This window comes from Coenobita brevimanus, chromosome 63 (assembly GCF_032717465.1).
Source record: "Coenobita brevimanus isolate Jiangsu-jjx chromosome 63, ASM3271746v2, whole genome shotgun sequence".
In the NCBI taxonomy this organism is placed as follows: Eukaryota; Metazoa; Arthropoda; class Malacostraca; order Decapoda; family Coenobitidae; genus Coenobita; species Coenobita brevimanus.
In genome coordinates, this window is record NC_137016.1 from 4,856,138 (window position 1) to 4,928,226 (window position 72,089).

The 72,089-nt window shown below is 42.5% G+C and overlaps 1 protein-coding gene across 6 annotated transcripts; it reads right to left on the reverse strand.

Annotated features, from left to right (window-relative positions):
* Positions 1-5,585: 5,585 nt before the first annotated feature.
* Positions 5,586-53,561, reverse strand: wupA (troponin wings up A). Of its 6 annotated transcripts, none has more exons than XM_080275982.1 (11): positions 53,425-53,561; positions 41,481-41,508; positions 36,208-36,252; positions 33,111-33,236; positions 32,491-32,614; positions 27,202-27,302; positions 20,291-20,334; positions 17,407-17,548; positions 15,090-15,137; positions 7,780-7,798; positions 5,586-6,219 (listed from the first exon to the last, which is right to left on the reverse strand). In XM_080275982.1, the coding sequence occupies exons 2-11, from the start codon at positions 41,490-41,492 to the stop codon at positions 6,209-6,211; spliced, it is 672 nt and encodes a 223-aa protein (XP_080132108.1). In that variant the 5' UTR covers positions 41,493-41,508; positions 53,425-53,561; the 3' UTR covers positions 5,586-6,208. The 6 variants fall into 6 exon arrangements, with proteins under 6 accessions (XP_080132108.1, XP_080132107.1, XP_080132106.1 ...); XM_080275981.1 differs by lacking the exon at positions 27,202-27,302 and adding an exon at positions 27,726-27,826 and having other exon boundaries at positions 53,425-53,547; XM_080275980.1 differs by lacking the exon at positions 27,202-27,302 and adding an exon at positions 28,534-28,634 and having other exon boundaries at positions 53,425-53,544.
* Between the last annotated feature and the right edge of the window lie 18,528 nt (positions 53,562-72,089).

The window sequence follows — 72,089 nt, forward strand, 5'->3', positions numbered from 1 at the left end:
ATCATCCCCTCCTTTGCCCTCCTTTCCCTTACCCTCCTGTCCTCTCCTCCAAGTTCTTATTTTCTCCTCTCCTTCTGTCTCCATTCATCATTTCTTTCCCTTTCCCTCTTACCCATCTCCTTCCTCTCATTCGCCTCGCATCCCCTGTCTCTGTTTCCCTCCTCATTACTCATTTCTTTCCCTCTCCTTTTCTGCTCCTTCCTCTCCTTTCCTCTCTTCTCCCCTCCCATCGTCCCCTACCCAGTCCCATCTCCTCCCCTCTCCCTCGCCCCAGAGCCCGATACTACTTCCCCTCACGCGTGACCTCGCCTGCCAGTTTATCCACGAAATATTTTGACCTCAGCCGAACCTCTGACTTGATCACACGCAACCCACCCTTACCAGGTCACCGCACGCACCCATCCCAGGACAGGTGAAGGAAAGGGCATGAGAGGAGAGAAGAGGGGAGAAGAGGAGATGAGAGGTTGAGTTAGATTGGGTTAGTTTAATTTAGGGTTAGTTAGAATATGGTAGGTTAATTTTGACCTGGTTAGGTTTCGTAGACAGAGTGGGACAGGACTGGTGGTGGTAGGACAGGACTGGTGGTGGTAGGACAGGACTGGTGGTGGTAGGACAGGACTGGTGATGGTAGGACAGGACTGGTTGTGGTAGGACAGGCCAGGACAGGCGAGGGTGATTTCCTCCTCGTGTCACGATATGCTGAACACACATACGCACGTGTGCATGCATGCGTACCAACACATGCATACATACATACATACTTACATACGTACTACACAAATGCATGAATACACATATAATTATAAATGCACATATATACATACTTGTATACGTAGGCTACCATGCATACATACATACATACATGTCAGTACGGTACATTATAATGCATGAAAGCTCAATTCATCAGGAATGCAGATACATACATACACTGTAGGCTATGCTTCCATAAATACATTCATAAATATCTAGGCCTGCATCAGTGCATCAGTATACACAAATGCATGACTACTCAGTTCAGTATGAATACATATATACATACATACATACATACATACAAACGGTACATGCATGTATGCAAAATATACTGTATACACGTTACACATGATTAAAGACACAGACATGCACACGCACAACCAAACACACACACACACACACACACACACACACACACACACACACACACACACACACACACACACACACACACACACACACACACACACACACACACACACACACACACACACACACATTCCAATGCAACTCAAAATGATCCTGTTATTGTTGTCGTTTGGTGGTGGTGTTTCCGCTTCTATGTGTAGTCATGGGTAGTCTCAGTAAAAACTCGTCTCTCTCTCTCTCTCTCTCTCTCTCTCTCCATAACCCATCTTTAAAGATTAAAATGAATAGTGTTACTTTAAACCATGATTCTAATTTTGCATAGTTCGTGTGTGTGTGTGTGTGTGTGTGTGTGTGTGTGTGTGTGTGTGTGTGTGTGTGTTAGCCTAATCGTTCTTGCTTAATTTATATATTTACTGGACTGAACCGCTCGTAATGTCACGTCTTCTGTTACTGTTTGTATGTGTGTGTGTGTGTGTGTGTGTGTGTGTGTGTGTGTGTGTGTGTGAGAGAGAGAGAGAGAGAGAGAGAGAGAGAGAGAGAACAGGTCAAGGTCAGGAGAGAGAAGGGGGTTTGGGTCAGGAGAGTGAGGGTGGGAAAGGGGAGGGGAGGAGAGGGGAAAGAAAGAGGAGGGGAAGGGAGGAGAAAATGGAAGGGGGTGACAGGGAAGGGAGGGGGAGGTGACTATAAGTTCTGACGTCAGGGAGGAGAGAGAGAGAGAGAGAGAGAGAGAGAGAGAGCAGAGGAGGAGGATGGGAAAGAAAGGAGAAGAGAGTGAGAGGAGCGGGAGGGAACGAGAGTAAAGAGAAAGCAGAGTCGGGTAAAAGAGAAAGGGGGACAAAGGAAGAGAAGATAGGAGAGGAGGAGAGAAAGGAGGAAGAAGGTAGGAGAAACAAAGAGAGGAGGAGGAGGAGGATAGAAGAGGAGAAGATGGAGAAGAGAGTAGGAGGGTAAGAGAGAATGGAAGTGAGAAGATAAGAATGAAGATGATGAGGGTAGAGAAGAGGAGGAGAGGAAAGGAGAGGAGAACGACAGTAGGAATGAAAGGTGAGGGGAGGGGAGGGAGGGGAGGGGAGGTAGGGGGGAGGAGGGGAGGGGAGGTAGGGGGGAGGAGGGGAGGGAGGGGAGGGGAGGTAGGGGTGAGGAGGGGAGAGGAGGGAGGGGATTTAATGAGAAGATGCGTGTTGGCGACCTTTGTCCTCCCTCCTCCTACTCCCCTTTCTCCTCCTCCTCATTCCTCTCCCCCTTCCCCTCCTTCCCTTTGAGTGCAGGGTTAAGTCGAATGATCATAAGGTATATTTATAGATCTTATATTTAACTATTGGTTGAGATTATTATTATTATTATTATTATTATTGTGTGGTAGGTGGGGGCGCTCACCATCCACCCACTCGATATAGTGCTGCTCTCGGATGTCTGCCCTTTCCTCTCCATCCTTCTCTCCTTCCATTCTCTTCTGTCTTTCTTTCCTTCATTCTTTCCTTGTCCTTCTGCCTACGGGTGACTTTACACTCCCTCTTCTGTCTTTCTTTCCTTCATTCTTTCCACTTCATTCAGCCTGTGGGTGACTCTACACTGAGTGACAAGCCAAATGGTTTCCTGTGCACCAGGAAACCATTTACTACACTGGGTGGTAACCATATAACCAAATTTTGGCGCCTAGTGGTGTAGTGGGCAATTATTGTGCTCCAATCGGATTGAGCCGGTGAAGGTTTATATCCAAGGGGTTGTTGGGGTTTATTGCTCATGTAATGCCACTCAGGGATGAGTGAGGCTGGTCACTCTCATCTTAAATGTCGGGACCAACTGCCTAGCCCCGGCCTCCTACGCTCCTCATGGGGCAATGTAGGATTGGATGATGGATGGATTGATGGATTATTATTATTATTATTATTATTATTATTACAATTACTACAGCTACTACTACTACTACTACTACTACTACTAGTACTACTTCTAATTATTATTATTATTATTATTAAGTAGTAGTAGTAGTAGCGGCAGCAGCAGCAGCAGCAGCAGCAGCAGCAGCAGCAGCAGCAGCAGTAGTACCATAATTGTTATTGTTTTGTTGTTTGTATTATCACTGGTACCTATTAAGTAAATATATGTTACTGCTGGTGTCAGAAAGTAAGTGGAATGAAGTGTACTTTTTGCTGAGAGGGAAGGTGATTCCCAGTGTGCAGTGTTGGTGTGGGGAGGGGATGTTGTGGAAGCGTCTAAGTGCAGTACCTTGGTGTAGTAATGGACAGGAGTAGGGAAGGTTGCAGGTGAATGGCATGAGTGTGTATTAGTGTCCACATTCACTCTCCCTGGCTGAGCTGAATAAAATCGTCTGGTGTGAGAGGGAATAGAGCACCTAAGATAGCCGTGAGAGGGTTTTTGGGGACAGTGCTGACATTCTCTGGATTCTGTGCACACTTTCAGCCGAATAAAATGATTGGCGTCAGCTGGAAGCTAATAGACAATAATCCTCGGTGTGTGTGTGTGTGTGTGTGTGTGTGTGTGTGTGTGTGTGTGTGTGTGTGTGTGTGTGTGTGTGTGTGTGTGTAATGGAAACTAACCCCTACAGTTACGTAAACTCTCCCAAGGGGATTCATATTCTCTGTAAATAACAAGAATTAAACGTAAGTCCTCGAGGTAAAAGGGTTAGCCCATGAAAATAACAACATTGCAGATTACAGTAGTCCTCCATCCATTAATCCATCCATCCATCCATCAGCCAATCCTGTATTCCCCCATCAGGAGCGTAGGTGCCCGGGGCTAGGCTATACATTACATATAAGTGAAGGTAAGCAATAATTCGCATCCGTCTGGCATTACACGAACAGTAAACCCAAACCATCCGCTGCATCTGAACTTTTGCATTCCTGATCCAGTTGGAACGCCTAATACCACTAAACCACCAGGCCTCCAATAGAAAAGCAACTCAGGCAAAATTATCAGAGTGAGGGGGGAACGTGATAGAGTTATTCCCATCTGCGTTATATTAGTAGTTTATTCAGCCCAAGGATGTTATTTTTATTTTGTTTGTCACCAACGTATTATTATTATTATTATTATTACTATTATTATTGTTATTATTATTATTATTTTATGATTATTATTATTATTTTATTATTATTATTATTATTATTATCATCATCATCATTATTATTATTAAATTTATATTAATGATGATGCTGATAATGATGATGATGATGATGATGATAATGATGATTATAGCTTGGGAAAGACTTGTTGACCTAGCAGGGTTATATATAGCTTACATTAACAACTACACTACATGAGAATTCCCCAAAGCTGCTTCAGACCATCAGTATGGCAGAAGTAAAATATAAAGGATGGCATTGTAGCGAAGCGATTAACCTTATTCAGAAATTAGCCGTCGCCAGTGCAGCGATTATGTTTTCTGAGCTTTGAATTTCTCTCTCTCTCTCTCTCTCTCTCTCTCTCTCTCTCTCTCTCTCTCTCTCTCTCTCTCTCTCTCTCTCACACACACACACACACACACACACACACACACACACGTAACTCAGTATTAAGACGACGAGAGCCACTCCCAAACAAAATAAAATCGTTCAGTCACAGCAAGAATAAAAGTCAACCCCGTCAATATGTTGATAACTTTATTACCCGTCCCCGCCCTGTAGGGGCTCAGGAACGGGTATTGTTTTCACTTGGTCGGTCTGTCTGTCTGCTTGTCTGTCTGTCTCTTTATTACCAGCTTTATGCGAAAGCTACTGGTGTGATTTTGACTAAAATTACAGAACATGTCTCATTACATCAGGGAGGCCACCCCCCCCCCAGTTAGCGGTAGGGGGGGTCAGTGTCAGGTGGGTCGGCGTAACGTTTCAAATGGGCATAAAATCGTCAGTTTTCATCCAGTTCACTCCAAATTTGATGTGACATATTTGACTAGATATCCTGTTGTGTTTATACGTCAGTACTATAGTGACGCTCGGAGACGGGTTGGCTGTGGCTTGGCACCGCTTTGTGTTTATTTATTTACTTCTTCTGCCGCCAGACTACCTCTTGCAATGAAGGGGTTGATGCAGGCAATGTCAGTCCCCGTCCAGGAAAGGTCTGTTCCTAGAAAAACATCGTCTCGTGGTGGCAGAATCGTCATTGTAGTGAAGGGGTTGAGGGTCTTACAAGTGGCTTTGGAGAGAGAGAGAGAGAGAGAGAGAGAGAGAGAGAGAGAGAGAGAGAGAGATGCTTCCTTGACCATAATTTATCCCCTTAACGATTCTCTCAGCACATAAACCTCAGTATCCTCCTGTGCTACTGATGCAAAGTATATCGATAACTAAGCCTTATAAATAACATACAAGAGACGGATAGAGGACAGTATGCAGAATAAGTGGCCAAGAAAATGGTGTTTCGAAGCCTCATATGACACCTAAAATATAACCCCAAATTTCATCATCATGCTTAGTTTAATTGTGAGAAATAATAGACTTGGCAGTGACATTTACGTGTATTTAGTATCAACATGGGAGACACTGATACATAATATATATCTTTTGTAGTGGGTATGAGTGTTATTTTTAATGGCATATATTGAGCTTGAAAAAGGAAAGTGCTTTTTTGGTGTGTGGTATATAAATTTATTACTGATAGTATAAAGCATATGGGTAGATGTTCACAGTCAGTCCGGGAAGCTTTCTTGTGTTGATGGTGAACTCCTGATGCACCGAGTTTCATCCTTGGATTCTCTTGAACGCATCCTCGCCGCGTCGATTTTGTTTCTTGCATCGGTTTGACTTGTACGCTGTTAAGTATTTCGTTTGGCATTGCTTCAGGCGAATATTTGTTGCAGGTGAGTGCGTTCTTGATAGTCGTTTTTTGTCGTTGTTGTTCTGGCACCTCTTGTCGGCTTCCATCGTTCGCGAGGATTGTCAATACATCTCTATCGAGCTCTGGCAGGATACTAAGAATAACAGACGACGCGAAGATCAACAGAAAACGAGTATACGAGATGCAGACACCCCTCCCTGCTCCTTCTCCTCCTCTTATTCCTACTCCTGCTCCTCCTTCTCCTCCTCCTATCGCTGCTGGAGGTTTCGGTAGTGGGTCGTCATCCGCCTTACGCAGCGACTGTGGGAAAACAATAGAAATCGGGTGTAAATCGGGAGCATCGGGCCAAGATGGGGCAGTGTGTCTGGTGTGCTCTACTTGTTAACTTTAGTGTTGCTTTATGACTGAAATATACCAAGTGTTTACCAGATATATTTGGTTATTTATGTATAATTATTATCATTCCCAACCCTTATTCCCACCTAAAGAGATGCGAATATTGATACAAAGTGTGCTCAAAGATTTAAAGTAATTACTCTGTTTTACGTGGTCCAAATCAAATTGTGAAAAAGTGTCATTGTGTTGTGACTAAAGCTACAGTGGTAAGAGACAGGTTACGAATTATCATCGTGGGGATTGGTTTCAAGGATTGTAACAATGGTTGCTGGCAGGCAGGGTGTGGTGCAACATTAAACTTGTCATTGATATTGAGACGCAAACTTGGGAACACTGTGATATAATGTATAAAATGGGGGTTACATCAATAAGTTTGACTGTATGGTAGGGTTCACATCTATATAAAACAAAAGTTTTCGTGCACATTGAAACACTGAACATGAATGCTGCCAAACAATCCATACCAAATGTTGCTTTGTTTTAGTTACATAGTTGTGAAATTGCAAATTAATATACGGTAAAAACTTAAATGGAATAAGGTTTTAAAATAAAAAGAAATAATAACTGGGAAGTTATTTGCAGTTACTTGCTCATATTAACAAAATAAATTTAAGCAGTAGTGGAGGTAAAGGCTTTTATAAGACTGTAAACTGAGTGTGCCCGGTGTGGGCGTCGAGTTGCGATGGCGGTGTGGCGACGTGGTCACTCTTGAGACACGCTACCTTCCTCGGCAGGTGGAGCTTCACCTTCTGCAGGCGGGGCTGCCTCGGCCTCGGCAGGGGCGGCCTCAGCAGGGGCAGCGTCCGCGGGAGGCTCGGCAGGGGCTTCAGCAGGAGTTTCTGCTGGGGCCTCTGCTGGGGGCTCTGCTGGGGCGTCCGCGGCAGGGGCGGACTCGCCACCCTCTGCCGGGGCGGCCTCAGCAGTGCCTTCTGCTGGAGCCTCCCCAGCCGCTGCCTCCTCTGCCGGCGCAGCCTCAGCCGGAGCCTGTTCTGCTGGAGCTGCCTCGGCGGGAGCTGCATCACCTCCTGTTAGTGCCAAGTTAATGAGGAGGGGAAAATATGGCCAAATTATTACCGATATTAGCCGGGCAAAGATACTTTGATTTAAATAAGCACAAGACTGACATTGACATGGACGGACAGACGTCACAACATGGGCAACGAAAGACAAAACATAAGAAAATAAAGGTAAGCCAGTTAGCCTGCAAAAGAAGCTGATTATCTCCCCATGAGAGGAGAAAGGGGCCACAAGGGAGGGGAAGGGCCAGCCTCCCCTGCAGCCAGGCTTATTGTAGGTGATGGAACAGTGGAGGGTGTGGCCTTAGTGCCCCTTCCTGAGGTGATCTGCACCCACTGTTATCACACAGCAAAGATTGTTGGGTCATTACAGCAGCCACCAGGCCACGCCCCAGCACTGGGATGAAGGTGTGAGGGGTCAGGCAAATACCAAAACAATACCACTCACCTTCCTCAGCACCGCCCTCCTGTGGAAAGGTGGAAAAGATAGCTCATTAGTGAAATCAATAATACTGACACAGGGGAGGGAAGACCATGACCTGCCTGAGGGCCACGACTGCCGTCCACCACCACCCAGCCGCCCCCGCCCTGTCCCGTCCAGCCAGTGTGCCTGAGGACAACCACACCCACTGGCACCTGACTGATGATGGAGTGTGGTGGCGGGGGCGGGAGGGGGGGGGGGTCGGCCTGATGGTAGTTCAGTCAGCCACCCTCAGCACTGTCCCACCACACTGGGTCAGCGGAACACAGGACAAAGGGCGGCTGGCTGCACGAGTTCAGGATCATGTTACTCCAGCTTTCCACCGATAAAAGTAACACTTCTATCCGCTGGGAGTTATGATAAGATAAGCTTCCCTCCCCAATCACTTCTTTAGCTATCAACGTTTTTCTTCTGGTATAATGAAGGTTACTTGAAGCTCATTTTGTGCTATGCACCAAAAACATTATGCGGAAAACACAAACAAGTTGAAAAATAGATAATTTATCCAGGATTTTGTTCGTGGAGAAATTTTCTTTTTACTGAAAATATTGGCCGTGGTAAAAATCTAATTTGTGAAAATCAGAGGAGTGTCATGGAATATTCCTCTGAGTAATTTTAGTTGTAGGTGTTTTACACTTGGCTGGGGTTGTGTGTAATGGTAGTGAGGGCCGGCGTCCTCTTCCGCCGGGGATTTAAGGCCCACAGCTCGTTAGCATGTGAGGCTGCTGCAGGAACGGCACATTATATAGTACATCTCTAGAAAGGGAATAGTCTAAAATGAACTATAGCATCACTAACATATCACTACAGTATTGGGCGGGGTTCAGTAATCAACTAGGAGCTCAACAAGGGAAAAACTCTTACTAACTGATGCTACATAAGTGCTGGCCTACAGTGAACTTGCTTAGAGGTCTGTGCTTGCAATTATTATTCTGCAAGAAGACTTGCAAATGGTGCAGGAGACATGACTGCTGATATTGCAGATTTATTTTGTTATTTAAGAGGATAAAGCCAGTAAAGAAATTACGAGTGAATAAAGATAACATGAAGCTATTGCATAACTGTGAGAGATCCTTTGCAACAGTAAATAGTGGCAGAATTGATGGATTATCTTTACGTGTTCTGAAATCAGTACAAGCTCAAGATCAAAACTCTCCAGTATTATTAAAGATTTGTTCATTAATAAGGTATACAGCAAGCAAACTGAGTGCAAAGGAAATACAAAGAGTCTCGCTCTAACATGGCGTCAGCGAAGTACAAAACACTATAACAGCTTCTACAACTCTCCCTTACAAGTATACACATCCGGCTCCTGCCTTAATTCGTCACCACTCAAACTACAGGTACAAGGAGTGTGATTCTTCAGCTAGCAAAACAGGGACAGGAAACTCATTCTCCTCAAAGTTGGGAAAAATCGGGCAGGAAGTGGAAAAGAGAGAGAAAAACTGAGCAAACAGATAACGCGCCAACCCCCCCTGGCCAGGACATGAGCTGGGAATGAGTTTAACCTCTTCACTGCCATGACGCATATATTTATTTTTATTGTTGCTACCGTCAGGCGATTTTTTTTTTTTTTTTTTTTGGGGGGGGTTACGTATTGCCTTCGTTACATCCTTGAACTCGAAAGGTTCAAGATGATATACTCGTTAGGGGTACAAGCAAAAAATAATGGAAAAAATGATTCAAGTCGTGTGGTCATAACAAGAATAACATGATTAGCCATAATCGTCTGAGGGTGGTAGCAAGATAAAAGAAAAAAAAAAACTACGTCCAGGGGCTGAAGGGGTTAACGCGGCATCAAGACAACATAGGACAGCGGCTGGGTTCATAACATTATGGAGACTGACAAGCCTCTACTCGCTGCCCCACTCTCTCACCAGGCACCTTCATTATCTCCGCTAGGCTAAACTTCAGTGGATTCTTATTGGGGTGCTGCTTGGAGTTCAGAATGGTTTAAATTGGCAATGGATTCTCAACTCTTTGGCTGCGGTGACTTTGTGATCTGAATTAAAATCGTACGTCATGAGGTGCAGAAACTGTAATGATGTTTATTTTCGACCAAAAGTAGTTTTTCTAATAATATTGGTATCCAGAGATTCCGGGGCGGATCCAGAAATATTTTTGAGGTATTGTCCGCATGGCTTTCCAAATTAATGATCGTTCAACACTCCCTTTTCTATAGCCAACTAAGTGGCATCTTATATTTTTAAACTACTGAACCTAGAACGAGATACTGTGGACATGAATGTGAAACCTATAGTTTGTCAATAAAAAATGAGGTGCATCATATTTTTGTGTGAGAAAAACATGATATTCGAGGAAAGAACCAGTCAGTTTAGGCAAAGTACTGTGCTATATACTAATTTCATTGAGGAAAACTAGGGGTGTTGCCACAGCGACACCCCTGGATCCGCCCGTGGGCGTCTTTTGAACTTAGTAAACCGATACAAAATGCAATGTAGGTAATCCACAGCCAAAGTGTTAAGTGGTTGAGTACTGTCTGGCTGTTTATTTAATTTTGTTATGGTTTATAATATGACTGGTGAGAGGAGCAGGGGAGCAATGGGCGTCTGAGTCACCCTTGTTGCTGAACCTGACCATAGAAGCACTTACCGGAGGTTCGCCCTCCTCCCCTTCCTGGAAGAGGGAGAGAGAGGGAAAAAACACGTGTTATTTGCAACATCTGTACACAAACACATGTCCAAAATTCTGGAACAGCACTTTTTTAATTGGTTAGTAGGAAGCTCTCAGTAAATTTTTAATAGTAGAGCACAAAATAGACAAACGTTATGATGACGAGTTATTTTTGTGAATTGCACATCGTTAATGACCGAGAGTTGTGTGACGGAAGAAGACTTTGGAAGTGCTTTTCCAGAATACGGACGCTCTAGTTAACTTACAACACCTGATGTTTGTCCAGCCACTCCACTTTGCCCGCGTGAGGACCTTCCTGCCGGGGACTCCCTTGCCTGCTACACCACTCCGCCAGCCCCCACCCCACGCCACCCCACCATGATTAAGATGAGGGTAGCACTGGCGACAATGGTGGTGGCGGTGGTGGAGTGTGGTGTCAGGCCAGAGAGACTCCCGGCAGAGGCACTCGGTTGTTTATATTGTGATCCCCACCGAGAATCTCAGCTGGAACAAAGAACCTACTGTCTATCGTCACCCGAGCGCCACTCTATCGTACTGTCAGTGCAGACGCGACTGATTTGACTGGGACCTCTCCCACTTCAGTCTGTTTAGTGCTAAATATCAGCATTCGTTATTAAACTGCGAATGTACAGTACACATGACAAGTGCCACTTCCAGTAGAATAAACAAACTGAAAAAAAGAAAATATATCTGCTACGTCAGAGGTTAACAGATAATTGTTTTTGAAGCGTAAAATTTTACACATTATTTCATAAGCTGTACTTAGCTAGACAGGTAGCAACTGCAAAAACCGTGGGAGTTAACAGATGTGAAGAGCAGCAAACTGCTTACAGTTGAGAAAATATTTCCTCTTGCAGCTGCCTCCATCAGAATCCACGTGGCAGCAGAAAGGAAGAGCAGTATTATATTTTATCCTTGTTGCTTATCTGATCAGGAAATAGACCGGTCCCTGAGCCTTACTCTTTCATTATGTCCGGCGGTTGAGTTGTAGAATATTTAGCATGTTAGTGTTCGATTGTTTTAAATAGATCTTTAACAACGTTTATTTAGAAATGGATTAGTAAAAAAAAAAACACAAGTGAGTTGTTACTTAAGTTCAACAGTTTGTTAAGAATAGTGCTTAGTGTCAGGCCTCAGGAAGCGCCGATGTTACAGAAAATGGAGATGTCAGTTAAACTCGACAAACTCCCAGTAACTCGTAGGTGAAGATCACAAGGTAATTAAAACATGGATAAGCAACCTGTGTGAGAAAAATGAGACACAAATGCGTCGCCATTCAATTAGCACCACATTGAAGACCAGAGCAGTGCGGCTAGTATAGGAGCAGTGGCGAGGGAGTCGAGTTAAGGGCACAGTAATCGTGACAGTAACCTCGAACAAGACCGTACAATTATATCCAGAGGGAGTATGCTCTGGTCTCAGACAGGGGGTAAGGGATGCGAAACAACAGAATGAATCGTGTCAGTTAATTTTTTTCAGTATCTTCCCTTCTAACTGACGTGAAGGAATTAAGCTTTCTGTAAAAGTGTCATCAAACGATCCTTTTCTCCCTGTCTGTGACGTACTCGTAGGTGAGCCTGGCACAACGCGACAAGGAACAGTGACGGGACAACACAGAGTCTGACCACATATGACACCACCGAGTGAGACTGGCCACAGGGGCGCAGCGGGTTTTTGATGGGTCATTGATCCTCGCCGCCAAGAGTGTAACGGGAAGTGTGATACACTCCGTGCTGCAGCTGTTGACCCATCCCCTCTGCTGTGCTACCCCAGCGGCCACGTCCCACCCAGTCCTGCCATACGTCGAGCACAGTGGCAGAGTGTCGTGACTGGAGCATATACTAAGCCTGGCCTCATTAAAATGTAAATAATTAATCTGCCTTTGTTGGTTTGTGCATTTGGTTTATCATAAAAATCCTATTATTATTATTATTATTATTATTAAATATAAGCCTATCACTGCAACAGAATTCAAGCTAGCAATTGGTTTAATAGTTATGGATAAGCTAACCTGAGCTAACCTTGCTTGGTCTAGTTTGTAAAACAATAAAGCCTACATTATTAACAATTAGGTAACAAAGTTCTCTCCCCTCATCTGTCGCTTTTGGCTTCACAGTTGGGAGGAAGGAACTCTAGTTAATTAAAACTGACACAGCGGCTGAACTACTGCCATCAGTATATAGAACACAGTATTTTTTCGAGAACAATGTGGTGGATAGATGGTGTGATGCTACTTTTTGTTTAGAACTAAGTAGGAGCTCTCGACACCAGAAATATCCCGCCTCCTACCTCCCACGCATGTCAACCTTGTTTGCATTATGCCCATACCAAGCAGAAAACTCGAAACCATTACTTACTCAACCATGGAATTGTCACGCATTTTCATGGTTAGACAAAATGACTCAGGCTTACTTTTTGGAAAAACGTAATTATCTGGGTAATTTAAGAAGACATTCGTGAGCTGCAGGTGCTACAATGTTCCCAGTGCCAGAGCCAGAGTTCTCTACCATGCCAGCTAAACCTACTGTACTACTTTCTCATGCAGTTACAACACTACGCTTCACTCTCAGGGCGAACCTTGAACACTCTCTAGGCCTACAAGCTTGAGCTACCCCGATGGCTCTTGTTCTTTCTCTCTTTTGTTTTTAATACTTGTGCGAGGCTCTGAGTGTCTGGTGTCAACACAAACACAACACAGAGACACACTGTTTGGTTATCTCTCACTCTGGTCTTAGTCGGTAAAGCCTTCATGACCATCCACTGCAGGTTATGTATAAAAAGGGGATAAATAAAATCAAATATGGATGATTGAGTCAATGAATGAATGGGAATTAGTAGAAGCGTCACAGCTGATCAAAAACTGAGAAGCATCAGCGAAGGCGGAGGCTAGTAAAGGCGTGACTTGGCGGCGGTGCGGTGGAAATAGTGGCAGCAACAGCACCAAAGCTCGCTAGCAGGTCTGGACGCTCACAGAAGATGGCGATATGAGGCAAGACATCAGGGGGTCCTCTACATACCTAAGGGCGCGAACTACACGAGCCACCGGAGACAGGTTAAAGTAGAAAGAGAGAAAAAAAAGACACTACGACAGCGTTTAGTCGTCGCTAGAACAGAAATAACTGAGAAGTGAAAGCGATTAACTGCTTGGTGATGTGTCAGTGTAGGGTTTTAAAGGATCACTGTCTGACTGTGGAGTTTATTGGCAGTGGAAATTGTGGTTAGGGTGGTGGTGAAAATATTTATTAATTTAATGGTGTGGGACTAAAAAGGGTCACTGTCCGATTCTGATATTTAAAGGTTGTTGATTCTGTGACTGGGTTTCTCAAGGGAATGGTGATGGTGTGAAGGGAAGAGAAAAAAGCAACAAATGGTGACGCTTATTTTCATTGGTCATTATCGGCCAGACGGCCCAGTTCATATATAACAGTCATGTAATCAGAATTGGTTGATTCTCGGGAATGCAGTGTGTGTGTGTGTGTGTGTGTGTGTGTGTGTGTGTGTGTGTGTGTGTGTGTGTGTGTGTGTGTGTGTGTGTGTGTGTGTGTGTGTGTGTGTGTGTGTGTGTGTGTGTGTGTGTGTGTGTGTGTGTGTGTGTGTGTGTGTGTGTGTGTGTGTGTGTGTGTGTGTGTGTGCATTTACTATAAGTGATGGAGTGTCATGCTAGAAGCAATGAGATCAGAGGGATAATTTCCCGCTTATATCTTCTCCACAAAAGAGGTCTATCAGACTGAATATAATTGTTTGGGAGGTGTAAGAAGGTAAGGAAAAAGACTTCATGATGATGCTAAGCACTGGGTTTCCCTCTGAACTCATGACCTACTAGATCTCAGAAAAGCTGCAACGTTTTGTAAAGACAGTGCAAACGTTGTGCGAGAGAAGAGCAGCGACTACCACACAATCTCTACGGTTAATCTCAGCAACGTCGCTAGTTTATACTTTGAAAAAATAAGATCAAAGCCAAAAAATAGCGATTGTGTTTGAAAATGCTGCTGATGTTCGTGTGAATGCGAGATGGGGTTTATATTTTTTTAGTGGTTGTGGATGGTTTCAGTTTGTGGCCCTTGTAGAAACTTGGTGAAGGCCACATTTGTTAAGGATGACCTCTCTGTCCGAAGTCCTGGCTTTGGAGAGAACGTCGCTCCCGTGGCTGGATGAGGTTGGCAGGTAGATAGGAAGGAAGGTAACTGATGGGTGTGGAGAAGTTAGGTAGACAAGTAAGTAGGCAGGTAAATGATGGACGTGGGAATGAAAACGAGTGAGGGATGAGGTAAATAAATGAAATGGTCTGGGAGTGAGAAGTTAAAGACAGTTAGTTAGCAATTTTATCAACATATGGTTGGCTCGCTGTGAGTTAAGGTAAAGCAATGTTCTGAATGTAAGGGGAGTGAATGAACTGTACAAGGCAGGTGGGATGTGATTAAGGAGAGTGAATGAGTTAAAAGCAAAGGGAGTGGAATATTTCGATTATGAAGCAAAAATGATTGAGCGAAAACAGGTGATTCTGGGATGGCAAGTGCTTTGATGAAATACTGAGTAATTGAGGGGTGTGCAAAGTTGATTTGAGTGGGTGAGTGAGTGAGTGAGTGCGGTGCGAAGTGACGGCCACCAGGTGCGTTGTTTACCTTCTTAGCGGCTCCGGGCCCGCCGGCTGCCCAGTCAGGCTTTTGGGTCTGTGCGACGGAGAGAATATCATGAGAACTGGTGTCGGCCACATCTCCTACGACGCCCCTCCACCACCCGCATACATGCCGTTTAGGCCACAGCTCAGATGTGCCCTGTGCTCCAAGGGTGTTGTTTCTTTTCTTATTTTCTCTTTTTTTTCTGTAAAATTCTTCTGAGGAAACTAAATTATTTTGTTCCCTTATATTCTCTGAGCTGTGCCTTCCTCAGTACGGGTGCTGGAGTTGGGTCCGTTAGGAAATTTGGGTCGGTTGAGCACCAGATACAAGGAAACAGACGTCGGCCATCAATATTAGACGTAAACACGAAAAGAAAGAAAGCAAATTAAAAGTAAAACACGGAACCATATACAGAAATAATAACATTTGTTTTTCGGACAAAGACCAAAATTACATATAGATTTTGAAGCACAACACTGATATAGCGTGGACAGAACAAAACAGATCAAAGTAAAAGAACTAAGGCCACGGATGCTGATTTCGAACGTAAGTCGTAGAAATTTGCTGTTCGATCTCGCTGAGTTTACTCTGAAGACGAAGTGAAAGGGCATTTTCCCTTTTCCCTTTTTTTTTTTTTTTTTTTTCTTTTAATTGGTGCAGCCATTGACCCGTATTCGTCTTGGCTTCGAAAATATAATGGCACCTCTTCTTTAGCGATTTACCTCTGTCTCCTATAATATGGTACTGATACAACTACATCAATATCAGAAAGATATAAAGGTCATACACAGAGCAGCAAGATCAAAATATATGTAAAATAAGCCGCTAAAGGAGAGAGGGGCATTAAGAATTTTCCAGTGCCAGTGACAATACAGCTTATTCTAGGGTCCATGCCTGGACCAACTTCTTCCGAGTAGTTGGTGTGGGTCCTGGTGAACGCAGTCAGGCCTTCAAGGCGGTGAAAGACTTAAATTCGAAAGGAATTCCAGATCCTTTTGAAGCTTGGAACCATCGGGTTGGGGATACCTGGTGTGTTGCAGGTATTTATGATTTGTTTATCTAAAGGCGCGAAGCAGGTGGTCTAACCTGTAGTATTATGTTCTTACCAAAAGGACAACTTATTCTGGTCATTCTTTTATTTTAAAATAATTTCCAGTTGTTTAGGAAATTTCAAAAATAAAAAAAAGTCACAAAAAGAGGGACAGCAACCACGGAACAAAACACTCGTTTAAGAAGGGGAAAGGTAGACAAACCCCCCTTTGTTTATCGTGCCTTTCTTCTGAAGGGGGTGACAAGGGGAGAGAGAGAGAATATAAACGGGTTGCACTGTGGAGAGGGCAGGTTGGAGGAGGAAAAAAATATATAAAAATTACAAACGTATACTTCTTTCTTGCAGGAAGGACTATGTCTTAAGTTGCCCTTTCACGCAATGTTCATAACTATTATTTCCCCAGTTTTAGCGGGGGCCATTGATACTGTATGAGGGTAAAAGGGGGAGGGGCACACAGATCCAACTGTATCTCGACTTTCATAAGTCGTAAGAACTGCAGGCATTTTCTGTGATTCTGCGATTGCTTTTTCGATACTGATTCTTGACGAGATATTTCTTATTTTGACCGAAAGCTTAAGAAAAATAAATAGAAAAGGAAATTGAAAGTGACAGACACGGTAAAAAAAACAGATATCTGACGAACACAACACAAAGCGTGAGAGACAAGCTTAATTCTGCATAAATTTATCTTTAAGCTAATATTACATCACTAAAATTTTTTAACTCTTCCGGCGTCATGATGTTTATTTGGGTACTTCCAACTACTGAGGACAATCCCATAATCTCTTTCATTCCAAATAACCTCAGTAGATAATACAATGGTTAACATGAGATGAGTTACAGAAAAGACAAGTACATTATTTTCACTTGCATATTTTTTCTCAATTTTTTCCCTTACACCAGGGCAGACATCTATCTCGTACGCTGACAATGACTTTTTCTTTTTTTTTTAGACTTTAGGATTTTGTGTAATTTCCGCCGGGAGAGCTAAATTTTTTACGGGATGAAATCCCATTATGGAAGTAGAAACTTTCAGCAAATACATATCCAACAGATTTATGAGTCTACATAATTCATATAGTATATACGAATAGCTTTAAATATATATCCCACAGCTGGATTTTTAAAAAATACAAAACAGAAAACGATAGTGCATATGCCACACCAAAAAGTGCAAAAACTTTTTGAAAAAGATTGTAAAAAAAAAAAAAAATGTGGGGAGATAAAAAAAAGAGTAGTAATGATGCGGCGGCTGGAACAGGTACTCACCGCGCCCTTGTCGTCCTCAAGTTCGAACTCCTTCTTCTTGACAGTCTTGAGCTGGTTCCTGAAGTTGAACTCGGCGGCCTTCTTCTGCAGCTTAGCGAACTTGTTCTCGTACTTGGACACCTTCTTCAGGGTGGGCTTGATGCTGACGGCGGCCGCGGCGGAGAGAGGGGCAAGAGGAAAGGTCAGTAACATGCCTCACACCTAGCACAGCGTGACTCAGGTTACAGTGAGACAAAAGTTATAGATGGGGCGTCCCAGAATTAGTGATGCAAAAACTGATGACGATCAGAAAGTGATAAGATAAACTGCATACAAACTGTGGTAGCAAAAAATTTGAAAAGGAAAAAAAAAAAAAAGGTTTCCGGAAAAAATAACAGGAAGAAAAGCTGCACAGTAGGAGTGTAAAACAATGGAAGAAAATTGCTAAATTCCGGAAATGAACACTGAAAATGAGTTTCAAAAGGTAATGAAAAAACAATGAGTACAAAAATTCCCATAGAGGATACATTAGTGGAGAATGAAATGTGCAGGAATGATATAAAACACATTAAACTGATTGGATTTCTCATGAAAAAAATTATTTGCTCTTCTGTGTATCAGCCAAACATATGTCAGTAACAGCACCCACCCTAGCCAGTATGCTATTTTATATTCAAGAACTTCGTGTTATACAACTAGGTGTATGAAGACACGAAAAGACTGCATTATACGTGCATCAGCGTTTGTGGAGATGCGAGACTAGCTATTTCAAGTGGGTAGCACAGCACTGCACTAGATGACTGCGTCGTAATGGTCAGGTAATGTGATGGTTGATATTGCAGAGGCAGATAATTTTTCCCTGACATCCCTGACAGTCAAACGGAAGTAAAGCCTAGCATAATGAACCTTAAATTGGCATAATAATATAAATCAAGGAGCTGAATACAAAGGACATTTCTCCCGAGGTGAAGAATGCAGGAATCAAGACTGATGAAGTAGACAGACAATTGCATGTATTATTTGTCATTACTTCTGTATATTGCCTTCGATTCTTTTGTTGGTAAGTATGGGAAACTATTCATTGTTATGAAAACATTTTGAGAATGAGCCCTTGGTCTCACTAAAAAGCAGTATTGCACTCTAGCGAGCTGTTTCAAGTGTCTCGTAAGCTCGCAAGAGCGAAATTCTGCCGAACAAAACTTGTCCTCAAAAGGTGATTTCATAACATTTTCAGTCATCTTGGCCACATAGTTCCCACTCACAACTCATAATTCTTGTACCTGTTTTCTTCACGCCGGGGACATAGCAGATGTACTTCCGAAATTCAAACAAGGATGTACACTGAATAGTAACACGAAAATTTTGCATTAAGCATCATCACTGTTCCGCAAACACCAACACCACACTAAAAAGCCCCACCAAAATAAGTGTGCTTCCTCAGTACAGAACGGACACTAGAGCGTACTCTTGTTGGTTAAGTAATTCACCACTCTTCCATACCAGTTGATTTCTGCATAAGGCACGTTAATATTCTCTTGTTTGCTATTACTCAAACGACATCCATATTAAAATGCTAAAAATAACATAGGAGAACATCAGTGTTTATTACGCAAAAAAATTCACTAAGGATGGGGTACTTGAGAACCTCCTAATCTGAGAATACTGTCCTTATTCCTACTGAGAGAGCGTGGTGGTGGTGGCGGACGCCAGTGGTTGATGGCAGCAGAGAGGAGCTGGTGGTGGTGAGGTGTGGCATTATTGCCCATTTGCTCTAACCTGACGAAGATCCTTACTCTTTTCAGCGCAGCTCATGGCCAAGAGTAGCTCGATAGAACGGTGATATGACTAGTAGCCGAGAACACCTATTGCTAGCTCTTTACTGAAGCCCACCGAATTTCATGGCCCAGGCTTGTCAGGTGAAAACAAACCGACTATAGTTTACCTCGCCACCACCAGGCCAGGGGGTCCGTCCGCACAATCAGACCTTGCCAGTCACAAGCTTGAGTTGCCTCAGACTTGTCACCTCGCTACCATACGTAACGGAAAATTGATTTTGCCGTTGAGTTAGTGCACGTTTACGTGTGTGTGTGTGTGTGTGTGTGTGTGTGTGTGAAAATGAATTCAAGCAAATGTTTGAGGTTCAGATTACTTTTCACCAGCTTATAGCCTACTGTGTCTTGTGATATGTGCTTCGTTTTGCATGTTAGTTAGCATGTTTGTACAGTTTAAGTCATTTATGCACATATATACATATGCGTGCAACTGTATATGTATAAATGTGAAAAATTAAGCCTGATTCGTGGTGGAATACCATATAAGTGACGAGGCTTGTTTACCTGTGACGTCATAAGTGCCTTCTAATTACACGAACGGACCTGGAGGAGTAAGTTGAGGATTTGGGAGTTGGAGAGATAGAGATGAGAAGATAAGGGGGAGGAGGAGAAGTCAGGGATATAAGGCCATGAGGTGGCGGTTGGAGAGGAATATCGAAGGAAGAGACGTCCATAGGAGGGCAGGGAAGGGGGTATCACAGAAAGGGGTATCAAAGCAGAGGTAGAGGGAAAGGTAGCAGAATGAGAGACAAAAATACAGTGTTGTCAGGAATATAGGGCTATGTGGAGCGTAGTGGTTATTTGGGTATCGAAGGAAGAGACATCAACAGGAGGGATGTCAAAGCACAGGGAGGGACAGCATAAGGAGGAATGTCAATCGGAGGCACAGTGGAGCAAAAGGTATCAAGCATAGAGAAGAAAGGGGTACCCGGTATCACAGAGGGGAATATCAAAACGAAGGTATAGTAGGGTAAAAGGTGCAGAATCTCACAGAGCAGAGAGGGGTATCACAGAGGGGAATAGCAAAACTGGGGGTAAGGGTATCAGAATAAGGAGTGACTGTGGATACTTACAACTTGCCACGCAGATCGTTGACCTGAATGTTGAGTTCGTTGATCTAGAGGGCGGGACCAGGAGTTCAGTTAGCGCGGGGCAGTGACACTTTCGGGAGGGTGGGGGGACTCGGCTTCTCTTCCCAAATGTGACTTACTCTTTTTTGGCCAATGTTAAACTTAAACTATATGTGATTAAATTTTGGTGCAACTTAAGTGAGAAAAGGGGGGATGTGGGGGGATGTGGGACGGGCTAAAATAATAATACACATCTTTGTTTTGTTTATGAAATTGATGAGTGTAAATCCGAACTCTGTGATTATGGTACAATGTACTGTTTGGTGTGAAATCTTATAATGATAGGATTTTTTTTGGTTTAGTCATTAAACAGCCACTTTTCACTCATGTAATTATAAATACTAATCATCAAGCAGTATAAAGTGAAACCGCTTGCATGTTAAAATCCAAGACCCATTTTTAAAAATTGATAAGCAGTATTCTTGTCAGTTTAGGCTTTCAAGCACCTCTTCTTTATAGGTTTATTCTCTCCAAGAAGAATATGTTTTCACCCCTGTTTGTTCTCTCCGAAAAGGAGAGTATGTTTTCACCCCTGTTTGTTTGTTTGTCCGTCTATTAGCAGGATTACTCTAAAAGAGAGATTTGGACCAAATTTGGTGGGTAGATAGCCCTGTCCCAGGGAACAGTCGATTAACTTTTGGGACCGATCTGAATCATACTACAAATTCTGGATCCGAAAATAACTTTTTGTGAAACCCAAATCAGTGTTGAGAAATCCTACCCCATTATGAAGAGTGGTTTGGAAATTACGTTTCCCTTATTGGAGAGATGCGTTCCACTGAGTGCTGCTGTAGTTCTTGCATATGGTACCTTAACAGTCTCATCAATTATATTTAAGTCATGTTAAGAAAATTAATAGACACAAGAGAATGTTATGCCATTCACGACGACGACAACTTTTATTTTTTTTTATTGCAGCTGATAGACGATTTTTTCAGCTTAGGAAAGACTACTTGAACTGCAAGGATCACGTTTAGCTTTCAATAATCAGCTTCGCGACATAATCAGCTTCGCGACAAGAACTCCCCTCTAAGGCTGGAGATGGCAAGAATACGAAATATAAGACTTCCATGGGCTGAATGAGTCAAGGTATCATATGCAAGAACTAGTGGGACATTCAGTGGAGCGCATCTCTCTGACAAGGACAACGGAATTTCCAAACTACTCATCACGGTGAGCTAGAGTTTCTCATCATTGATTAGGGCATCTCAAAGTGTTTTCCCAATCCAGAATCTGTAATACGATCCGGATCGGTCCCAAAAGTTGATCGATGGTTCCCTGGGACATGGGCTATCTACCCACCAAATTTGGTCCAAAAATCTCTCAGTTTTTGAGTAATCCTGCCAACAGACAAACAAATAACAAACAGGAGTGAATACATACTCTCCTCGTCAGAGAGAACACTCGGCCACGCAGAGGTGTCAGAAAGCCTTTCATCTTCACCAGAATACTGCCTGGGTTTGGATTCTCTAACAGACCTACGATCATCATGCACTAGTAACTCAGCTTTGTTTTCGTAGGAAGGACAAGGGCAGTTCCTATTCTCCCCATGTCTCTTATGCTTCCCGCAGATTCAAAACCCAGCCATTTCGTTTTACAGAAGGGGCAGAGAAAGGAGAATACTAGCCCATATCTCTTTGTTCTTCCTGCAAAAACAGATATGAGTTACGACTGGGAGTTCATCGTAGGTTTGTTAGTGAATCCGGGTCTAGGTACAAATGGCAGCTGAGGTTAAAACTGAGAGCGGCAGGAGCAGCGTGTTTTGCAGCAGCCGCGGCACAGAGTTGGATTTCAGAAAGCTATAAAAATGCATATAGACTAAGACTAAAAGAAGAAATAGATAATAACAATAAGAATAATCCTATGGGCGCCACGTGAGTGCCAGTTATCATTATTGTTATTATTATTTTGAATTTAAATGGCTTTTGCTACTCTCACAATCATCTTATTTTTTAATTCCTCTTACTATTGATTATGATACCACTGTCAAGAATTATTTATACTGATAAATATTTTGGAAATAAATTGAGTTTCTAGGAGATATTCAAATGATTCTTAAAAATACGACAGACACATATAAATACATAAAGAGCAGAAACACTAGAATAACACATAGACTAAAACTAAACACACACACACACATATATATAGCTGTCGTTAGTAGAGGCAGGATGTTTAGATAAAAGATACAGAGGACGCGAGAATATGGGAAAAAATATAAAAACACGTAGAGATAAAACGTAATTGAAACTTAAATAAAGGCTGATAAAGAAAATAAATTAGGGTGGTGGGGAGGAGGTGAACTCGCTGGAAGAGCAAGGGTGAGTGGAGGGCGGGAAGGAGTCAGTGCGCCTTTAAAACACGACGTGGTAAAAGAAAAAATATATTTAAAAAAAATCTTTGTACGCTAGAAAAACGCTGTAAAGATTAGCATTCAGCAAAAGAAAAAATATATATTAAAAAAATCAGACACTGAAAAATAAAAATAAAACCACCACTTTTCCTTTTTCTGTCGTAGTTTTTTTTTTTTTTTTTTTTTTTTTTTTTTTTTTTTTTTTTACAGAATTATTTAGGTCTGTATCTTTTATTCTGTTGGTCGATGGAGCGGGAGCCATTATAATTACATTACCAGGCCTACTCAACATAAGCCTACGAAACTAAGCCACAAAGCCAGCTTATATTATCCCAAACCTTTATACTGTATGTACAAAGCTGTGGCACTACTCTACCACCAAACAATACATAATTACTCATATATACCTTTTACTGTACACCTTCCACCCCAGTCTTGAACAAAAAAATGTTTAGATTAAAATAATTAACTGCAGGGAAAATATGGAAACAATTGCAGAGCATACGATGATCCTACATAAGTCACATTTAGCCCTAAAATAGCTCTTTTCATAATGGGAGAGTTCCATTTACTATTTTCACATTATATACCTTTTCTGTTTCTTACGGCTACGCATTCCGTTGACAGGACTTCGGATCAAAATGAAGTCTTCAAGTCTGGATTGGTCAGTTGATCAGTAACCTCCTCAACGGTAAGCCGTCCCTTCAAGAATGGGGGGATTGGTAGGAGCACACAACTAAGCTACAGCCAGCAAACTTTACTTTGACACTCTGAGGTACCACTCTATAGATATCATGGATTTTAGTGGGGTTAACGTCATTCAGCAGTCTTAGGTAAAGATTGTTTACGTTCTGTTTGTGAACGTATCGTCCTTTCAGCATCGGCAATTACCACCATTACTGTCGCCCTCGGTGGTTCATTGCTCGGTACCTCCAGCGTGACAGATTCATCTCCGTGCGTCACTTGTTTTGATGAATTCGGTCGAATTAAAGTTTGCTGACTGAATTACTGCTACTGTCTCGTTTATATACAGTATTGCAATGTGTCCCTTAGTTGGCGCGACAGCTGGAAGAGGTCGCAGCACTTGGAAGGATCTCATGGGCAGGGCGCAGCAGATGTGCTTAAAGTTCATTTTCTGTACCCTCTTGCCCTTATGCCCTCTGACCAGTTCCATGGGCCGCACCTCTCCCAACAAGCACTAATAACAAAACAAAAATTCATTAGAAATAAATCTGCTCGAAGCATTTCTGCAAAATTTCTAGAGAAAAGTCTGCGGGTTAGTCATTCCAATTGCCACCAGAGGGAGTTGTGTGCTTTCGGATTAGTGGCTCAAAATCACGTTTTGTCGCAGGGTCGTGTGAGGAATTATTTTCCATATATTTATTACATTCTTTTAAGAAGGTCCTGGCCCGAGACAGAGTGAGTAGAATGATCCCTCTCTTTCAAACCGTGTCCATACTTGATGCTTGATAAACAGTAATTGCCAGAGCCACATGCAGTGTCATAGGGGATGAGAATGATCGCTTCAGTGGCCCAGTATGGAGTGAGCAGAGGGAGGACAGGGGAGAATTATCGGATATTTAGGTGGTCAGAGAACAAATTGGGAATTATCGGTGTTCAGCTGGTGGGAAGACTAAGGGAAAATTGTCAGGTCATTAGGCATTCGGCTCATAAAAAGGTGTACATTTATGTAGTATATTTTGTTTTACAATTAGTAATTCCTTGATCATTTTACTCTGTCACGGAGAGGGGACATGAAGGAGCAGCAAAAGCTCAATAATGGGAGAGGTGGGGTGGAGGGAGGGATGAGAGGGAGGGAGGCATCACGTATGAACACGGTGACGTCAGCTGGTCCGAACATAACACAAGTCCCCAGGGAGGCAAGAGTCTCATGACCAAACAATTGCTAGAGTGGCTGGCAGCAAGAGGAGGGGCTATAAGACGACACCCAGGCCTGCTTCTATGGAGGAATTCAAATGTGTATGGCACTTCCTTTAGTTTACTTAGATATTAATATACTTTGTATATTTTACCTGTTGTCTGACTAGCGTGTGAATATTTCTCGTGACAACTTCCATCTCGGGAATAGGTAAATGGGAAATCGTAAAAAAAAAAAAAAATGGTGTGCCCGTTTCCGTGGAAAGATAAACAACAACCACAAAAGATATTTGCAAAGTAAATGCAGTCGACTGTAATTCAAAAATTAAAAAAAAAAATGAAGGTGGGAAAAATCTATAGATAGAAAAAGAAAGAAGGCAAATGTCTGAAAGTGGAAATGAGAGTCGAACTTTGGCGGCTGCGCAGTATGAAGTGCCATACATGGGATGCCGGGTTGACCTTAAAGGGCGGCGTGCTGCCCTGGGGACTGCGGGGAGGGTCACACGGGGCCAGGTCAAGGGGGTGTCTGGGGGGTGGATGGGCAGGGGGTCAGGACAGGTTAACAGTAAGGGTAGAGGGCCACCGACGGCTACAAGGCAGCCTCGCCGGGGGCCCTCCTTCGCCCGGGGTCATCAGGGAGATCATGCGGGGGTTATACTGTCGGGTAAGTTAGCAAGCGAGGGTGAGGCTCCGAGGGCCACTTCCACGGCCTCGATCTACGCCTAGTGAGGACTGGGCTATACACTGGATGTTCTGGCTATTAGTATCTGCCCTTCACCACAACTAAATCTGTGGTCTCGCTAAGCTCAACAGACGGTTTGGCCAGCCCTGGACAGGTAAACAAGAGAATGGAAAACAAAAAACGAAGATACTTATAGAAACTGCAATTATGTTGCTCAAAGCGTAGGAAGTTAGTTTAAATAAAAAGAAAGAAAGATATAGAGTTGATGCCTCTCGTGACTAGTAACGGAACGCAGAAATCAACTAATGTGTCAACGCTGCTTGTCCCTCAGACCAAGAGACGAGGACCTACGCTCACCGCCTGGCTTATCGAGGGGAGCGATTGCACATCACCCGAGTAAGAACAGGAGTGACTTTCTTTAGGTCATGCCGCAGGGCTGTGAGGGGCGGGCCGCACCCGAGCCCGGCCCAGCCCGCTCCGACAGGCCCGCATCACACTGTCAACACCACTATCACTGATCACCACCTTCAGCTGTGGTTCTATATTTTTCTAGCATATATTAATACCCTTTGGCTCTAAACCTAGGTGATACATGACAATGACTAAAGAATAACACTCGTCTAGGTGTGCCGAGTGTTGGCTAAGATAAGATGACAAAGTTAGAGTCTAAGGAAATTGCCACCGAGCCTGAGGCATCTCTCTAGCGGCGGTGACTAGGGGAGCATCAGTCTGGCAGTTGTGGAATGTCCCACCCACTGTCTGACTGATTGGCTGGTTATGTGACTCACTAAGAAGCGAGGAGACGAGAAAACACACACACACACACACACACACACACACACACACACACACACACACACACACACACACACACACACACACACACACACACACACACACACACACACACACACACACACACACACACACACACACACACACACACACACACACACACACACACACACACACACACACACACACACACACACACACACACACAAGTGAGTGAGGTGTTAGTGTAAGGGTTGGGTGTAGCCACAACATCCAGTCTGTGGAGCTCGTGTGCAGGTCACGCCACACTCAGTGCTCATGTGCACCGCAGCAGTACAGAAAGTTGTGCACCATTTAAGTTATATAGCGGCTGAGTGCTAGTCACCATGTGACTTCTTCACTCTACCTTGTAAAATGATATAGAGTGACTAAGTGCACCAGCGCTGAGTGTGACAAGCTCGGGTATAGTAAGCATGTGTGTGCAGGGGAGGCAGGGTGTCAGGGGCTTCCTTATGCACTTGCTGGGCTGACAGCAGAGGCAGAGATGGCAGCAACAGCGGCAGCAGCAGCAACAGCAGGAAAAAGTGTGTGGTGGTCAACCCTTGCTTCCCATCAGTAAGCACATCATACTACACGTGCCATTGTGGTGGGCAGGTGGAGGAGCGGGACACTAATGTCCTGTACTGTACTGTATTGTACTGGTGTTGGCAGCTACAGGAACGGGTATAAGGAATGGGTGCACACTGGTATGTGGGCAGTGGTAGTATGGAAGGGAAATATAATGGCTTAGGATACTGTTTTATTGGTAGCTTTGGCTGGTAAAGGTAATGTTGGTTGCAAGATGCTGATGAGGTGATAGCTACGGTTTGGAAAGGTAAAATGATAGTGTTGGGTGGATGGTGTAGGTGGACTGCTCTACCTTCTACTACACTCTTCACTAGGCCATCTATGGCAGCTACACAATACGGCAACAGTGTGCCATGTGGGGGCGGATAAGAAGGAGTGAGCAGTGACAGGGACAAGTGCAACTTAAGGGCGGCGGAGGGACGGACGGACGGCGGGTGTGGGCGGCAGCGAGTGGTGGGTGTCCAGGGCTGGTCAAGCCGCAGTAGTCACACAGTACTACTATAGCACTCCCGACAGGGGCAGGAGGTTGGGCCACTGTACCTCGTAATCTCTCCTGCGGACTTCATACTCAAGGTCCCATTTCTGGGACTCACAAAGGAACAAACGCTCGTGGTAGTGCTTGCAGATTTCCTTAAGTGCCTCTATAACAGAATGCCTCGTTAAGATGTGGCAGGGGCGAGCCGTGAGGCTCTCCGGAGAAATGAAAGCAGTACAACAGGTAAAACATACATACATATGAATATCGAGTTGAAAATTTAGCCATAACTAATGGTCAGAAAGAGGTGATATGAGAACATGACACTGACTGACTAGATGAATGAGGCCCTCCATAAGAAACAGCCTGCAAGGGAAGAGAATTACTACAGGACACTGGCTAAGGTTCTGCTTTGGGAGAGTAGGCCAATGGTGGCTGCTAGCGCGGCCGCTGGAGACCAGCGACACCCTACAGCCAACGTGCAGGCTGCCTGCAGCCAGGTTGAACCAGTCTGCAGTCAGCCTGCAGCCAGCGAGCCGTGCAGTAGCGAGCAAGGCAGCGTGCCGGGCCGCCCAGTGGCCACTGTTACCTGATAGTCCTTCATTTTGATCTGGTGTTCCAGATCCCACTTGTCTCCCTCTAGGGTCTCAATGCGTTTATGGAAATCTTTGAGCAGTTTTTCAAGCTCAGCTAAAAACAGAAAAAAACAAAACAAAAATTAGGGACTAACCCCCAATTTTTATATTTGGTTTAATTGTTGATCAGTGACGTTCCTTCAACCGCCTCCGACGTGTTGAGCTCTGTAAACACATTGGGACGAACACACACACACAACACACATGTAGCGGGTGTGTCCAGTGCGGGGTGGTGGTGAGTGCAGGAGTCGGGGAGGGAACAAAAACTTCAAAGAAAAAAAAAACAATAGCTTCTGAGCTAATTGAACCACTCCAACGAAAAAGGGAACATAACGACATGAGAAGCTCTGAGAGAGTTGGCGGGTGGTACCGAGTCGTCCCTCAGGCGGACTCGCTGTTCACACGGGTTACAAGCGCAGCTCATCAGCAAAAATAAAGTCGACAAGAGAGAAAAAAATATATTTACATCAAAAAAATAAGACTCAGACATGATGGAAAAAACAAAAACAAAATAGCATCCCGCGTCAAGTGGACCCAAGATTGAATGAAGGTTGGACTTAACATTCATTTCAATCCGTCCCTGTGGCCCTCGCGACCAACCATCCAACCAGTGAACGACGAAAGGAGGAGGGGAGGCAAGCTAAGTCTGGTGCTGTGGGAGGGGTGGAGAAGGGGAGATACGGTTGGATGCACTGTAGAGTGGAAGGTGGTTGGTGGAGGGTGGAGTGGTCTGGGGCAGTCGGGTGAAACAAGAATACAAACCTCGTAATCCTTGCGCATGATTTCCATCTCCACATCATATTTCCCACTCTCAATCTCTGCGATGCGATCGTGGAATTCTTTTATAATAGTGCGCAGCTGGTCTGTTGAGGGAGAATGTAAACGGGCAAACTTTGAACCTAATGACTGTGGAGGGCGTAGCACCCGAGCAGCCCGGAGCGAAGATGGGATATGAGGTCCATGACACACATGTCTCAGCACTTCTCAGTTACGTCATTAGCAACATCAGTATTATTTTTAGGCAAAACTAACTCTGCTTTCAAATAACTATGCAATGCTTAGAAAAATGCAGCAGTTTAACTTTTAATACAGTTAAGATTTGCTCTACTAAAGAAACTAAACTGCAGCAGTGCTGATATCAGATATTAAAACTTGTTCAAGACTTCTTCATCTGAAAAAATGCACAAAAATATTGGCTGTCAAAAAATGGTGAGCACATGAAGAATGTCGAGCTACTGTAATTTTTCTAAGTCACGTCTTGCAAGTCGGTAGGTCGGCTAGCGACCATACTTTTCGTGAGTTTAACCTTCGAGGACAAGTGACGAGGCTCGTGATGGGTAACTGTCAGTCTTTGTTTTACTGGGCTCACGGATTACTTTAACCACGGCTAAGAGGCAGTAAAGAGCCAAAACCTGCATGTGTCTTGTCTGAATTCCCGTAGAGTTTCTATCAAGTTATCAGCAATGATCGGATATATCAGGTCGATCTGATGTTTGTAATTTGTTTAAATGTATTTTTGTATGTCTGTAGATTTAACTTTAGGTATGTATGTGAGTATATACAAGTTTGCTAACCCTGATGTGAGTGTGTGCATGTAGGTGTGATGAATATCAACGGAAGTGTGACAAAAAGTGTATGTATGTCACCTAGAACACATGGAACTACAGTCATCTACCTCTACACATGAAATTTACAACACATAGTCTGCTACTAGTCTGCGTTCTCCTCCTCCTCCTCCTCCTTCTCCCTTTTTCTCCTCCTCCTCCTCCTCTCTTCCTAGTCTTCCTTGCTCTGTTCTGGCTGCAGCTCCGCCTCTTCCTCCAGCATCTTCTGCTCCTGCATCCTGTTGCTTAAGGGAAAGGTTTGGGGAAGGAAGGTAAGGGTTAGTCCGGTTGATGTTAAGTCTCTTACACTAGCCTCAGTGATTCTGACTCTTTGAAAATCCTCACTAAGCCATTCCTTAATTCTAGTTCTCCCCTAATTTAATATTTTTTCCTCACTTCGTTCAGTATTCCCTCCAACTCTATCTGTATATATCCCTGACTCACTCCAGAATTTTCCCTATTTCATTATACTTTCCTATTTCGATTCGCTTTTCCTCAGGTCGCTATTTCACTATGTTTGCCTAATTCGCTCCGTTTTCCTCAGGTTGTTTACTACCTTCACCAACTCGCTTTATTTGTTCCCCTATCTCTAACTCATTATATATGCTTCCTAACTCATTTTATGTACTCCATACTATACTTCATATTATCTCCAACTCATATTTTTTGTGTCCTTCATCTGTAATGGCTTTTCTGCTTCCTCAGTTTTTCTGCTTTTTTTTTTTTTTTACATTCCTTTCCCTTTATTCCATGACATTCGTTCTTTCCTCTCTGCTATTATTTCGACTGCTTATCCTCAGCTGTCTCCTATCATCTTCCCTGTGCATCCTTATCTTCTCTTATTCCTCTTCTCTCGTTTGCTCTTCTCCCTCTGTACCTTGTTATTTCCCCCTGTCTCTCCCCCTTCTCTCTCTCTCCTTCTCAGTCACACACAGTCTTCTTTTGTTTCATTTGTTCTGCTCATTCTCGCTTTCCTTCCCTTTCTGACCCTTTCTGTTACTCCCATTCCTCTCTTTGGCTGAGATCGTCTTCTCTCCTACCATTTTGTTTTCTTCCCATAGGCCTTTCCTTATCTGTCTTTCCATTTTCCCTCCAACTTCTTTCTTGCTCACCTAATCTTCTTTCTTTCCTCCAGGTTCCCACTTCCCCAGCGTTTTTCTCTTCCATCTCAGGTTTCCTCTCTCCTCTCTTCATCTTCTCTCCCTCCCCATGCCTCTCTTTTCACCTTCTTTACAAGCCTTGTACCTTTCTCCTACCTCATGCACTGTCCACTGTCTCTCCACCCATCGTCCATCCTTTCTCCTGATCACATCCTTATTCTCATCATTCGTGTCCAGTGATGATTATATTTGTATTTCTCTTCTCTATCCTTTTTTTTCATTCCTCCATCTTTACCTTCCTCTCACTTCATCTTATTCCATCCTCCTCTCCATCCCTCTAATCTCTCACTCAGTCCACATCCTCGTTTTCCTCCTTCCTTCATGCTCTCCTTTTCTCCAGTTGTTTCCCCTCATGTCATCCCTAACTCAGCACGTATCCTTAATGATCCATTCCTTTCCTTTTCCTACCATTGCTTCTCCTCCCTCCCTGTTTCCCTAACCTTTTCTTTTTACATTTTCTCTTTTTTTCTTCCTCTCCCTCTCTACTGTATTCTTTGCCTTCTTCCATCACTTCTTTTCTTCCGTCTCTACATAGTCCCTTTTCTGCCCCACTTAATTCATTGCCTTTCTACATATCTTCTTTTTCTTTCCTTTATCACCGCCCCTCTTGTTCTGTCACTTTTCATTCCCCTTTTTTCTCCTCTTTCACTGCATCTCAGTTTCTCTTCTTATCGAGTCTTTGTTCATACATCTCTGCCTTCCCTTCTCCCTTCTCTGCTGCTTCGTGTTTCTGTGTTTTCTGCTTTCCTCTCCACCTCTCACTATCCTTTCAAACCAGTTCATTCTCTCTCATTGCCTCTAACCTTCTTTTCCCACTCAGTCTCTAGTCAGCTTCATTTTTACCTGCCTACTTCCTGCCATTTATTTTCTCTATCCTTCCGTGTCTACTTCGTGTCCACCTTTCAGTGTCCCGTTCGTGTTGAGCTCTCTTATCATACTTTTCTTTTGCCCTATATCTCATTCCTTCCCTCTTGCACTGTCTCTCATTCCTTCCCTCTCTCACTATCTCTCCCTCTCCTGCCGCCTGTGGAGCCCTCATACTTCATCTCTATCTCTCAGTATCTCTCTTCTTCTTTCGCTGTTTCTCCCCATCATCTCATTCTCCTCCCGTCTCATGTATCCGCTTCGCTATTATCCTTCCGTCTGTCTCCCTCTCTCGATACCTCTTTCCCTCCCTCTCTGTCTCTCCCTGTTTTATTATTAGCCTTCCTCATCCTCTTACAATCTCCCTGTCTTCTTCCATCGCTCCCTAGCCCCCATCCTCCCTAGCCCCCATCGTCCCTAGCCCCCATCGTCCCTTCCTCAGCCGCTTCCCTGTCTCTCCACTAACACCATCGAGGTTGTGAATCTCTCATTATTTATCCTGTATGTTTTCTCACCATCTCTCTCCCTCTTTTATTATCTCCCAATCTCTTTCCCTTCCTCCTGTCTCCGCCTCTTCATTGTACCTTCGTTAGCGTCATCAGGCTTCTGAAACTCATTATTTCTCCTCTCACCATCTCCTCCCTTCTTTCACTGTCTCCATATCTTCTTCCTTATCTCACCAACTCCCTACCTCCTTCCCTCCCTTCCTACGCCTCCTCACTATATGATTATTAGCACCATCAGTTCTGAATCATTATTTCTCTTCCTCGTTGTCCCACCATCTCTCTCTCCCTCTCTTACTATCGCTCTATCTCTTTTCCTATCTCCCTTCCTCCATTCCTCCGCTGTCTCAGTGTACCTGCGTTAGCGCCTTTAGTGTTCTGAATCTCATTATTTCTCATGTTTTCTCACCATCTCCCACCCTCTCTCACTATCTCCCTATCTTCACTGTCTCCCTTCCTGGCTTCCTACGATTCCTTAGTATTTCTCCCTCATTCTCCCACCGTCTCCCTCCCTCCCTCCCTCTCTCACTACCCTCCTATCTCCCTCACAATCTCCCGTCCCCTCCATCCTCCGCCACCTCACTATACCTTCGTTAGCACCATCGAGGTTCTTGGGGTGACCACAACGTTGGTCAATGATCTTGCGTCTCTCAGCGGCCTTCCTCTCCTGTTCCTTCTTCAGTTCCTCAGCGGCCTTCTTACGCAGGAGCAGCTGCAGGAGGGAAGGAGGTAGGAGGAGGTGAGTGGTGTGAAGGTGAAAATGCGTAAGGGAAAGTGAGAATGAGGTGATGTGTCAGTGAAAGCGAGACTGAGGTAATGAGTCAGTGAAGGTGAGACGGAGGTAATGAGTCAGTGAAAGTGAGGTAATGAGTCAGTGAAGGTGAGACGGAGTTAATAAATGAAGGTGAAACTAAGGTAATGAGCAAGTGAAGGTGAGACTGAATTAGTGAAAAAGTTAAGGGATTTTTTTTTTTTTACACCACATCCTACACCCTCCCTGCAAAGGTATGAATATTAGGCTAATTCTAAGCACATATAACCTTTCAACCCACAGCAAAGTTACGTTCATTTGTTTTAAGAATATCTCATTTGGTGACTTTAAGCATATTTCATTCATATTTCACCTCAACCCACTGCAAAATTTATACCTATTTATTTTTAGCATATTTCTCTCAAGCAAATTTCACCTTTATATACTATGAACTTACTCTGAGCTTCTTCTTACGCTCAGGGGTCATAAAACCCTTCTTCTGCTTCTTCTGACTCTGCTCCTCCAGGCGCTTGCGCACCTCGGCCTTCCTCTTCTCGATCTCCACCTGCTTCCTCTTGGCTTCCTACGGGTGGTCTGGTGGTGTTAGTGCCCTCAAGTGGCGAGATTCTTTGCCATTTTATATTATTCCATTGCCTATATGAATTTTACTGTAAAATCTGAATAATTACACTTTTTAAGATTTAACTGAGATGTGCAAAAAACTGATATATTTGTTATGGAAAGAAGAGTATGCTTAAAAAGACATATCAGTAGACTACCTAAGTTTATGTTTATATTGATAAAGTGGCCTGAAAGTAAACCTTAAGTCATAAATTAAAAAAAAAAAATGACTTTAAAGCGTGTTCGGTCATAAGCGATCTATTATACAGATGTTACTGCGATTTATTGTCTTTAATTGCGATGCCAACAGTATTTATTTAAAGTACAGAGTAATCTGAGTGATTATTGGTATATTTGAGTGATGATTTAATACACGTTTCTGAAAGGTTGAGGGGATAAGATATACACTTCGTAAGAGTGAATCAAAAAAAGAATTAGTAAGGGTGGTTGGTAATATAAACTTAAGCATAAGGAGAAGATTATAAGGGTTAAGAAATAAAAGTCGGCTGGATAAACAAAAAGAACTTAAATAAATGGAAAGGTAAAGAACAAACTCGGTGCTGGGACTGTCAGTTTTGGCCGTGCAAAAATAATAATACCAAGGCTACAGTCTGTTTAGGTTGCTTCACGAGATGTATTTCGCATTTTTAGGCACAATTGGTGTATTAATTAAAATAAGGTGAGACCACACTAGTCTAAGCGTGTGAGAGTGAGTGTATCAGACTCAGGTCGCCACCCACTTTGTGACACCTCACGGCAGAATACATCTTAGAAATACTAATAACATTGTTTCTGTGTTAGTAGAGGTGGCATATTTAACCAGTTTTGGGAGCAGTAGCTATTACAAATTCATTTATAACAAAGTACAGACAACTGGAAAGAAGTTAAACTTTTGTCTTCTTAGTAAAGCAGTACGATATTACAATTACTTTCTTGTAAATACTGTACCTTCTGCAGAGATACATTACCAGAATTTTTCTTAGTGGCGTTTGCCAATGACAGATAATTTCATAACGCTATGTCTGTGAACAATGATTATATCGTGAGCGAGGCGGCGGGCTGTAGGTAGCGGCCTGGCCTCCATTTGCCGGGCTAGCTGGCAGGGCTAGTGAGAGGCGGCTTGGCACTCTGCACAGCCCCGCCCGCTGACGGAGGGCCGAGGGGCTCCACACCACCCCTTGGGCACGACCTTATACAGGTTTGGTGATCAACCCCACTCTGTCAGCACCTCACGACCCCACCAGCAGGTCGTCTCCTGCCCAGTGCTCTAAATGATCTTCTTCAGGTTTTAATGCAGTCAGTTTTCAGTCTTGACAATAAACAAATGAGTTTGGTTAACTTAAACCTGTTCTGTATATCAGTGTTTTTTTGTGTTAAATTAAAGTTATATATCTATAACTTTCATCAGTGACTCTTTAGTATGAACAATTTCAAAATGTGAGCTCCTGATGTTGGAATTAATCTTGGTTATTAAAGAAAACTTAAAGGAAATAAAAAGTCATAAAGTAAAAGAATGAGGTATAAAAGGGTAGAGAAATAATGAAAGTGACAGACATGGAAGATATTTATCATGGTTTTATCATTTTGTTTAGTGCTGGAGCTCCTAAGGTGTTACAGAGCCCTGTGCCCTATATTAGAGCTGCCCACACCACCGTCAGAACGGAGGTGTGGTACAGGACCAAGAGATGAAAAATATCTTGTCAGGACCTCTCTTTCTCTGTTGGCAATTTTTATGAAGGAAGAGCAGATTGAAGGACTGGGCACATTATGTAACTTTTTCTCCTTCCTGCATGAAAATATACTTTGTAAGCATGAGAAAGAGGTGATCACTGTCGATTATTTTGGCATCTCAGGGAAGGTTGTTATGAGAGCGGCGGGGCGGCTTGGGCTGGTGTGAGAACCATAAATGAGCCTGTGGGTAGCCCGGGAGGGTCGTGTGTAGAGGTAAGGGGAAGCGAGGGGAGCCTGCTGTGAGGCTGAGAGGAGCTGGTGAGGGGTGGGGAGGGGGTGGTGAGGAAGGGGTGTGTGGTGTCGCCCCGTGGCCGTCCCTCGCACACAGGGCCGCCTTGACAGGAGGCGCGCGGCCTCACCAACACCACAATTGTGACCTGCCGCCGCCCTGCACCCCGCCCAAAGGGTTGTGTTATGCCGCTATAGGTGCACGAGCCGGCATAATGGCAATCCTGACATCAGCTGGTCTGTAGCATTATACTCGCTTCCTGATCAGGGATGGAGATAATACCACTGCAGGGTGACCAGCTGATGGATGTTGTTATACTACTGGCCTGGCCCGGCTGAGGTTGTGCCGTTACCACCGAGGCACAGGACTTAGATAACAACATGGGCGGTGATGTCAGCCGCTGGGCGGGGTAGGCGGGAACGGGGTAAGGGCACGATAGGGGAGGGTGGGCGTGTTGGTGTGTGGGCGGCCGCCGCGCCCAATAGTAAGGCGGACTGGCTGTTTTACCAAACTCGGGGCTGCTGGCAGGACGACCTGACCTCACGTCAGTCACATGACCTCATTGTGACGTCACGTGACCTCAACGTGGAGGCTGAGAGGCTCGTCCTCTGATACTCCTGGCTGAGATCTGCTGCACTTTGTAATGTTTAACACTCATTAAGAAAAAAGCTTTATCAGTTTTAGGAGTTGTTCATAAAAGGCTGAATATTACTTTAAGTAAAATATTTTTTTCGTTGTAATACTATTACTGAATGATATTTGTCAGTTTTACTTTAGATATATAAACTTTATAAAACAAAACTGCCATCCTTTAACTCATGTATTACTTCAAAAGTCCAAACTTCAACAGTCAAACTCGTCCACCGCAACATTACGTTACTGTACATTACATGAAGTGAGTGAGAGTGGGTGGACGTCGTGATATATGCCATTATAACCCCCGTGCTGTTAGTAAGAGACACTCAGAACATACTTCCAAAGCTCGTTGTCTAGCAAGTACCTCGGCCGCCTTTGCCTTCTGTAGGGGAGAGAGATGGAGGGGGTGGGCGTGAGAGGGCTGGTGGGGCGAGGGCGGTCTCTTGCAGCACCCCCGCCCACACCCACGCCCACATACACCCTTTCATACACACACACGCTCTTACACACCCACACATACCAAGGGAAGGATCAAACTGGTACTGTGGAGGATATATTCACACATTCACCCACGTTTACCTATTCGTCACACTGAATAGATAATCGTCATGGGTGTCAATGGTATTCGTCCACGGCTAGCAACTCACTCTGTCTGAGGTTAGAGCCATGGGAATAGTCACGTGTATATGCCGTAATGTGATATACACCTAAGTTAACAGTATATACAGTCCAAAGAAGTGTAAAATGAGTGGGAGGGAAACACGGAAAAAAAAAAAATAATAAGCTCTTTATTTCTCTAACGTTTCAAATAAGAAAAAGTCCATCTTCAGCAAGACTGTTCTTCATAGTCTTGTGTAGTCTGAAACATTAAAGAAATAAAGAACTTATGCTCTTTCTCGTGGTACCCTCCTACTCTGTACCCACACGTCATGTCAGTCATTAAGAAAATGTTTATAATGACTGTAGAATCTCACTGGCACGTCTCACTGCACCTTCATTCACACACTCACCCACGTACTCAAAGAAAGAGTGACAGAGACAGAGAAGAAGAAGAAGTATCATCGTCTTTTCTTTCTAGAGCTGGTTGTCGTCAAAACAAAAAAAGACTGTCTGTTGACCGAGTCCTCTGGGTCTCATCCCAGATTTCGTCGGTGAAGAAAATAATAAATCCTTCGGGAGTCTGAGTTGAGTTTACCGAAGAAGTTGTGGTGAAACTTAAAAAAGGAAGGTAAACATTATCCCACATGCCTTTGGGTTCAACATTCGAAACTTAAAAGGGGTATAACTGTGATGGATCATTCCCATTGGAAGTTTATCGGAGTGGGTGGAAGCGCAGTATTTGTTTACAGTGCAAAAAGGGTAACAGTTATTTGAAACTGGAAATGTGTGTGGGTGGGTAAGAAATTTGGGTATTACTGATGCTGTTGTGGGAGCTTAAAGGTTGGGACCATGCAAGTATCTGTGGTGGTAAAAAGACATAAATTCCACCATCTGTGCACAGCTCAGCACAACGAGTGCAGGAGCAGTAGAACTGGGAAGACGTGCACGCTGGATAATTGTAACCGACATAGCAATGTTTTATTTATGCTGGATTCTTTTCTCTTAATTAATTGATATGAATAATTCAAAACACAAATAACATATTTAACTTTGTGATAATTCCACTATCGCCTTAGGTATATTCAGCGATTGGTGTTTGTTTACACAAGACGTCAACAAGACAGCTAGGACGATGACAAAACTATCGACGAGACAATGATGGACAGGGCACGAGGCTGCCCCTGTGCTGCAAGGAACCGTACTTCAGAGAATATATATATTGCAAAAGACACAAAGCTATGCTATTATATTCAAGAGGGTAAATTTATAGACTAAACAAGACTATATTCCAAAATTGACACTGACGAAAATACTAGATCTAAGTTTTCTATATCTATTTGTCACACTGTATGATCAGACTAGAGCTACTGGCATACAGTTACCATGACTCATCTCATTTCATAACATCCTGTAATGCATAAGATCAGTTATTACAGTCAGTATTAATTCTCAGTCAACTTTACTGTAATTTAATGCTTCTGAATTCGTACTTTACATTTGAATCAGGAAAAGAAAAAATATATACTGTATATTGTAAGTTCATTAATATAATTAATACAAAATCTGATATTACTGATGTAGTAGAACAACTCTTATATTATTTTTAGCATAAAATTCCAAACTTCAGAACAGTCACAAAGTTCCTACGCATCACGAACTTCCTCTGGGACGTTTACACATTTTTAGTCACCGTGGAAATACTGAACAGCAGTGACACGTGTATTCTTGAAAAAAAAAAAAAAAAAAGTGCTAATCCACATACCGTATATTCCCAGACAACCGATACGTTAAGTCTAAATACCAGCATAATTATGTGCAAATACTTATGCATCACCAAAAGAAAGATATGCTATTTCTTGGATGGTGTAAAACAGCGGACGTTAAAGTCATATATATCCCTTAAAAAACGGATATATTCATTCCACACTTTGCTGAAAATACAAAAAATACGTCGTAGATAATTATTAAGTAAGAGGTAAGAATGTTCACACAAAGATAATTATGAGGCAAAAGTCTAATGTACTGGATCGGTTATTCTGTGTTAGAATCTAGTCCTCATTTCGTCCTAAGAGGAAGTTTCTGATGGTCGGAGAGGGTGAAGCCCAAAGAGCTAGTCAGTGTGGACAATATATATATATATATATATATATATATAGTCCACCCTGGCAAAATAGCCCTAGATGTGGTTTAGTGGGTTAGTATGAGGGACAACTCACGGCTGCTGGGTCCTCCTCCTCCTCGCTTGACTCCTCCTCGCTGCTGTGAGGGGGAACCACCACAACACTCCACGTTAGCTTCCCGCACTCCAACCAATTTTTAGGCCAAATATCTTTTGGATTTCTATCGCCCAGCATGCATTAACTTTTTTTTGTTACTGATAAACAAAGTAGCTTAAATAAAACTCAGGAAATACGGTATATGTAAATCACAGCACCGACAATGTTCATAACGTGAATCGAAGAAAATCGTCTGAGTAATGCCAGTGAACAGTGGTGAACTATACCGGAATTTTAAAAATGTAATAAAATTACAAAACTGAGTCATAGACTCAGTACTTTGTGAAAAGTAACGTTACAAGTTATTTGTCGTTCCTGTGACTTTGGGCCCGAATCCATAAGCAAACTTAAGATCAAGAGACTATCGTAAATAGTCTATGATTCGTTCTGAAAAGGACGGAAAAGGAAAGAACAGACACTTCTAGCGTCTCTTGTTCTTCCCGCAATTACAAATCTAAGTTACGAAAGCCAGTTGATCCTAAGCTTGTTAATCCTGGTCCGGATCAGCTACCTCTCTCTTCTGTGATGACTGCTTGCATTTCAAGAGAGAGGTGGTAGTTCACACGAGAGAGAAGCGGCTTCACCGAGAGGATGGGAAGGAAGGATGGGATAAGAAAGCTCCTTAGTTGATTCTTTGGAAAGAGAATTGCGAAGCTGCGACATCACTGAATCAGCTGCTGTTATGTCCTGTCTTTATTAATGATAGTATCTTTTAAAAATTTTCCCATACCATTACGTGAAGACTGAAATCAATATCATTATTCCCTTTCCGACTCTGTGAAAATTAATTGTCATGGCCTTCAGCAGCTGTTCAGGTTATCGCTGCCTAATCTATCGTAAACTTTAAAAGAACGATATATTTCCTCGTCTTCGAAGGTCGAGGAGGCGGGAAGAAGGAAGTAAATCGCTGTCAGAACCTCCCGAGTACGAGATGGTAGTGCTCAAACATTTTAATTGCCTCTTACACAGAAAATTTGAAAAGTTACTTGAAGCCCTTATTTTTTAGCTTCCTTCCTCCCCCACTCACCTACGGATCGAGAAGGCTGGTTCTCTGACGTTCATAATCAACTAATCATTCATTACGGACGATGATAACAGAATGAAGAAGCCATATTCTGGTAAAACATTTCGTGACCCATCTTCCTCAGCGATTTGTTTTGCCTATCACACCTCCACATCCTCGTCCACGTTAATGATACAAGTTTTGCCAAAATTGAAGAAGTAAACAACATGAAAAAGAATATCAAGATGAAGTAAAAGAAAAAATCGCTACGGAAGAAGTACTACAATATTTTCGATGTCAGAGGATGTGGCTCAAAGTGTATTTTTGGTTTAATTTCTCTCTCTCGCTGTAACAAGTATTGGTTCGAGAGTATGCTTGTACAGGGAACCAGCGGCAATGAATGACCACAGTTGGCGTGTGTGCTGCAACCACGTCAGAGTGAGGCTGTCGTGCCAGTACTCATGGCTGTGTGGCGTCAAGCAGGCCGGGTCAGGGCAGCAAAATAAATATATCTTACTAAGCGAAAGATGTTCTATGAAGGTCAGTTGTTAAATTATTCTATTAATACTAGCTATATAAGTGCAACTAATTAAATCATGGCTGTACTAGAATTAAAGTGACTAATGGTAATGATGGTTTGAGTATAATGGCGTCATTGTGTACAGTGTAGCGTAGATGTGCGAGGTGTGGTATGGTGGTGGCAAAAGTGTGATGTTATTACAAAACGTATTTACAGTGACATGGATGTAATTGAATAATAAGAAATAAAACTTATAATCTAAAATAAAATACATAACAAGCGGGAAGGATGCCATCTTCTGTAATAAAAGAAAATAATAATAAAAGAGGAAAGCACTTTGAGTCAGTAGAGCTCTGATAAATCTTCTCCAAGTCCTTACTTCTGGCTAGATAGGCAGCGCAATGTGAGATTAGTGTGTACATTATAACGTCCAACTGTTGATTCTTCATCATTCCACCCGAAATATATCATAAAAAGTTTGCCAGATCCCATATAGCAAAAGTTAGCAGAAGGATATTATGGCTGGGATGGCTGGGACTGGTGGAAGAAAGCAGCCATGTGATGAGGGCAACACTCGTGGGTGGCCCATGTGGATGGGAGTGGTGACGTCAGGTCTTGGCTGTCATGTCCACCGTTCTGACTCACTAACTCACGCCCACACACCTACTTACTCCCGCGACGGTACTTTGGCACTGCTTCTAAGCCAGAGTGGTAACACAGAGGCACGCTAAACCAGAGATTATAAAGAAAACACACATTATTATCAGAGTCTGTGAAATTCGTGTTCATTATAACACTGATTATTTTGAGCCGTCCTCTTTATGGGCAATGACGCTGTGTGGAGATAGGTGTGCAAGACGTGAACAGTGACTGGCAGGTAGATGCACCAGGCTCTCACCCACACATTACCACTCAGCATCTCGCTTGCACTCTCCCTTTGGTCCTCCAGTTACCACACTGTATTAAGCTTTACATTTATTGTATTCCTTTTTTTTTTTTTTTTTTTTTTCCCTCGGGAAGGTTGATGCAGTTGGTTTAGGGATTGCTGGCGTGCAGGTTGCGTACTGTACCTACCGTGCTTTGCTCCGTCTACACAGTCGTCATTTGTACAGCTGACACATAAACCATAGTAGTTCATACGAATACGTGTTAGAATTGTGAGTACGAAGGTTATCAAGATTGGTTAAAGATCTGCACCACAGCAAATGTACCTCGTCCGCCATTGTGTCCTCTTCTGAGCTGTTTTTTTCGGTTGAGAGAAGGGAAGAGAATGAGAGCATTAGTAAGCATATCGCAACATCCCCTCCACAGACGCCAACAAGTCGATTTTCCCCTCTGACACTGACATGAGAAACAGAGACCAATCATACGGGTATCTCTTTCTCGTTTACAAAATCCTCATAGTTGCCACCTCAAGGACATCCTGAAACTCGTGACCTCTTCTGTCGAGTCCATGTAATACAGCTCTTTGCCTGTGTTATCAGAGTTGGCTGTAATACAACGGTCATAATATATAATAAAAAATTGTAGTGTGGAAAGAATAATTCTGATTCGTTGATGTTTTAATATATTTTAAAGCGTGAGAAGTTTGTATGTGTTAGCCTTCAGATTTTTCAGACAGTACATTGTCTTTTTTTTTTTTTTTTTTTTTTTAATAATGATCATGTGGATATTTGGAAAAAAAAATCATTTACTAAATATATGAACCATCTGACAGGGAGATTTTTTCATTATAATATGCAGCAGTTGTGGACCTTACGGAATGCGTACCATGGTGTTTGATTTTCCATTACCTACATTAGGCCAGGCTTATATGACCTGCATTATCCACTGATGAGTAGATCTAAAACATGTTGTGTAGTATAGTTCACTGATGGATGTACATGCCTGCGTGTCAGGGGCGGCCTAGGTGGTGTAGGGTGAGCCTCCAGCCCCCGCCTAGCATAGTGGGGCGGGGGAGGGGAGGGGGCTTACCTGTACTCTTCCTCGTCAGACGACATGGTGGTGGTGGTGATTGAGGGGGTTTAGGAACTGGAAATGAAAGATGGCACATAGTTAGTCAAACCACGAGAGGCAAACACGCGGAAAGGTAAAAGAAGAAAATGAAATAAATAAACCTGAGACGAGCGAAATCACTGCAGGTTGTGAAGAACTGGTGTTATTAATCATGAACATCGTAGAGCGAAAAGAATAATTATTTAAAAAGTAGTAAATCATGTTATCAAACATAAAATTTGACACATTGCTTTCATCATTTTAGCAAGTCAATAGTGGAGTAGGAAATGCAGTGCAGGTAACACTCCAAATCATATAAAATGCAATTCACTCATGTTAAAGAAGCTGATCATCGATCATCGTTTTAGGTCACTGAACCTTAAGTTCTCATTTTTGGTCCAGTGTATTGTTATTTATTTCTTACTTATAAGACTGAGTGTTCATGCGCTGAAGGGAAACACTGCAGTTTTATAAGTATTCATTAAATAACAGACCTTGGGAATGGAGATGAGTTCCCATTTTTGTTTTTAATATAACGTCAGTTTCAATTTTAACTTGTCAGTGTGATATTATTTTTATAGATATTTATTGATTACATAATTACCGGAACGTGTGGGTATCAGCATGTGAATTACTATATTATTGGTTGATATTTGCTGGGAAGTGAGAATAACAGAAAAGTAAAATAATGCACAATGACACCGAGCATGAGGTGGTGAGTGAGCCAGGTGGGGCGTAGCTTGGCCCTCCCACTCATCCAAGGAAGCTGCTCTCCTCCATACGATTTACACAGTATTAACCTTTAAGGGTCAGAATAAAGCCATTCACATAATACGTATACTGTACTGTATAAGCAAATTCAAACAGCCTCCTTGCTTATCAAGATAGACACATAAAGTGACAGAGGTGGTGCACTCCACAACACTCTGTGTGAGTCTGCACTGAAATCATATCCAGTTACAGACATGGAGAGCTTTTACTGTCACCAGATAAATCATCATAAGCAAACGCCTGGAATGCTCAAAATTAAATCGTGGTATCTATTTATTTTTGAGCCATTCCTTGATTGAGAAAACGTCACACAGCTGGCAGGTCATCGTGATCAAAGCAGTGTTGTGAAGAATGAACTTTTTTGTTGGAATGAGTAAATCAGCCTGGATATACCTCAAGCTAATTATAATGAGGCGTATGTCGTGTCAAAATGGATACATCGTGATCAGAACAAACCATAGCCCGTTGTTGTGAAAAGCAATGTTGCTAGAATGAATAAATTGAAAGACGTTTTATCATGATTATATTAATTGGAAATTATAAAATTTTAAAGGTGTTTGTAGTACATAAACTGACACCAGAATATCAGATATATAAACAGGTACTACGAGTACTGTGTGAAAATGCATAGATCTCATGCTAAGTTGCTTTGATAATCAATAGATATTTGCCAGCTGTGTTGACGTGTGGGGTGTAGCGGGAAGGGTGCACTCCAGGCTAGGGCGCCGTCACCACACCAGCTACTTACAAGTCATGTGGAGGCCAGGGGTGGCCAGCCAGGTGCTGCTAACTCACAGGGCAAAGATAAAAGTGTCACGTGTACCTTTTGTTATGCCACGCGGCCCTAGTATCAACCTAGGGGTATAAAAGCCGTTTTCTCGTTGGCATGGAAAACTTCATGACACAATCCCCTTATCGATTTATTTTGTTTATTGCACCTTAATATCCTCGTGTATGTTATCTGTATCATTTTGCAACGGACTTAATATCCACAGTAATAAACCAGAGGATATAAAAGGTGTCGGATGCAAAATAAATCGCCAAGGGAAACGTGCCACGAAACCTCCTGTGCTGTGCAGAATACGACCAAATTCCAGGTCAGTACAGGTGAACTTTGTAGGGGATGGTGATACAGGGTGCCCTTAACATGGGTATGTCTCTGCTACTGTCCAACGACTAACGTCAGAAGTGGCTACTATGGGATTTCACATGTTCTGCTGTAAAATGCAGTGTGATGCTACTTGAAATGCTTTAAACAAAATCGACAGTGTGCGTTTCATAAACTACATTGTAAAAAATCATACTAACTTCATCTAATCTTTCAAAATGTGAAATACACTGGCTACTAAAAACAGAAAATTGTAGTTGTTACTGAGTGAAAGTGGAGGTCTAGCTTATATAGTTATTCTTAAAAATAACTGACACGAAAACTACTTCAGTAACTAATCTGATAAAAATGTATGGAAAGTTTTAAGTAACTGAATTCTAAACTACTTCATTCATCATACTTAATAACAGTAGCTAAGATCAAACATTGCAAAAACTCCCAGATACATAGAGCAACTACACTATATCACACAGCTGGAAGGAAAGAGAATTAGACCGCACGTCGGCAGGCCTTCGACGATTTGAGTTACAAAAGACACTCCGGGTTTCAGCATCTGCCCGGGGAAATTATGTATATTGTGAATACCGGCGTAGGCATCTCAGTAACTTTCCAACACTTATATTATTATCATCCTCGACGCTCGTATGTTTGCAAGAATGTGTGTCAGTTCCGGGGTGATAATATTGTTGGATGGGGAGGGAGGGTGGGCGTGCGCGGGTGAAGGAAGTGCTGGCATCGGGGCCAGGTACGGCGCGCCAGGCCACCACGTCACTCCGACATCACCATAAAAGGAGCAGCGACATCCGACACCAAGCCAAGCGCGCAATTGGCCCAATACTGTATATCGCAGATTTTGTTGACCCACAGTCATCGCAGCTGGTGGGGTAACTGAGACTTCACGATTTGGGATTTTGATGTACATCAGGCAGGACTGTTGGAAGGCGATCAGAGATGTGAAGTGGAATTCGTGGGGTCTGCATTATTTTTTTTCCGTCGTCTGGTTTTCGTTATTGTATTTCCATTGTGATATTCATAAAGCATAATGTACGCAGTATAGTGCTACTAATATATATATATATATATATATATATATATATATATATATATATATATATATATATATATATATATATATTCAGTTTTAACATTAGTCACTGGAAATTTTTCTAACCCTTCCAAGCAAAGAATTCTTAGCTGAACATACTCGTGTTTCATTTGCCAGAATGAAAAAAAAAAATGTCGTCATCTTGAAGGGATTAATGGTATGTGGCTGGTACGTAGGCTTGAAATCAGCTCAAAATAAAAGAAACCATTATAGTTACTATCATCACGACCACCACCAACATGACCGGCCGGTATTAGTGCCATAGCATCCACAATACTTAATTATACTCGTTTATAATCCCTAGTGAAATTAACACTTGAAAGTAATTACCTGACATCACACCTACGTCATCATGGTTACGACCAGAATCAAGACTATACTTAAAACTCATCCTTCGCTCTTAGGGCTTCTCCTAGCTGAACAAAACCATCTGATGTTTTTCCTAAGAAGCTTCAGTGTGACTTAAAACGATAACACTAATCGTTTCTTATTTGCTTTGACATTTATGACTTTTTTCTTAGGGAGCAAAATCCACTGACATTTAAGTGAATAGACTGCCATATCCGCGAAAGTGTTAAATTCAGAGGTTATTAAGACAAGGAAATCATCATCACCATCATCATCATCTTTCTGATATGTTTTTTTTTCCAAGTAAAGGTGGGTTGAAGTAAGGAAATGCAAAGATAGAAAATGCGAATAGGAGAGAGAGAGAGAGAGAGAGAGAGAGAGAGAGAGAGAGAGAGGGCGGACTTACCTACAGAGAGAAACGAGAAAGGTCAATATGAAACAGGCGAAACAGAGATAGAGAAGATGTAAGGAAAAGCGAAAAGAAGATTTATAAAGGAGAGGGAGGGAAGACAAAGAGGGGAGAGGTGAAGAAAAAAGATGTGTGTGAAGAAATGAAAGTGACATCATGTTACAAAAAAGGTAGAAAGGAAGATGAGTTTGAGAGGAAAGGAAGAGGAGAAAAAATGCGAAAACTAGGGTAAAGGAACTTGGAGAGAATTAAAGAGAATTAGAGAGAGGAATAGAATGCAAAAGGGAAGAGAGAGAGAGAGGAGAAGAAAGCTAAAGAGGTAAAGAAAGAGAAAAAGGGAGGTAAAGAAAGTGAGAAAGGGAAGTAAAGAAAGCAAGAGTTAAAGATAGGTAGTGAGTGAGTGAATGAGAACATGTGTGCTAAATGGGCAGGGCAGGGCAGGTACTGGAGCGTGGTGGTGTGGCCTCGTTTATATTGGTGCAGGGCCGACGATGAGAGAGAGAGAGAGAGAGAGAGAGAGGTGGGGAGGAGGACGGAGTGACGATAGACGATAAGAATGTTGTGAAAGGGGGAGCGATATGATGAGAGAGAGAGAGAGAAGAGGAGAGTGAGGTAAACAGAGGGGAAAGGGGAAGTTGCCGTAACCTATCTCACCCCTATATTTAACTCTCTCTCTCTCTCTCTCTCTCTCTCTCTCTCTCTCATTCCCACACTACATCAACACCCACACTTAAACCTACACACACACACACACACACACACACACACACACACACACACACACACACACACACACACACACACACACACACACACACACACACACACACACACACACACACACACACACACACCCAAACACGTACACCTACATCCACATCTACACCCACATCCTCTCCTACGCCCACACCCACATTTACACCCCACACCCACAGTCACACCCACATTAACGCCCACACCCGCACTTGCACCAGCGCCTACACCTACACCCTCAACTACACCCACACTAGCACCCACACTCACACCCACACTCACACCATAACCAGCACCATTACCCACACCATCAGCCACTCCTGCATTCCCACACCCACACCCACATATTTTCAAGTCTTCGTTTTATGAATTTTGAGTCATCTGTCATATGCAGTATTATGTAGTGTATGCACCAATATATATCTACGTATGCATATTTACATTGCACATACATGACGAATATAAAACTTACAATCTCAGTTATGCGTAAGTTTAAAGCTACTGACCTGGGAGAATATGTATATTATGTATAAGTAGGGATGAATTTATACATTTATGCGGTCCAGTAATGAAGAAAATGTATAACTCTCTATCTATCTATCTATTGCCAGACGCCTTAATCCCGTAAGGGGTGGCCACAAACAAATCCCTCCATGTCGCCCTGTCCCCCGCCATTTCATTTCCCTGCTCCCAGCTTACACCCCCGTCTCTCATATACCTCGCCACTCCATTCCTCCATCTCATCCTTGGCCTCCCCCTCCCTCTCCCCCCTCCACCTCATTCACATACACTCTCAGTCTCTCGCTCTTCATCCTCTCCACATGGCCAAAATGTATAACCTATGTATAAATTTGCACACTAAACGACCTATATATAACTATGCAGCAGATTTTTAGAGAATATATAATTTTAGATATTGATACATTTTATACCTCAAGAAACTATATAAAATACGAATGACTTTAGACATATCTATATTCATGGCACCTAAGAAGTTTGGCATAATTATGGTGTCTGCTTTGGCAATGTGACAGTCTTGCTCCTCGCTCGCCAACTCTCTCGGGGTGCGGAGTTGGCTAGGCGTGGTGGAGCGTGATTCACCACTCGCTCTCGTATTCCGAAATTGCACACACCAAAATGGGCATGAATTCACAGCCAGATTTACCATAACCTGCCCCGAAATTACCCATACTAACACGGGCCTGCAGTCACAACCAAGTTTACGATATTTAACTCTGAAAATACACACGCTAACATGAGGCTGAATTCTCAAACTTGTAATCATTTCCCTCTCATGTGTCAAACTTTTTTTTTTTTTTGGAGGGGGGGGATTCGAATTTGTTTTTTGTAAGAGCCTGAATACGATAACTCTTAATCAGCTTCTTATTCTGCCTGCAAAAACAAGTCTTAAATACACGATATTCTTCTCTCGTAATCCAGATCTTTGAAGGAAGGACAGAGAGGGGACAGTGCTGCGTCTTATCATGTCTCTTGTTCTTCCTGTAAAAAATGTATCAGAGTTACGGTAAGTTTGTGAATTCGGGTCCAGAATCAACAGATAAACTAAATATAATATCAACCTTCGTAACTCGTTTTTTCTTTCCTTTTTTCTCGAGGGAAGAACAAGGTACATGTTAAGTTTCTGCACTTCCCTTACCTTGTCATTACTGCGAAGCAAGAATATGGCCAAGCATCTATAGCGAGTCAGATCATATAAAATATGTCGAAGATGTCTATATAATTTTACAGATTAAAGAAAAAATGACATTAAAATCCGAATTTAGTATGACATTAACATAGGCCACAATGTCACATTCTCAGACACTTTTTTTTTTTTTTTTAAGTATTGTCATAATGCATTTTTGGTTAATATTAACATGACCAGTAAATCATATGGATTCGAAGATCGTAACCCAAGAATATTGAAAAAAAAAAAAATATATATATATATATATATATGTGTGTGTGTGTGTGTGTGTGTGTGTGTGTGTGTGTGTGTGTGTATTTTATTTATGAATCAGTAGTTGGGTACTGTACCAAATTTATATCATTTATTATATCGTGGTTATATTCTGGAATTCTTTGCGAAATTCCCCCCCCTCCCACTTCTTCAACTCCATTTTCTATATTTTGTTTTTGTTTTGTGTCGATCACTGTACATTATTTACTGCCTTAATACTACGGTCCTTCACGCCTTAATACTACGGTCCTTCACCTGACAATTTTTCGCTAGTGTTAATTTCTTGTCACAGCTCAATCGGTAGAGAGGTGGCCTGCAGTCCTTACGGACCCAGGTTCGAATCCCGGCTGGGGCAGGGAACAGTTTAAGGATTTGAATTTAATAAAAACAGACTTTACTGATCTACCAGAAGACCCGCCGACATGTCGTAAAAATACCCTCGCTAATACCAATACACCAGTCCTGTATGAGACAGCCCTAGCATGTATTCAATATGGACGGTGGGTGTTAGCGCCGAAGTGGTGACATGTAGAGGTGTATGGTATGTAGGAGGACTGCTGGGCCTTGATTGCAGGCTGTGAAGCCTATGCCCAGAGTCGGACACATTAAAAAAAAAAAAAAAAAAAAAAAAAAAAAAATCAAAACGGACAGGCGGCAATTTTGGCCAAGTTCTCTCTTTCATGGCCGTGTCTTTATTAGTTTATTTTGGCAGACACCAGACGATTTTACTCAACTTGGCATGAGTCACAGGATGATTTTAAAGTGAGTCATGGGAGCCCGAGAATGTGAAAGTGGACAGAGTATCGCTGGGTACTGTTCTTGGCATGGTAGACCGGGTGGCTGTGACAGAAATACCATTAGGCAACACTACCCTCACATCCCATCCTGCCCTTCTACACGCCACTCCTCCCTTCTATGTACGCTCTCTCTCTCTTCGCTTTATTAACCAGTGTCTCGACATCACCCATAAACTTTCGTATGATTTTTTCCCCTGAACATTTGTGTTTCTCTCGTGGATATTTAGTTAGTGGTCGAATATAAATAAAAATATATATTAACACTTATATCGCTCAGCTGAATAATGAAGCGTTTTATAATACTGCATTACGTGTTTCTTTGTACAATGTGCAGGTATTTGAAAATCTACTTGGACTGTGGTAATAACGAGAGATGTAGTTGTGTTCTTCATGCCTCTTCCTTGACCTGGCGGATTTTGTTTATTGTTCACGTAAAGCGTTAACAAGTGAGTAATCCGTTGGTTTTTAGTCCAAGATAATCTTACTTAATCCATCAGCCTGTGGATGCTCCCCCTCCCCTCCCTCCCTCCCTCCCTTTAGAAATGCCCCACAGAATTCGGTCATCCTAGAAAAAACGCCATGGTAGTGAAGCGGGCAGACACATCTTTTTTTTTTTTTTTTTTTCGTAAAGTGATTATATTTCAGTTAAGGAACTTCGTTAATTCGTTAATCGCCCTGTATTACACACCTGACTAACCTTTGCCCCAACCCTCACTTCACTCCCCATCGTACCTCACTTACTCACACATTCGTCACATTCTTCCCCATTCCTCCTTTCCTTCACATTCCCCCACTTTTTTCCTCCTGGTCTTCCTCGTGGTCTTCTTTTACCTCACTGATTTCGTTTTTGTTTTTATGTTTTTTTTTACCCTCCCTTAGTAAAGATCGTCACTTCGTCCATATTTTCCTACAGTTTCTTTTTTTTTTCCCTCATAATTCCAGTTATGTCTAGTTTTCATCCTTAAAAATGCGTTCCGCTTCGTACCACATGGCACTCCTTCCCTCCCTTGCATTCCCTACATTCTTCAAGTTACGACCAGTTCAGTGTTTTTCCTCTGTTTTTATTATTATTATTATTATTATTATTTTTTTTTGAACGCCGCGTGCTTACCTCATGGTTCTTAAAGTTTTTCATTTTGTTGTTTTTTTAAACGATGTTTCCTTCGTACGTACAGCTGTCATTCTCAAAGTTGTGTTCCCTTACCCTAGTGACATATTTAGGCATTACATTCAGGCTAAAACAAAACATCTTCGCCCACTGGGGAATATCCTAGTTGTCAAAATATTAAAAGCAGTTTCTAGTAGCCATTACGCTATTATAAGATTCTTTACTCAGGCAAACACAAGATGATACTGCTTAGCCAGGAGGAACCCAAGCTGTCAAAGTATTTCTAAGATTCGTTTCTCGTATTCTCATGGACTTAGGAGGCCCATTAGCTTGATTTTCTTTTTTCTCCATATGGCACGTTCATCATCTCTTCTTTGTTATTGATGCAGACCCTTTTGATGTTAGTCCCTTCAATCCAACGACATGGTGTTTATTCACGCAACCTACAGACGACTTTATCCAGCATTGAGACGGCTGGACGGGTACATGAAGGCTAGGCTACATCTAACCTCTCCAGTTCGTTAATCTCTCCAAATCTTTTTAAAATTCTCTGGAAATAGCAAGAATGTAATGGAAAATACGTCATCGGACTGAAGGAATTAAGAAGGTGTCGATAACATACGAGAGAGAGTGAAGTCTTTCAGTATTATGTTCCGTCTGTTTTACTGTTGTTAATGCCAGACGATTTATTAAGCCTATGTGAGGGTTTTTTTTAATTGGAGGGGTTGAGCATGGCCTCCGTTGACCTCTTCATTAACAGAGGTCCTTTTTAAGCTGAGAAAAATCGTCTTCAGGCAGCCAGCACTAATTGCGCCATCGCGGTGGAAGGAGTTAAGGTGCGAGAAGCAATATGAACAGCTACAAGGAAGAAGCGTTTGAAAATAACCCCTTCAACTCGATGGCGTCTTCCTATTGCCCATTCTTCCAGCTATCAGACGATTTTATTCATCTGGAAGAGCCCTCTAGTAGTAAAAGGTTTATAAAAGCTGTATCCAACCCGTCCAAATCGAAAAATTTATCTTTAGCTATATTGGAGACGGCACGAATAAAATTAAAATTGTACGCCTCGTTTCCTTTCCCTATCAGTTTGGCTTTCTTTCCATCTAATATATCACCTTTCCTCCCAATTTTGCCCTCTTACCTCCCAATTTGGCCAGCTTTCCTCCAAATCAGGCTCTCTTTCCTCCCAATCACTCCTCACCTTCCTCCCAATTTGGTTCTTTTTCCTCCTGTTGCCCTCCTTTCCCCTCCCAATTTGGCCTTTATTTTTTCTCTCTCAATCTCTCTCTTTTTCTTTTGATTTGGTCCTCTTTCCTCCCAGTCTCGCCTCTCCTTTGAATCCCTTCTCCTTTTCCTTTCACTCTCTCCCCTTCTCCAAATTTGGTCCTCTCCTATCAGCCTCTCTCCTCCCTCCTCCCAGTCTCCGGTTTCTTCCCAGTCTCTCCTCTCTCCATTTTTAATATTTCCCTTCCTCCCTTCCTCCCAGTCTCGCCCTTCTTTCCTCCCAGTCTCACTTCTTCCTTCAATCTTGCTTTTCTTTCCAGTCTCCTTTTTTTAATCCATTTTTTTCCCATTCTCCTCCCATTTCTGTCCCACCTTCTTCCCAGCTTCTCCTCCCCTTTCTATCGGTCTTGTTGTCCATTCTTCAGAATTATATTCATCGGCTTAGTTTTACTTCTTTTTCCACAAAAAGTTTTGTTTCTTCCTGTCCTCTCCCGATATTGTCTTTGTATCCTCCCTTTTCTTCCCTTTCAGACTTGTCTCTCCTACTCTTGCCTAGTCGTTAATTTGTCCTCCTGATCTCGCCTTTTTTTACCCCTCATTTCCCCCTGCATTCCTGCCTCACTCCCTCCCAGTACCACCAGTAGCCGGTTGCTCTGATCCCAAAATAAGACAGGCGAGGCGGCACGAGTTGGCAGAGGTGTTCTTTTGACCCCGGGCAGAGTGAGGGTGTTGGTGAGGGTGGTGTGATGAGAGGCCACACTCTTGGGTTATTACACACCTCCTTTCCATTCCTTGATTAGTTTAAACCCATCCTATATCCCTTACTCCTCCTCCCACCCCCCTGTAAGGACATGGTTACCACTATTTTTTTTTTTTTTTTTTTGTTCATGAATTACTTGCTAAAAATACCTGTTTGAAGCCGCCGTGCGCAAGAAGTTAGCACTCTATCGACAACGCAAATAGATGAACTGATATAAGTATATAAAACTAAATTTTATATTTTCATAGATACAGTATATGCCGAAGGTAATGTCCATGTAGAGAAATTATTCTGGACATTTGCACTTTTATGTGAATGTTATCTTCGATACATTAACCGATATACTGAGCACACATTGAAGCAAATAGATGAACTGATTTAAGTATATAAAACAAAATTTTATATTTTCATAGATATATGCCGAAGGTAATGTCCATGTAGAGAAATTATTCTGTACATTTGCACTTTTGTGTGAATGTTATCTACGATACATTAACCGATATACTGAGCACACATTGAAGCATGGTGGAAAGGGCAAACACATTTGATTTACAGCGATGGGAGGGATCCGGATAATATCGGATGCTATGCACTAAGTTCCCTGCACAGACCTTGATGTGGTACAGCACGAGTCCTAAAAAGGTTGGTGGTGGCGGGTGGCACGGTCACTGACACAGACACCGGCACTGACACAGACACTAGCGTGGCACTGCGGTCTACACGGTATCCAGGGGTGCCAGGATCTTTGCAGTCCTAAACACGCTGCCGGGCGCTTCCTTGCGTCACTCCAGCGCCGTCACGTTGTCCTCGAACTTACCTAAAACGATTGGGCGTGAGAGACGCTGTTCGCGTGTGCAGTCAATTCGCCCAAGGGACTGACTGTACCGCTACCACCCGGCCACCTCCCGCTCTCGCCTCGCCCGCACGCCCATTGGTCCGCCCGCGTCACGTGCCCCGACCCACGAACCAGATGCTGATTGGCGGAGGGGAGTCACGTGACCCGCCATCACTTTCCCAAATAGGAGGGGCCCGGCGCTCCCCTCCCTGCCGGCCTACGGTTACTGCAGTCCAACACTCTTCCGCCCCACCCCTCTCAGACCCACCCCCAACCCTCTATAATTATGTTGACATTATACCCACTCAGGCAGTACGTCAGTTGTAACTGCTCCAGGCTACATGTGAACACAAAGAAAGAAGAACAAATACAAGAAATAACAGGCACTGCGATGGGCCAGTTAGAAATCGGCCATTTATATATAAACACCGGGGAACCCACGCGGGCAAAAAGTTACCCATAACTGTCCCACGATGTAGATAATACAAAAAAGGCATCGCAACGACACAAAAGAGAAATAAACTCAGCGACGATACCAGCTTTAGAAATCGGTCACTGCTGTACATATATAAATTTTTCCACACATGAGAATTCAGTCCATACAATCCAAGAGAATTATTCGACCAAAACAAATACTCCAGGTTCAGTTTCTCTCTCTCTCTCTCTCTCTCTCTCTCTCTCTCTCTCTCTCTCTCTCTCTCCCCATGCCTCCAGTTATGACCTATGTTGGCCCCACAGGTCGTCATGCACCGGAGGCCGTATGACAGACTCGTTAAAGTAGGTCATGAATTTTACCATGCCCTTGCATACCCAGTTGCCGTGGGTGAGAGACAGACAGACAGACAGACAGACAGATTAATGACACCACTGGCCTGCCTGGTGAAGAAGAGAGCATGAGTAATTAAAAGAGTGATATAGGTAATGAAAGATGAAATAGAGAGCAGTGGCAGGTCGAGGGCAACAGAGAGAGAGAGAGAGAGAGAGAGATCCGAATAACACTGGCATGGATGAGAAGAGGACATGAGTTACAAAAGACTTTCAAGGACAAGTAGTACCTCAAAAAGCCTTACGACTCACCGAGGATGTACCATGAATGGTTACAAGGTAGGCCTACTAGTTGCTACTCTACAAGTGACAAAAAAATATAGTAACAATGAAGACTCTCCCGCCCCACCTCTCCCTGTTACAGAGAGGCCATGGTAAAGGAAGTATACCTAACCTGGAGGGAGAAGGCCGGGATAAGGAAAGGAAACATTCAATCTGCCACCAAGCAAGACTTAACAAAATTTCGTCTAATCTTGAGTCGAACTGCACTGTCAGGAACTGTTAACTCCCTGTGCTGATAACCTATTTCAGGTACCACCGCAAATCTTACATGTGAAGAAACCGCCTAATGTGTCATGGAGGTAACTCTCCAAGTCAAGCATCCATTCTTGGCTTCTCTCCGACTGCTGTGTAAACTAAGTATTTGTTGAAAGTGTCTCCAAAACCACATAGAATTTAAAAACCACAATTATCGGTCCCCGCAAATGCCAACACTCTAACGAAAAGAAGCCGAGTGCCTCCAGAATTCTCTGGTATCCTATGTGCCTGATGGATGGGATCAGTTTAATAGCCTGCGCCTGGACTCCCTCAAGCCTCGCAATATCCTCCTGTAGGGTCGGCGACCAGAAATGCACCGTATATTCCAGATGCGGTGGAACAAGGAATGAACAGGGAGAGGACTATTTCCTCCCTTCTATATATACCAAAACTACGTTTTTATAAAATCTACAAGCCTCTGTGTTTTCTTCTTTGTTTCAATGCATTGTTTAGGGAACTAAGGTCACTTACGATTAGTACATCTAAGTCCTTCTTTAAGTAAGTACTGCCGATTTCACTTCCTATCAGAGAGTATTTAGATACTGAATGTGCATGACCGATGTGCATCACCTTTCGCTTTTCCAGGTTGAACAGCATTTGCCACCGTTCGTACAACTTCCCTGTTTTAACCTAGAGTTTACATAGTTCTACCTTCTCGAATGATGAAGCACTACCTCTTAACTGTGTCGTCGTCTTCTGCAAGTTATGAAGATTGACTACAGTGATATACTTCTGTTTTATAACATTGATACAATAGGGATATGGATAGTAAAGATGAAGTAGAGAACAGAGGCAGGTGAAGGGCAACAGAGAGAGAGAGAGAGAGAGAGAGAAAACAGACAGACAGACGGATAGACAGAGGTGAGAGGGGGGAACAGAGCGTAGTGGGGAGGAAGAGTGATGAAAAAACTGCTGTCGCCACAAACAAGGTATCTGTATTCTGTATCTGTATCAGTCCGTATGAGGGTCTGCAGAACTAAGCCTTTTCTTGGAAGAACAAAAGTTACCCTTCCTTTTGCTGGCCAAGTACCAATTCGGGAAGGAGCGTGTGTGTGGAAGAGAAATGCACAGGAAAGTCGAAGTATTGTATTAGATGTGTGTGTGTGTGTGTGTGTGTGTGTGTGTGTGCGCTCCCTGTATGAACTGACAGGGTGCAAATATATGATGGCATACGAAAGGACGTACTACCAGTGGCCACTTTAGTTGTCCACCACGGCTAGATTTAATGCAACACTTGGGAGACTGAATCTGTCAGTAATGTGAGAAAATTAGGCCTTTGAAATATAATTTACTAGAAAGCATTCTGAGGGTGTATACATACGCCACCATCAATATAATTTAATTATTTAAAAAATCGGAGGCCGAATGCTAATCGTCCGCCAAAATATGTTGTTGGTTAATGGTCAAGCTACCTAAACCAGATTTGAAGAAAATTTGCAAAATTCTCGGAATTCAGCCGAGACAATTCACAAAAAACCAATACATTATATATATATATATATATATATATATATATATATATATATATATATACTGTATATGTATATATACTGTATATGTATATAATTTGGCGGCTGGTATATATATATATATATATATATATATATATATATATATATATATATATATATAATTTGGCGGCTGATTTCGGTCGTCTTTGATCATATCCTCACCAAAAGCAATAGACTTCTGCACATCCACATAGTTGCTCTATATTTCCTGAAGGTTTGGTGAAAAATTCGTGCACAACTTTTCGAGATATTTTGGCAACACACACACACACACACACACACACACACACACACACACACACACACACACACACACACACACACACACACACACACACACACACACACAAACTTTATCGCCTCGCCTTACTGAAGGCGGTTGATAATTTTTAAACCAACCTTTATTAAATGTCTCTGTACACTCTGTTAAACAGTCTCGATGTAGGCGTACCGCCGCTGACGCTAGTAAAATTTGTGATTGATTTCTGCATCTGGATCCGGACCTACCTCAAAAATCTAATCAGCTCCTTCGTGATCCAGTGCCCACCTATCCACCAGATTTCATTAAAATCCGATTGCAACTTTTTGAGATAACTTGTACACAGACAAACGGGTGAATATATAACTTCCAGCTTCGTTGGCGGAAGTAATTACGTAAGTATGATGATAGAGGCTGATCATGAGATTAAAAAACAGCATTGTTTTAGAGACCCGAGAGAAACGGTTCTATGGAAATGAAACGGGTAGAGGTTGAAACTTTTACAAAGTAAAAAAAAAAAAAAAAAATCTCAGATCATTTGCTGTTCATGTCATTTCACCATTTAACTGATTCCTGCAGTTCAGTTTTTTCTACAGACTAAATACTGATTAGTCCAATTTACTCTTCAATCATTCGGTACACCATAGGTTACACTGCCTGGCTCGTATGCTGCCATTTTTCAGTGTCTTTCCTTATGTAGAAAACTCTATGTTCTTTTCCTCCCTGTTTCATTGCCTTTACCTGTCATGCCAAGCACACAACTCTTATCACATTTCCATTCACCAGTACAAGCTAGGTAATGCTTTACTGACACGTGGATGTCCTGGTATATTTAAAAGAGTTTTGAATGTGTTGCCCTGACTCTGTATTTATTAAAATGTCTTGTAATATGCCGATAAATATGTAACCATCCCTATATTACTCTTTGTAACTAGAGGAATCTAAGAGTAGCTTCAGTCATACATAATACTTGAGGGTATCAACACCTGAAGTGTGATACTGTCCTGAGCACACCGCATACCTTGCACCCCAACTAGTGTCTTAGCCACTTTGGATTATGGGGTATACATATTCATCATTGCCGTCCTGATCCATTTTCCTGCTTTAACATAAGAGGAGATACCCAGAACACGATATGCTCTAACGCCATCTATTAATTCTCCCCTCTCTCCTCATTGACTGTTTTTTCTCCAGCCCCTTTTCCTTTCATTCTGATAGTAGTAGTAGTAGTAGTAGTAGTAATAATTATTATGATTATGATTATTATTATTATTATTATTATTATTATTATTATTATTATTGTTGTTATTATAATCTACATTATAGTGATCTGATTTCTGTATGTCTGTTTGTTACCGTAACACAGCAAAAACAGCGCAACGTAGCACAGTTTTTGTCAGAGCAAGGTACTGTTGAAATGCTCTAACTTTAAGAATAAGTCAGTTTCCAGTCCAGTTGGGCCACCGGTTCCCGAGTTACGATTCATTTCTGGCCATTTGCTTCAAATTCAGTATTTGCTTTTAGTGGAAGGGATGGATTTGTCTTTGGTCCGGCTTTAAAATTACCAGCATGACAGAAGAGAGAAGAGGGACGTGTTTGTTGTATTACCACTCTCTCGCCTCTCCTTCCTCCCTCCTTATACTCCTAAAACTGCATTATAGTATAATGTAGTATAACAGCAAACACAACTATCCTGCCTCTCTCTTCTTTCAACGCGTGTACCAGCAGGATAAAAATAAGGGAAAGTTCCTCTCCCCGTCTTGCTCAAGGCATGAGTAATTCAAATTTCTGTTACCTTTCGGCGGAGGCCGCCGAAGGCGGCTTTTAAGCGACTAATAATAATGATGATGATAATAATAATAATAATAATAATAATAATAATAATAACAATAATAATATTTTCAAAAGATACTCGATCTCTCTGAGGACGTGGTTCAGAGAAAGGCAGTCCCAGATATAAGGCTGCAGCCCCGGCCCCCGCAACTCTTGCCGCCGTGTATGACACACTGGGAAATCCTGACTAGTACTATTTCTCCTCTGATCCACACACACACACACACACACACACACACACACACACACACACACACACACACACACACACACACACACACCTATATATCTATCTATCTACAGTATATATCTATGTATCTGTCTATCTCTATCTATCTATCTGTCTTTCTGTCTAGATACATATACCGTAGATATAGTCCAGGGGAGATAGTTCTCCCGTGAAGGTGTGATTGCACAAAAGCGCTCGGGAAAGTTTCATTTTTTCTTTTCCTTGTGGATATCAGCGTATACTCGTGTGTGTGTGTGTGTGTGTGTGTGTGTGTGTGTGTGTGTGTGTGTGTGTGTGTGTGTGCGATCTACATAACGCCTATAGAACGGTTTAAAATTTTGTGGTCAGTTTTCAATCCATTTTTCTTCGTGGTGACACAGGAAAGCGTTTGCTTATGTTGGTCCAAGGGGGGGACCAACAATAAAGCTGCGTACATTATTTTTTGGGAAAAAATCCAGCGAAACCACAGTGATCAAATAGAGAAGTGCAAGAGTATTTGTTGCAAGAGTTTTACTGCCACATCTTTGACTTCCTAACCGGATTTTCCATATTTTGCCGCTGCCGGATTTTTCACTGCCGTTTTATCACAGCCGGATTTGTCGCAGATAAAGCAATTAAGTTTTGGTAGATCAGGTATTGCACATTGACTGCTCCTTCTGTCAGGGTGAAAAGCGCACATGACCATCTGTAACACCAGTCACTTCTATTTGTGATACTTCAGGTTTGCATTAAATATATTTTTCTTTGGAAAGGTTTAGAGGGTAGCCAGGTAACTCAACTGGCTGCCGTTAGCTGCTTATGGTACCGAAGGCACCAGGGGGCCGAAACTCCCCACTGCGGTGATGCCCTGCGAAGCCAGGCAGGTCCGCTAGCACAGTTATTTATTTATGGGAATTGTACAAATAAAAGATGCTTACCCGTAACAACAACCTCAGAAACGCATTTTTAAGGGTATAGGCCTACCTGGCTCTTACCAAAGCATTCCTTCTGAACTTCAACGGTGGTCTCAGCTGCCGCTAGATATTATCAAGGAACTTTGCACATGCCCAAATGCAGCCTAGCTTCAGCTGTCACTCCTCTCTCACATAATTATTTCGTACACTCCACACATTTCATTACTGCCACTCGACACACTATTCCATTACCTGACCAACACATTTATTAACCCATATCCCGTCTCCTGTCTTCTACACCTGCCCCTCACCCACCACCTCTTCATTAACTCAACACAGTTTACGTAACGGCCACGTTTCCTTAACTTAGATTAGGTCTCTAGTGTTTACATTTATTCATCATACATCACTTCATTCACCAGTTCAACTCTCGGTCTTCTCACCAAATTATTTTCTTATATGGTCTGCCTCAAACACTTTACTGCAGTGATACCTTCTGTATTTCATTCTTACTAATGTCGGGCCTTTTATTAGCATAGGCGAGACTTTGAAGAAGAGAAGCTACCTGAAGCATTTATTAACGCCTTCAGTACGAGAAAGACGCCTTCCTAAGTTGAAATATATCATCCAGTTCTGACAAGGGAATACAAAAAATAGACGTCATCATATTGAAGGGGCTAACGCATACACACCCACCACCTCATTCAGTAACCTATCATCAACTTGTATTATGGTATTATAACATTTTCATATCATGTATCTATTCTTTCATCTTTTACATCTACTCCTCACCCACCAGTTCAATCAGCAACCCATCATCAAATTATATTTAGTCACTACCCGCCATCTTATATCTGATCTCCTGTCATTTACACCTACTTCTTACCAACCTCCTTGCACATTAACCCAACACCCAGCGCGCATACCAGCTTACCATCCCTCCATCTTATTTCCGTCTCCCTCCAACCACCACCTCTCTCTCACACACACACACACACACACACACACACACACACACACACACACACACACACACACACACACACACACACACACACACACACACACACACACACACACACACACACACACACACACACACACACACACACACACACACACACACACACACACACACACACACACAGTGGTTCCCAAACTGGGGGCCATGGCCCCCTTGGGGGCCATATACCAGAATGTAGGGGGCCATAACTTGAGCCGAAGGAGTTTAACGAGTAGGTAGTCAGTGGAGAGGAATTTAAAAGATACTTCCCAGATATCCAAAGCCTAACTTCTCGGCTAGTAAGGTTCCCCTTCACTGCTCCAGTGACATGCATGCCTGATGGCAATGATGATGCCCAAACTGAGCTGTTGACACTTCAGGAGGATTCAGGAGCCAGGATGAAGTTTGAAACTATCTCTCACAGTATTTTGGTCATCAATGGCAGCTTCATACCCAAACTTTTGTGACTTGGCTTTTCGCCACCTCCTACCATTTTCATCAACTTATTCATGTGAGGCTGCATTCTCTCAACTACTTCACATTAAAACGAAACATCGCAACAGACTTGAAGTGAAGCATGACCTACGGTGTGCTTTAAGTGAAACAAAACCAAGAATCAAGAAGCTTGTTGATAATCTGCAACAACACCCTTCACACTTAGTGGAATGGGGATTCAAATGAAGGAAAAATGAACCTGGCATGAATGTTCAGAAGCAAATGGTCTGGGAGGAGGTGGGTGTGTCGCAATTGAAGGCCATGGTTGTGGCAGATAATTATGACTCACTATGATAGCATATCATTTCAGAATTATAAAGTTATCAGATTTGTAAGATTCAAAGATCAGATCAAATTGCGTGGGATTAATACACTTTTTCAATCCAGTGAATTTTTTTTTATTGCTGAATCAGCTTTTCGCAATAATGCAGTTTTTAATTACTCTAAGTATGGATTTTTTAAATGTGCATTTTATTATTCCTTTAGTACCATTTCAATAATTATATATATATAAGATTCAGCTAAGACAAAATACACATTTCTTTATTAATACTTAACAAAAGAGAAAATAACAAATAGAATCAATAAAATTACAGGATTTGCTAGAGTGATTTTTATATGGACATGATGAGTGTAGGACTGTAGTGTAGACAGTCACTGTAGTCATGGTTTATGGTTGGGGAAGGGGGGCCATGGACAAGGATCATGTATGAAAAATGGGTAACGACCAGAAAAAGTTTGGGAACCACTGCTCTATACCCATGCTTCACCGAGCCATTTCCATCTCAAATCTCCATATAGTCATTAGTACCATGACGGTCAGAGGTTCATTTGAAGTGAATAAAATCGCTTCATGTCAGCTAGAAAGGAATACTACATTACGTTTTTAGCACTCTTCATCCTATTAACCCCTTCAGTCCCATGTCGTACACTTTTCATTATATTGTTTTCACAGACAATTTTCCTTAGCCCAGGAGACATTTTTCCTACTAGAGGGGTTACATGTAGAATTCATTTACCGCTTCACTGCAAGAAGTCTCCCAAAAGCTTAAGAAAATCGTCTAGCGGTAGCCGTAAAAAATAATAAAACGCCTTACTTGAGTATAGGGGTTCTTATTTCGGATCTCGTCACTCCTCCCGTCCCCTTCATCCCATCAACTGTCTTCTCTTGCTCCCTCCCTATCTTCCTTCCACCACTTCCTAGCGTTCCTTTCACCCGCCATTTCTTGCCCCGTTTCCCTCCTTTTCCCCACGTGAAGTACTGGGGAAACCATGGCGAGAAAGTAGTTTAGTATGTTCACCATTTCATTATGTTTTGTCCACCAATTTTTTCCATTTATTTAATTTATAGGTTAATTTATGCTTTTCCTTCCTTTTCTTCCTTTTTACTGTTATTCCTAAGGTAAATATCTTGACTAACTGTATTATCTGTCATCATTTTTTCTTCTAAGACCAATACGTCATCATCAATCTTGTAGCTCGGGCTGCTAACCGTGCGGTATTCAAATGATGTCTTCCGTCTGCCCTTCATACGCCACTCTTGCTGTTATCTCCAGTGTTTTGTGGACCTGTGTACATGAAAAAGGGAATGGTTTTGATATATTAGTATTTTATCCTTTCTCTGTAATGACGTACTTTATATTTTATTCATGCCATTGTTAAACAGCTTAGCTCAAGATTCATCGGAGTGATAGGGTTCAAGAAGGCTTTATTTATCCATGCCAGTTCAGGAATCCTCCCCGAAGCTAAATAAAGTCATCTGTAGGTAAAGAATATAATATTGATGACATGCTCAGACTGAAGCGGTTTATACGAAATCAGTATTTCAATTCATAACTTGGACTTCCGGGATAGAATTACTTTCCTGGATATTTCCACACCTTAAATCTGTCATCCCATTTGGCAGTGCCTGCAGCTTAATAACATACAAGCAAGGATATTACCTTGTTCAGCTTAAGTCGTTTCATTTTACATAACCTTATTTCTTTTCATTATAATCATTGACGTCATGCCTCCCCCTGGGAACCCTCCAGCAGGGAATGACTGTGACAGGTCCACCATCGGGTTACTCTGTACTCACAAACCTATTTCACTCTCAGATACTTCTTTTCATTTTTGTTCTCTCACACCAGTGTATTGTGCCACTCTCTTCTTCTATATCATATAATTATTACCCTTCCCTCATTAACTTTAGTTTCACTTTCAAAGACCATCCTTGACACCCTGTCTGTTTGCTTTCTTTCCGTTCTGACTTAATACATTTTTTTTTATTCAGTTAGTAATTCCACATCTCACTCCTGTTCTCCTTTCTTCCACACCAAAAAACACAAATTTCTCAGCGGGTTAAAGTCGTCCAATCTCAAGGATGGAACATGAAATTCGGCACCGCCCGCAAAGTAGTTCGCTTGAAGAACCTAACCCTTTTTCATTCAACAGTGATATGATCTTGCTTGATATTGGCTTAATTTATGAGAGTCGAGAAGGTTAATTAAGGAAGGTAAATCTCCCAAGAGACAAAAATATAGCCCCTAGCTTCACCGTCACCTGTTTTTGTCTTTCTTTAGCAAAAGTTGAAAGAAATAATCGATCCGTTATGAAATCTTTGTGTAAGTTCATATCACATTTCACGTAAAATATTTAAATAGAACAAGTGTTTGGTATGGTTCGAATGGCTCAAACTGGCTGGAATCAGCTCAGATCGAATCCTCTTGACCTTCACTACCTACATGCAAATTTCAGAATGATAGATAAACTCTGTGCATGTTACTAAAAAACAGATGGTGCAAAAACTTTAACCTCAGTGTAATAGATATGGTAATTTTGACCAGATTATGGTGGGAACTTACACCAAGCATCCTGCTCATGCCTTCAGCTGTTACGTAAAAGTTTCAACAGCTTGTATCCTAGAATGTTCTCTGCAGCTACCCAGGCGAGAATGTCGGCAGCAACACTCTTTCACACAGGGTCATCTTCATCTCCGTACAAACCATCCTACCATTTATATTGCCACCATATATCAAAAGCCTGCATCTCCCATCCCAAACTTTTACTTAATTATCTCTTCTATCCCCCGTCTTAATTTCTGAACCTTCTGTCTTTCTTCGACTGTCACTTTATTTATCTGTCCACTCTCTTTCACTGATTACTACACTGTCCATCTACTTACATTTTACTATAGCCCTTCTCTTTCCTCAACAGTCACTCTTTTCTCAGCCGTTTCTGTGTATCTTCTTTCCTTTTTCACAACCCTCTTTCTTGCAGCTCGAATTCCTTAACCATCTCTCTGTGTCCATACTCTCTTTCCTCGGTCTTTTTTCTGTATTTTTTTCCTTCTTCAACTGTCTGTCTACATCCACTCTCCTTCATCAGCCATCTTTTTGTATCCACATAATCCTCTCTTAACTCTCTTTACATCCACACCCTCCTTCCCCAACATGTTCTCTATAATCACATCCTCTTTTCATACCACTTTCTGTATCCATACCCTCTTTCCTTAGCCCTGTCTCTATATCCACACTCTCTTAACCTTCTTTCTATATCTACAGTATCTTTCTTTACACTTTCTGTCCTCATCCCTCTCACTGAATCCGCCATCAGCTCTCTCTCTCTCTCTCTCTCTCTCTCACCCCTGGCCTCTACTCCCACCCTCTTCCATCCATTCTATTTCCACCCGCAGTCCGCCTCGTCCACCCTCGCCGTGCCTGGCTCGGTGTGTAGGCTATTCTCTCCCTTTACGGAAGTGGCAAAACCCAGCCTCCATAACCTTGGCATCCGAACCCAGGTCTTCCCCGCCCGCCGCACCACAGACTTGCTTTGTCTCCACCACAGCCACACCACAGACTTTAGATCACCACAGCCACACCACAGACTTTACATCACCACAGCCACACCACAGACTTCAGATCACAGCCACACCACAGACTTTACATCACCGCAGCCACACTTCAGACTTTAGATCACCACAGCCACACCACAGACTTTACCACAGCCACACCACAGACTTTAGATCACCACAGCCACACCACAGACTGTACATCACCACAGCCACACTTCAGACTTCAGATCACCACAGCCACACCACAGACTTTAGATCACCACAACCACACTTCACATCCATCAAAGTCTTACCACAGCCACACCATAGCCACACCACTCACACCACAGCCACACCACATCCACGCCATTGCCATTCCCTATCTGTTGCAGGGAGAAAAATTTGAGTATCTTTTCCAATAAACCATTTTCTTTTTCACTGCCTATCGCTTTCCAACGAGAAGTAAAAATAACACAACAAAGACAGTGAATATATGGGTGTTTAATAGAGTTTCTTTTCATCTCTTGACACGTAGTTGCCTAGAGGACCTGGCCAACTGTCTCGCTGGCCTGTAATTATGTGGAGTTGGATGTAGTAGAGAGAGAGAGAGAGAGAGAGAGAGAGAGAGAGAGAGAGAGAGAGAGAGAGAGAGAGACAGACAGACAGACAGACAGACAGAGAGAGGGAGAGAGTTTCTATGACAGACTACTCTCCAAAGCACTTCATTATTATCAGAAACGCTTTTGTGATATTTTCCCCCTTAATATTCATACAGTTTTGGTTGTCATGTGTATAGTAGCTCAGTGGGTGAAGACGAAGAAATGGCGATCAATCTCATGACTAACGTTGGCTCAAGAACGTCCATGAATACGTCTTCAGTCCTGAGTTAAATTTATCACCGCCCAATTCCTTCGACGAATTTTCACCATAATTCAACCGCTTCATCCTCCGGCCAATAAGAACATCACAAATTCCTAACATGATCCTCCCGCTAAGTTTTAATATCGGTGGGTAAATAAAAACCTTATAAATTTTGCCCATGCGTCATATACTGTAGATTCTGTTACTCCAGACGATTTTACCCGGGAAAGGAGAAACGTCTGGAGCTAGAGGGGTTTGACGGAGCCTTCACTGACTCCTTCATTACTAGGGCATTCTCTCAAGCCGAATGGAATCGTTTAGTAGCAGCAGGAATGAAATATATAACGTCCTGGAGCTCTCTCTCTCTCTCTCTCTCTCTCTCTCTCTCTCTCTCTCACACACACACACACACACACACACACACACACACACACACACACACACACACACACACACACACACACACACACACACACACATTCTCTCTCTCTCTCTCTCTCTCTCTCTCTCTCCACACCTACATCCCTACAACTCCACACCTACACACCAACCCCACACCTACACACCAACCCCACACCTACACCCCACAACCCCACACCTACGCCCCACAACCCTTCATCTACACCCAAACAACCCCACACCTGCGTCACAGCTACAACCCCACAATCTAACCCCTACATCCCACAACTCACCACACCACATCTGAACAACCTTACGCTTACACCTGTTTAACCGCACACCTGCACCACACCTATACCCCACAACCCACACCTGTACCCTGCACCTATACACACACCTGCACCCCACACCTACATATGTACACCTGCACCCCACACCCGCACACACACCTGCACCCCGCATCTACACCCCTACAACCCCTGAGACCTCGAGCACTTGGTAGACATCCAAGTTCTATTTCAGTGGAGTATGAGTGACCCGCTTACAGTGTTCCTGAGCCATCTTGCCTCGCCGCTCCCCTCGCCACTCCCCTCGCCGCTCCTCTAGCTCTCCTCACACCCAGCCACACCTGCGCCACAGCACCACATATTTTACACCGCTGTATCTACACCCATACCCACTTTCATATCTTCATCCCCACGTTAACACACCTACACCTGTATATGCACCCAACGTATATGCACCTATACCCACATTCCTTCAACCCCACATTTACACACACCCACACATCTACACATACACACACGTACACCTGCACTCCTTCAACACCCACACATCTACACTCACATACACACACCTACACCTGCACTTCTTCAGGCCCACATATACACGCCATTACCAGCACCACAATACCACATTTGCAACTCCACATATACTCGCCTACATTGCGGTCATATAACTTTTACTGATACAAGACAACCCAACACCCACACTCTTACAAGCCCCCTTTTCACCCCTACAATGCAACCCACATCAGTAAACTCCTTACCTACACCCATACAACACCATACCTACATGTCTACACCTACACCACGTCCACATCCCTATCCCTTCTGCCTATACAAAGCCAACTCGTCACTTACACCCTTTTCAGCCTCACACCTGCACCCCGTTCTCCTCACCCTCTCCACATCCACACCACCACAACCCCTTTACCTGACCACCTATCCCTGTATCCTTACGCCACAACTCCACACCTACACTCCTACCCACTTACACCTACACCACCACAACTCCACACCTGCACCATTATACCTGCAACCCTGTACTACATCTCAACACGCACACCCTTGAAACTCCACACCTGCACTCCACTTTTCTCACAGCTGTCCTCGCGTCCACCCTCCAGCACATCACTGGAGACATATCATTTGAGATATATCACTGGGGACATCATTATGGACGCACTATTGAGAACACATCATTGGGGACACTTCACTGAGGAAACATCATCGGGGACACGTCATTAGGAACACGTCACTGGGGACACATCACTGTGGACATAACACTGGGTACACATCGTTGGGGGACACTTCACTGTGGACACATCACTGGGGACACAACATTGGGGACACAACATAACTCGCACGACGCCTCTTGACACATTCCATCACTGGGCAGCTGCTGCATAGCGTTATATGTAACCTCGTTAGTACCAAGACGTCATCTATATGTCATCACTGCCACCGGCGGTATTACTTTTTTTTTTTTTTTTTTTAGTTTAGAAGATACTTCTTGTAGTACGAGGAATAAATAAAGTTACAGAACCGTGAAATATTTGTACCGTATTATAACTGCACAAGATTATGCTCCCAGTATCTAGTTGTATAGCAGCAGACAGACTACATTAAGAGAATCAGTCAGTTGACTGATACTCCTACATCCTGCTGTCGATATAGGTGTGTGTGATAGCCAGAGTAAGCACCAGGGTTCGGATTCACAAAAACTTATGGTAGAGTTCCTGTCGTAACTTTTTTCTCCAGGAGGGTCAGGAAAGGAGAATGCAGAAACATATCCTGCCCCTTGTTCTTGCAAAAAACAAACCTAATTACGAGAAACAATTGATAACTTTTTTTTTTTTAAATTTCTATAGTGATGTTAAGGTGTACTGCACGGATGGAAATAGTGCAGGAACAAAGGATGAATGAAGCATAGAAATAACGGTATATTTGGGATGGGAGGAGATTCAAAATTCTGTACCAATTGCTACATTCCACACTTCATTCACAAAACGTTTGTGTTGGGTGGAATGTAGTAATGGGTATAGAACTATGAATCTCCTCACATCCCAAATGTTTCCCTGTTTTTGTTCTTTACTTATCTCATGTTTCTGCACTTTTTTCCAAATACACGTTAGCTATACAATAAAATGACTTTTCTGAACTGTATGATAATCGCTACCGCAATTACTGATACAGTATACGTAAAATGCCTACTTGGAATTGGGCAACAAGAATCCGTGGAGTTTTTCTCATTGTAGGAAGAGGTATGACTGCTAGTGAAAATTTTTAGGCTGTAACTCATGTACTGTAGCTTAAACTGTGCTCTAAATATGAAAAGAAGTATTTCCGGTTGTTAAGAAGTGTTTTGGTGCGTAACACTCTCGTGTACACCTTTTCGTTTTCCGATTTATGACTAATGAAGAATGAAAGAAAATATTTTTGCGACCTGAATTCGCGACTCCCACGAAGGTTAGCGGGGCTTTATGAGTAGCTTTGTACCTTAATAGCTAAGCTCTTTTCATCTGTATGCTTAAAGCTAGGCTTGACAAGCGTTTTGGTGCGCATGGCGCTCTATTTTATGCACGGGGCGCAATTTTGAACCTCCCCTATCACCATACAGTCACCTCTACCGCGATTACTGACGTTTGTCTGTAAATCTGTGACTTGTACTGTAAGTCCTTGTTGTAACTAATACAATACTTTTTTTTTTTTTAAAGATGGCCAAGGAAACCAGGATGGAAGCACTTCCCAAGTTCCTAGTTCCTCCTACAAAAACAGATTTTAGCTACAAGAGGCTTTGGATCGAAAGATTGTCTGTGAACGTGGGCTCAAGGGTGGTGGGTTAGGTATGGATCATAACCAGTTCACGAGGTAAGTCTCCACAACATTTAGCTGTTATCATAGATCGTTTTGTTTTTCGTATCTGGCGAATTTTAATGTTTTTATAAATATGATATAAAGTGTTTGATAGCTGTAAGAATGAAGACAAACGTATATACAAGGAATATCATACACAGTTTCAAGCTTAGGAGAGTTTATAAATACGCCCCTAGGCATTCCATATAAAAGACCTCCCAAGCAACACACACTCCTCGCCCCAAATCTTAATCTTTATCATTCTTTTTCTCCCCACCCCCCTTTGTATCAGAAACTGGGTTGCTTGTGAAGATTCTTAGAACTCTCTAGCCCAGTTAACATGCGAACCGGGGTATTGGGAAAAAAAAAAAAAGACATCTGTGTATGTGTAGCTTTGTTTTTAATCAGTATCTTACTGTTAGCCCACACAACTACGTAGGCCAATGTCACGGACGGGTAACAATTCTGCGTCTGAGCTACAGAGAAAATTACATAGATGAATATGTATAAACAGATTTTGCAAGACGAGGGTGGCTGTAATATCCAAATTATTCCGTGTGAATGAGCCTAATAGACCCAGTTGGCCCTCAGTAGACCCAAAATGTAGTTAACAGACCTGAACTGATCTCAGTTTGACTTGAAGTCAGCCCGAATGACTGTATTCTGAATGGATAGGACTGGCTGAAGGAATTTGGATGAACTGCAGTATTGTATGGCTGGATCGGAATGGATCTGAAGCTTCCTATGATACATCAGTCTACACACACACACACACACACACACACACACACATATATATATATATATATATATATATATATATATATATATATATATATATATATATATATATATATAATTAAATCATTACTTTAAAGTAAAAAGTAACATTAGTAAAGGGCGAATAAATTATCCCAGACGTTATCCCAGTGGATCTGTTGTATGGTTTTCTTTGGATTCCTTTGTACTCCACTCGTTATTGACCCCAATGAAATAGTCAGATTTGTTGTATTCTGATTTCCTAACGTTAGCTGCAAAATAATCTATTATAAAATATATCCCCCTTCGCCATGTGCTTTGAGCTTGCGTCACTAATCTCTCGTGAGGAGTAAATTCAGAGGCTGTGTTCTGTCCAAGGCAAATAATGTTGTGTGCTTCATCACTGCCAGCAGCCTTATATACGGGGGAGAAAAATGCCAGTAGATTTGTGAGACAGCAGCCACCCTTCAAGAATTCGAAGTTGATATTTGCATGAAAGTGTACGTGTTGCCAAGTATTATTTAATCATCCCATGGTCGTGACATCTCTGGTAATCTCTTCCTGCGCGATACAGTAAATTCTAACAGTTTTTTTAATACTGACACTGAGTTTAATTTACCAGTCTTCATATCTCCTTATTTCTCATGGCAGAGTTCAGACATTAAACTGCGGTTAATTCCACCATCCAGTCACCTAAGTGTAGTGCCGCCTTCGGGTAACTCTAGACAGAATGACAAACTAACTGGCTTCTTGTGTTCCAAGAAACTGTTTACTACGTTGGGTAATACAGTAATTGTCTAACCAAATGACGCCTGGTTGTCTCGTAGGTTAAGGCGATCCAGTCGGATGGAACCCGTACAGGTTACTGTGAGAAGAATAATTGGGTTTTATTGCCCACATAATGCCACTCACGGAAGAGCGAGGCTGGTCACTGTTATTTTAAATGTCGAGACTGAGTAGCCTAGTCTCGGACCCCTACGCCCCTGATGGGAAAAAAAAAAAGGGGACAGTATAGTGGATGGATGGATGAACGGATGGAAATCCGGACTGTCTGTATTATGAATATATTTCATCAGAGAAAAATATTGTGCAACGAAAACTAACGCTGGATATATTCAGTTTTACGGTGTTCCATATTTCTACCATTGTCAGTATTATGCTGCCACTGAACAGTAAGACTAGACGACGACTGTAGTGTTATTTGTAATAGTATAAACACTCATTTTTTTCTGTTTATAAAAATTATCATCTCTAGACCTGTAATTGTAAATATTGTGGATATTACCAATTTTGAACTGATACCGCATCAGGGAGTGCAGCTACATCTTTACCAAAAGGATTTTGTTGTTGTTTTTGTTGTTGTTAATTGAAAGACAGCACTATTCTTTTGCTTAAGAATCCACTGCACTGCCATCCCAAAAAGACGAGTGTATAAGAAGTTCTCATGAAATGTTTACTGCGCCAAGCAGCCCTGTGTATATCCATGGTCGTGTCGGCTGCCACCAGAAGCCTCCTGTTTATGTGTGTAAGCCGCGAGTGTATAAAAGAGTAGAAACTGTTGTAAACCTTATATGTTATGCCTCAGAGGTTACAGTCACTTCCATATACGTATATATTTTTTAGCCACGGGAATATTTAACAGTATGCAGTACCAAACTCGCCACTGCAATATTGTCACTTAAAGTCAGCAGTGATGCATCATTATGACTCTGTAATCAAAATGTCCATAATAAGGTGTTCAGAGTTTTATGCGCATATTGAAGTTAGTTGTGTAATGTCATTGAGGACGATATACAACATTTCTTTTTTCTGGCAACTTTAGTGTTACTTACATCGTTACTCAAACCACCCTAATTTCGTAATTTCCAAAACTAACAACTGTGCGCAGATATGTATTGTAATGTAACTTATATTAATCCACCCTTTAAACTTTACTGTACTTTTCTTTCTAAACATAATCTAAACTTATAATAAGAACTGTTTGCCGTGTAAACTACGATCTCGATAAAGGATGGAACTGGAGCTAGAGGCAGTCTTTGTAAAATTATTTATTTTTCATTATTATTTGAAATTAAGTTACGCCTGTCTTAAG

Excerpts from the sequence above, each read along its gene's own strand:
- wupA (XM_080275982.1), bottom strand. Across the intron at positions 32,615-33,110 it reads AGCGTAAGAAGAAGCTCAGA|CTGCTCCTGCGTAAGAAGGC; the intron begins GTAAGTTCATAG and ends TCCCTCCTGCAG. Across the intron at positions 17,549-20,290 it reads AACGATCTGCGTGGCAAGTT|CATCAAGCCCACCCTGAAGA; the intron begins GTAAGTATCCAC and ends GGCCGCCGTCAG.